This window comes from Maylandia zebra, linkage group LG20 (assembly GCF_041146795.1).
Source record: "Maylandia zebra isolate NMK-2024a linkage group LG20, Mzebra_GT3a, whole genome shotgun sequence".
Taxonomy (NCBI): Eukaryota; Metazoa; Chordata; class Actinopteri; order Cichliformes; family Cichlidae; genus Maylandia; species Maylandia zebra.
In genome coordinates this window covers 22,327,341-22,399,429 of record NC_135186.1, presented here as the reverse complement: position 1 = coordinate 22,399,429, position 72,089 = coordinate 22,327,341, and the positions used below count along the sequence as shown (strand labels likewise).

Here is a 72,089-nt window from a genome sequence, read left to right as displayed (position 1 = left end):
GAGATATGATGAGAGTGCCATGCAAGAAATGTATATAAAAGATCAGAATCTGGGAGAATCCTAAAATATTTCGTTTTAACAAAACAATCCATCCATCCATCCATTTGCTTCCGCTTATCCTTTTCAGGGTCGCGGGGGGCGCTGGAGCCTATCCCAGCTGTCATAGGGCGAGAGGCGGGGTACACCCTGGACAGGTCGCCAGTCTGTCGCAGGGCCAACACACAGGGACAGACAACCATTCGCACTCACATTCACTCGCACATTCACACCTAATGGCAATTTGGATTATCCAATTAACCTATCCCCACAAGCTGCATGTCTTTGGACGGTGGGAGGAAGCCGGAGTACCCGGAGAGAACCCATGCAAACACGGGGAGAACATGCAAACTCCACACAGAAAGACCCCGGCCTGATGTTGGAATTGAACTCAGGACCTTCTTGCTGTGCGGCAACAGTGCTAACCACCGTGCCACCGTGCTGCAAAACGATCTAATGATACTTAAACTAAATAAACTTGTTAGTCTTTTTTGCTGAGCTCTTCCATTACTACTTGTAAGTCATTTATTTCAGCCAAAATATCAGATGTTTGCTTCTGCTAGGTTTACTGCTAGTGTAAGTAGATTCCTGGTTATCAAAATCTTGTGATCGAAATGAGGGAAGTAAATGATGCAAATGCGATCGTTGCTGGAAAAAGCTTGGGCCTTATCCAGATCTACAAGTGGTTATTAACTCTTCCAACTAAAACATGTAAAACAGTAAATGTGTCCTTCAGTCACTGGGAATTAGGGGAAGAGAATGACAGTGAACATGTTTTGAAATCTGTCAACATGATGATATTACTTCCTATATACATTTGTCTAAACAGCAAGATTATTGACCTGGAAAGACAAGCAGATCCTTCTCAGAGTTGTTGTTATTTTGTCTTTTTATCATTGCAGAGGAGTATTAGTCTCATGGCTACAGATCTGTTTGTTTTCTCTCTGAAGCCACTGATGATTTTGGAAAGTGAGACGAGAAAAAGGAGGGGAGGGGGCATAAACAGAGCAAAGGAGACAGAAGGGACGAGGGAGTAGGAGTCACATAAACTACAAATTCAACCCCCGACCCCCACCCCCCTACACTATTGACTGAAGTTTGAGTGTCCCTGGGAGGCTTTGACTGGAGCCAGTCAATGGTGGATAATAATTTCATTTGGCCGGTTGTTTTAGACACTTATCTTTCTATTCTTGATCATTTTGGATTTAAAGGGGCAATCAGAACAACACAGGACCCCCGCAGAGCTTGGGGCTGGGATCTGAGCCAGCTTCAGCGTGCAGCTTTACAGCTCGGCATTTCCCATATCCTGGTGTGATACAGCTGTGCTTAATGACAGAGCCCCACTTTTAAACAGCTCTCCCGATTAAGATGGCTCTCCACGTCGCTACTGTTTATCTCCAGTGCAGTCGTTAGCTGGGATGGGCCCGCTAATGATGAGTAGTTTACAATATGGCACTCTGGCATAATCGGCCTCCTGTCATCGTTCCATGACAGAAAGGATCCTAGCAAGCTCAAGCCTATAGCTTTTTTACAGAAGGCAGCAGATTTAGAGAGCGTCACAGTGATAAACAGGAATGAGTAAACCTATTTTCACTTCATGATGATCTGTCCTTAAGTATGTCAAGGCACTGCCTGATGATAAGTAAGTCAAATAATGTGCTGGAAGGCAACCCGGCAGTCACTGAAAAACCCCTTTACTGTTTCTAACCCATTCCAGGGAAATCTGAGATTGAGATGTATGTAACAGCTGAATTATTATTACCACACAACATCAGCTCTAACTGCTGTTGGTTTGATGTGTGGGTGTGTGTTTTGCGAAACAAGGTAAAACTTCCAAAATGTAATAAAACTAATAAAGCTAAAACGAGTCATGAAAGGGGAACTGGAGAGCACGGAGGTACAGAGAGAAAAAGTGAAAAGTAGAAGAGAGGGGGAGAGGCAGAGGAAGAGAGAGAGAGAGAGCTGGTTATTTAATTTATATGGGGAGTGGGAGAGAGTGGCAGTGATACATGGGTTTGTTAGTCAATTGATAAAGGAGAGGAAATTTCTAAAAAACATTCATCACCAAGAGATATGGCCACCATACATCACCTATTTGCAAACAACAAGGACTAATATTTATCCCTGTGAGGGACAGAATGACCCTCACACACACACACACACACACACACACACACACACACACACACACGCATACACACACGCATACACACCATATTGTCATGACCTAATTAAGCCTAAAGAATAGACGTTAATTGGAAAAAGAAAACTGTACTCTACAAAACAACAAAAACATCTTATCCCTTTATTGCAAACATGAACGCCTTTATGCTGTTGTTGTGTGGTTTTTTGCTTCTTCTTTTTTTCAGATATACAATGCCCCACGTACGAGCTTTTAGCTGTGCAGCAGTCGTAGTAATGGGGTGTTTGGCAGAAGAGGGCCAGATAAGGAAAGTGAAGAAGAATCTGGTGGGCCTACATGGTTAGTTGGATGTACTTAGTATAGCCTATATGTCAGGAAAAGACAGTACAGAGTACCTCTGCACATGCATCATGCATATAAGCTAAAAACAGTACACCCTTGTGCTGTAACACACACACATACACGCATACTTTCTCCCTGTAATGTATTAGATGCTGAATCCTTCTGATACATCGCTGCAGGCGGAATCTTTCATCTTTCCCTCTTTCCTCATTCAGTCGACTTCGTGTGCGGAGACTTTTAAATTGTCAAGGCTGAAATTTAATTATTGAATCCCTCGTGATCGATCATTAGTTAAAACACTCGATCTACAAACCCTGCAAGCCCCCCCCCATACACCCACTCTTCATCACTACCCCTCCAAACCACCCATTAAGATCAAGACAGCACTTTACAGATAGGGGGAGGGGAGGAACACTTTTCATTCACAAAAAACAATAAACACATTTTCAATTCCACACAAGCAGTTTCCATTTAATTCAAAAAAACAAACAAACAAATAAATAAATGTGTAAATAAACATTGCTGCTGTGTGGGATGAGTGTTGGGTGTAAGTGTGGGCGTGTGTATGTGTGTGTGTGTTAGCGATGTATTGGGGGCGTCTTTGTTGCAACTCATAGTCCAGATGGATGACTTGTACAGGGGAGTGTATTTATTTTGCGGTGAGGGGACATCAGGAGATTTGTTATTCCCTGGCGTTGCCGAGTTTTTCACATTGCTCCACATCCCGGGGACCATATTTCATCCCCACACCCACAATCCCCAAACAGATTTATTTACAGGCTCTCTTCCTGTACATATACACCCCCCCCCCCCCCCCAACACATGCATACTTACTGCTACACACACACACACACACACATACTCTTGCATATATGCTACAAACACCAAACCTACTCAAGCACTGGAAACCATAAACACACCTTATCTGATATCAAATGTATGAGCACACACGATACACTTTTTCTTTTTTCTTCTTCTTTTGTTTTGTTTTTTTATTGTTTACAGCAGTATTCTTACTGTGAGCTTTGAATCAGGCTGTTTAACAATATTGCCATTTTACCATTCAGCATAGGTCCACAGTCTCTTCATGATGGGGGTGTAATTGCTCCCATATATTCAACAAAGTGAGGGATCTTTCTCCACCTGAGGAAGAGACAGAATAAGCAACCAGATAAGATGCATCTTGGGAAGATTAGTTATAAATACAAAAGAATTATTATAATAAATATGCCTAATAAACTAGGCCAGAAACTAGCTTAGTAAATGCATCGACTTCATAAGAGGTTCTCTAAAGTAAAGTTTAGCATTGTAGCAACCAGCTTGTGCATCTAATTCTAATGTGGCAGCGTAGTGCTCATTATTAATTATGCCTATTAAAGTGAATCTCCACCAGCACAGCCAGACTTAAGTACCAGAGTAAAGGTTCACTGGCTTTGTAGGGGAATCCCAATGCTCAAAATCAGTGGGAATTCTGCACCTTTACAACTCTAGAGGCCAGTATCTGCTGCTACTGATTTACATCTGGAGTCTCAAAATGCAGGTAAAAACCCATACTGTAAATTAGCAGCAACTTTTTTTTTCCATCCTTGCCTTTGGTCGTCTAAAAACAAGTAGCCATTGGGGCTGGGGGCTGACAGCTTCCCTTAAAAAGAAAAAGAGAAAACGAGACAGAGAAAAAGGGAGAAAGCAATGACAATGAAAGATTAAGAGAAATGAAGAGGTAAGAAACAAAGAGCACAAGCAGAGAATATAAGGCTCAAACGGAAACCATTCCTCACCCCCCCCTGCAAAAGGGAACCCAATGCTTCTGTCTCTTAATAAAGGGGGTTTGTTGGGGTGGAGGGGGGCGGATATGGTGAAATGCCAGGCACTCTGCGTACAAATGAATAACCTGGGGATATGTGAAAGCCAGAGTGTGTGTGTGTGTGTGTGTGTGTGTGTGTGTGTGTGTGTGTGTGTGTGTGTGTGTGTGTGTGTGTGTGTGTGTGTCAGTGCAGGAAGGTGGAGGATGTTAGGGGTTCCTCGGCCCTGGGTCTCTCCCTATCTCTGTGAGTAATGATTCAGACTGCCAGTGTGATGGTGTAGTCCCATCTATAACCACTTCCACACAACGACACATATAAAACAAACACACATACACACGCATGCATGCACGCACGCACGCACGCACGCACACAAAAAAGAACATTAGTCAGACAGGAAACGGGGCAGGTGGATGGACACAGCAGCAGGCTGGGTCCATCCATTCAGTCCTGAAACAGACATGCTGTAAACACACAGAGAGAGTTTTAGGTGAAAGCAGACACTGACCCACCGGCAGCCGCGCTGACAGCTTCGCTAGGCTAACGCGTGAACATTATATTATTTTTTTACATATACACTACATGCACACACAGTTTGTTTCTTTCACTGCTCAGCCAACACATCCTGATAAGAACCTAAGAACAGCTGAGCTGATTAGGAACTATCTACATGGATGTAACTGTACTTTAACGCAAAAATAAAAGTGCAGTGCTGAGAGCCTAAATATTATCCTTTAATATCTGGTCAGCACAAAAAAAAAGTTAGACGTCACTGTAGAGATCCTTTCCTAACATGTCTCCACTCTAAGTGATTATGGAGAACAGCCACAGTCATTTTTTTTAACCTAATCATATATTCTGAAGTACAGCTTAATGTAAGTCTCTCTTCTTGCTTCCCCAGACAGTCTTTTCTTGCTGAGAGTCAAAGGAAGCATACAGCATAGGGGAAGTTTGCTTTGTTTAATTCAAACAACCGAAGCCTGAACTCGTTTTGACAGAGAGGCAGGTGTAAGATATGAATGGCAAAATGCACATTTTATCATTCCTATCTAAAATCGAATGCATTAAGACTGTATCTCCCATCTTAGCCAGGAGAGAAACATATAATGTTTCAGTTTACATAAAGCATAATCTTATTTAGAAGCTGCTGAATATGAAAATAAAGACAAGAAATATATGCTTTTTTAGCATCCGACTAGATAAAGATGTTAGTGTGGGCTGTCTTTCTGCAAACAGTTCAGCCAGTAAATAAAACAACCATTACATTACGTGATGGAAGCGAACGTGGCTGTCCTGCGGGTTTAGAGTAGGTGGGGTGTGGTCCAGTGGTCAGGGAAATGGCCGGATGACCTGAAGTGTGCTGAGTCATGTCCCAGGTGAGGGATAGAGCTGCCTCCACTGGGCTCCAGGACGTGCACTTAACCTGCAGTAATTACTGGAAACAACACTGAGAACATGGCAACATGGAAGTCGTGGAAGTGGCTCTAAGATTTCAAATTACTCTGAGCCTCCTGAGGAATGCTGCGGGGAGACCTAGCAGGACTGTAATGTGGATACTTGAGCTGGTTTTCTTAACATGCCTGGGCTATATCAGACAAGAGTTCATGACTCTCAAACAAAGAACAATAAGGAGCTTTTTTCAATTCTCATTTTTATGCATAAAATCTCTAAATCAAAGCCATTTATAACATTGTGACTTCCATTAGCAGTGAACACAACTGTATGAATAGTGGCCTTGAAAACTAAACAGACAAAAACGATCAATGCTGATTGGAACTGCAGTAAAAAGGAGGAGGAGACGACTGAATCAGTAAACAAAAAGTAAAACAGATATGGATGGGGATACAGGAGAGTAGAAGAAGTAGGTAAAAGAAATAAGAGCAGAACGAGTGGGGGGAAAGAGGAAAAGTGGAAGAGAGACAGAAAGAGAGAAGGACCCTGTGAATGAGACCCAAATGGCTGCTAAAAATCATTAATCTTGTGAGGATCTGTGTCAGCGAACGGCGGCGACACAAAGAGCACTCAGAGCAGCAAGGAGAGCAGCTCAGTGACCCGAGCCCAATTGGCTGAGAAAGGCCCACCAGGCTTTAATAGACTTTTGCTGATCCAACACTTGTTTGCTGGGAGCCACAAAGAGGCGATTGCAGGGGCTGACGGGGGCTTGCAGGCCCGGGGGCTCCCCTTCTGGTCCATGATAAATGACCCAGGGTGGGCAGGGCCAGGGCCAGAGGAGAGGGGTGAGAGAGCTGAGAGGTAAGGAGGTCACCCGGCCAGGGAGGGTGGACAGAGAAGGAGAGAAGAAGACTAAAAGGGTATACGAAGGAGTATAAAGTATAGATGTTTGATAAGAGCAGCGTCTTTCGACAATGTGACTGAACATTACTACAAACAGGGACAGTGCTGTGCAAGAACATCCTGATGGGAGGTGAGAGAGAAAAAACAGAACAGATGAATGGTTGGGTTAGAGGAGGAGTCTGTGGCACTGAGAAAAATAAAAATGCCAGTTCGGCTCTAATCCCTAAAACTGCCTGGTGTGGCGCCCACCCACCTCCAGATCAATCATGCCCACACACTCAAACATGGCCAAAACAATATGACCGAGGGTCTGCTAGCTCCTGTGTGCAGTTTTCATGTGCAGACAATCAGAACAAACTAAGTCTGCTCATAAACATTTATGCTTTACACACTTGACAGGAAGATAAAGTCTTCTAAGATATTATAAAGAGACGTTTGAGGGCTATTAAATCTCTCTCTTTACTCTTAGCTTAATAACATGCCGGTGTTGTGTATAAGTCTCTGCTACATGACGCATATTTTCCAGAATATATGAAGTGGAGGTTTAATGTAAGTCAGTGATAAGCTCTGACAGCTCCATATGCAGACAATTAGAAAAGGCTAAAGAAGCCAGTGGATGTTCCTCAGCACTGACATGTTAAAGTCTGACATTCAGGAACAACACAAAAGTTAAAAAAAAAGAAAAAAAAGAAACTGCTTCTAGGTGCTTGTACAGCTAGAAGCATACATCAATTAATTCTAAGAAAAATATTTAACTTTTTACTCAGAATTACTGTAATTATGTTTTCAGTACATGCGGGTATCTTTAGAATTACAGTAGCCAGTTATTGGCTAAGAAAATACAGATGTAAATTGCAGTTATGACCTGAGAATATGGTCTTTAATTATGTCCTGCCTGCACTATGATATTTGGTTCTTGTGGTGTCGCCTACATTCTGTGGTCACACAGCCACCAGTTTATGACAAAACCCAATATCATGCATATGCCTCAGCAATAAGCCAACTGGAAGGAAGCCAAACTATTGTACATAGCATTGCAATTTACATTAATGAAATGACCACAGCAAAAGGCAGATTTATTGTTCTTTTTCTTCTGGGATTAAGCCAGTACAGTGCGCACTGACATTTATTTGTCGTTATATTTACTACATGTCAATCAGAGACATCTAATCTCAGAAAAGGCCTACAATTATGTCTTGGCCTCCCCATCATATTTTTATATCCTCTCTGTTGCTCTGCCATATCCAAAAAAGCAAAGCAAATAACTTCAGTTTTGAAGTTGGAGCTGTCTGCATGGGGTTAGTGCCAAAAAGAGACTGCATATGTCACTGATGATACACGTCAGACTATTAGCAATGAGTAAATGCGCCACCAGAGGCGCCCTGTCACAAGAAATAAACCTTAATTTCCCTCGCAAACACAACTACCCTTTTAACGTGCAAATAGCGAGAGTGCAAGCGTTGTGATAATACTCCTGAAGAATGGTGGACTTTTAAAGACAACATTTGATGTCCACCGTTAAATCGATACTATTTCATATTAATGAGACTGCATGAATTTGCACTTATCTCACCTCTTGCCGTTTCCCCGAAAGTCTCTTCAGTCAATTATCCCTGATGGGAATGTTACTCTTCTTCAGAGGCTGGCCTCTGCCTGTTTACATAGACGACACGTCTTAATAATACATGTTTTTACGGAGATAATCGATCAGTCTGGAGTAAACAAGAATGCCTGAGTAACTCTCACCTTGTAAACGGAAGATGTAGATTACTGATTCAAAAAGGACGACTGAGTGTATAATCGAACTTAAATTTTAGAGACGGATTTGCTGGTGTTATTACTATTTTATGCCGAAACCCATCACGTTAATGATGGGAACACCTGTTTATACTGCGATTCCGCCTGTTAAATACATTATGCACTTTTAGTGATGAAGTGCATTTCAAATGTTTCAGCTATAAAATATTGACAATTAATCATGAATCAGTTAATTCGTTGCACAAAAACGAACATGCATTCTTGTCAAACTCACAGCGACTCTTTTTCTGATATTGATTCTGCAAAACTACAAAAATACAACTTCAATTAAACGCGGGGTGATTGTTGCATTGACAAAAAGCTACTAAGTTTGTTTTACATTTGCGTATATTACATCTGAAAAAACATTTTAAATCAGTTACTGCGCAATGAAGGCGTGTTTCAGAGGATGGAGCCGGGTCTGCCCGTCTGCTCTGCGTCTCTTTTCTTCCTCCTGCATCAAAACGCATCAAAGCAGCACTTCCGAAAGCACCGTCTCCCCATCTCCATCCCTCACCCTCCCCGTCGCGGGCCTTCCAGCTCGGCTACCTCCCTTTTTTCTGTAACATTTCCAGCAACTTTCGAGAAAACCGTTAAAGTTTACGCGCGCCAGATAGCAAAAATATTCTGAAATAGAACCAAATATTTACCTTAGAGTTAAACAGAGAAGCTGATTCTGTTTCTAAAAGAAGGGGGGAAAGGTGTTCCTTGTAATCACTCTGTCTTTCCATACAGATCGGGTTTGAGTTGAGATCCAACGGGTTTTGGCAGTGCAGCTTGGCCACCGGAGCGCAGATGCGCATGCATGGATAGGTCCTGAAGTAGAATAGAAATCCATATTTGTGAGGCGAATCATGTATCTTCCTATGGACAGACCACGGGCCTCCTGTGTGAAACCAGCGGGCCTGCTGCAGGTGTGAGATGTGAGCTGTGGGAAGCTGTGCAGCCTCTGCAGCCTCCATGCGTCAACTGTTAAATGTAACATTTTAAAGGTGATTTTATTTCTGTTATTCATTCCTAAAATCCGTAGGATGGGACTCTCATTAGGGGAGAATAAGCAAGCATCAACACTTTTTTTTCGCTGTCCATAAGCACACGGATCACTTAATAGATCATTAACCACCGATATGCTGCTGACATGGACGGTTTTTTACATCTCGTCTCTCCATTACAGCCCGTTATTACCGAAGGGGGAAAGCCGCCGCCAGGCCTGCCTGGATCTATTAGACGGTGGACTCGGGTTATATTTGAGAGCATTACAACCTAATGGGGCTGCCGCCGGGTCGGCCTCGCTGGAAAGAAGTTTTAAGTCGGCTGTGCTCGGCATGGCACGACTCGCTCAGGGCGCTGTTCAAGTTGGAGCTCAGGATTTAGAAGCTCGCCTGCAGGTGCAGGGAATTAACAGAGCACGATTGTAACTGGAATACTACCTGTATGTTTTTATATCCTGTGCTCGGGAAAGGGAATGCCTAGAATTTGAAGTTGACTACAGCAGTATGTGGTTATCAGGCGCTTTGAGCCTGAAAATAAAAAGTGGGTAGCGTGTGAGTTGGCTTGAGATGTTATAAAGATTCCGGATAATTGTGCATTATCGCTCGATAAAAGCTAAAAAAAAAAAAAGAAAGAAAGAAAAAAAAAGAAGAAAAAAAAGGAATGAACGGGATCCAGAGTCGCGGTAAAGTGCACTGCAAAGTGCAATTTTCTTGGATCAATACATCCCGTTATTAGAATGTGCCTTTTGTCCAAAATAATAAAGACATAAGCCTGTGATGACTGATAATAATAATAATAATAATAATAATAATAATAATAATAATTCGCGTGTTTGGCTAAAAGCTTCATCTTTTATCATCAGTTCTTCTGGGGACTATATCAATTTAACTTTTAGCCTTAAGTCCAAGACTATTTTCAAAGACATAATAAAACAAACATAAACTACATCACATCGAGTTATTATGGGTTGTTAAATATGAGGGTGATTTATGACAGAAGTTTGAGTCACAGTTCATCTATTGATACACTGCTACAGCTCAAAACTGATTAAGAATTTAAACTAAACAAATAAGCCCTTCATTATCGGATCTCATCTTTGGCAGCCTCCTCTTACATTGAGTCTGATCAATACGCTATGGTCGCGGCTGTGCTCAACCGTGGATATGAGGTGGAAACGAAATGATAATCCAATCGATCCTACAAACGGACTCATTTACAAGCAGTTTCTTTTTGCAGGGAAGCGAGACATTTGCTCACACTCCCTTTTCCCCCTTCTTTCTTTCTCTGTTTTTAGCAGACAATTAAAATAAAGACCAGATCAATGACGCTTGCATACTTCCAGGGAAGATCTGACCCTATTTTGGCCAAACTACCTGTTAGAAAGTGAGTGTTAAAAATACACGCGTGACAGCGAGCTTGTCGGAGACTCGTGTGACAGAAATGAATTGCTGTCAGTCACAATTGCATGATGTGACCTTTGAAAGCAGCAATTAGCGCGGAGATGACGATCCAAACGCAAATTAAAGGGGAATGTATAGCAGAAGCGTCATCCACAGCTTCGTCGGTTCGTGCGTTGCCCACGCAGGGGCAGCCTTGAGCCTGTTTTCTGGCGAATCCGCTGTTTTGATACTGCCAGGAGTAAGACAAACGGTGCGAGCCAAAAGCAGCCTGATGTGCGAGTAACAGAGTCTGAACAAAGTCAACTTTGCTTTTACCGGACAAAAATATATTTAATCCACGAATTTCATTATATAGAATACTGCAGTGGTCTGTTTTTTTATTTGTTTAAACAATAAATTGGGATTAAAAAAATCCATAAATTAAAGTGGACCAGTATTGTCGCCAGTGAGAAGCAGATCTACATGTAAACCTTGAGACTTTATTGTGGTTCTTCGCTACAGTGAACATTAAAATGACGTATTTGTAGCTACAGCCTTAATATAGTTATTATACATTAAAGCGCCTGTGTGTGAAATTGTGTGTGGCAGAAAAATAGTCACGATTTAACTTTTAAGGTCGCTTAGAAACTGTGTTCTGACCTTGTGTTATCACCATGCTGCGTAATACAGGCTTGTATGTGACTGGTTATCTTTTGGGTTTTTGAAAGTTATAGACATGCAGCAAATAAACATAAACAAGACAACATAAGAAAATGATTCTTCTTGATCTCATTTTCAAGACAAATGAAGTTGTGTCTTGAACTATAATGCAGGAGCAGTGCCTGTGGTAAGTCCAATTTGTATTGTGCATCTGGAAACATCTGGAACAACTGTTAGGACTACCTCAGAAATCTGCCTGAAATTCAACGTTTGGTGTCATTCTAAGAGTGTTGGACCATAAAGTGGCAGTTCTTTCACGTTTCTCTCATTTCAGACACGACTGAATACGAGGAGCAGCGCTTTACATCGAAGGCATTTCACTCCGCCACTTTCCACCGTTCTTCTACTTTTAGGGAAGTCGGTCAGCTGACTGTAGCTGTCAAGACTGGAGCGCCCTCCTCTCCTTCGTCCCTCTCCTCTTTCTCTTCCTCTGTTTGAGCGCAAAGTCCTGTTCCCATTGGAGAACCGAGTGCTACCGAGCTCGACGTCACCAGGCGATATTAGTATAAAGCGCAAGGCTGGCTTCAAGCGCAGTCTGCTGGATACCAGAGAGTGGAGAGAGTGAGAGAGGCGAGCCTTTAAATCTCTGCGGTGCAGAGCTGGAAAAGCTGCTTCTCAGCGAAAATCAGACGCCCTATTTACACCGCTTACTCGCTCCTTTTATTTTCCTGGGGAAAAAAGGGACTTACAACCAAGAAATTGCAACGAGGACTGGTGCCCGTCTCAGCGAATTAACGTGGTATTTCTTTTGTTATTATTATTTATGTTTTTTCTTGTAAATGCACTTCTGCTGAAGGGACTCGGGTTTTACTTTTGCACTGAGACGCGCAGCTTTCTACCTCCCGCCTGGTCTCTCTGCCAGATTATCCCAGCAGAAGTAGGCTATATGACGCAAACCGTGTGCAGTGCATTAGTCTGAAAGTTTTCCTCCACGACTTTTTTTTTCTTTTTTTCCTTTTTTTCCACCAACCACGCGCTGTTTCATGCTACAGCAAGTCAGTGCACAGCGGTGGAGGAGCCAAAAGAACTATTGCATGAAACAAGAAAGGAGAGAAGAGACGCTGATTAATAAGTCAGTTTTTGCGACGCTCGCCAACACTTTTGCATATCTGCAAAAGAGTCGCGACAACAACATGAGCGCAGAGCTGAGCATGGGGCCGGAGCTGCCCAGCAGCCCTCTGGCTCTGGAATATGTGAACGATTTTGACCTGATGAAGTTTGACGTGAAGAAGGAAGGCCTGGCCGGGCTGGATCGCAACGGGGTGCGCCAGTGTAACCGTCTCCAACCCCAAGGCTCTGTGTCTTCCACCCCTATCAGTACACCCTGCAGCTCGGTGCCCTCGTCGCCCAGCTTCAGCCCCACGGAGCAGAAAAGCCACCTGGAGGAGCTGTACTGGATGCCGAACAACGGGTACCACCAGCAGATAGACCCGCAGACGCTAAGCCTGACCCCGGAGGACGCAGTGGAGGCCCTGATTGGAGCGACAGCTCACGGCCACCCTCCGCCTCCGCATGTCCAACAGCAGCTGCAGCAGCAAGGCGCTTTCGAGGGCTACAGGGGCCCGCATCACCACCACAGCCATCACGGCCACAGCCAGCAGCATCATCACCCCTATGCGGGGGGCATCCCGCACCACGCCGAGGAACTTTCTGGGCACCCGGGCGGACACAGCCACCCACATAGCCAGCATCATCATCACCACAGCCAAGACCCCGACAGCCCATCTCCGGTGTCCCCAGAGTCCCACCAGCCGCTGCACCATCACCGCCACCATCATCACCACCATCCGCACGGCCACCTGAGCCAGTCAGCGGCGCACCACAGCTCCGGGGGCGGACTCAACGTGGAGGACCGTTTCTCCGACGACCAGCTCGTATCCATGTCGGTGAGGGAGCTCAACAGACACCTACGGGGCTTCAGCAAGGACGAGGTGATCCGCCTCAAGCAGAAGAGGAGGACCCTGAAGAACCGGGGCTACGCTCAGTCCTGCCGGTTCAAGCGGGTGCAGCAGAAGCACGTGCTGGAGAACGAGAAGACGCAGCTGATGAACCAGGTGGAGCAGCTGAAGGCGGAGATCACCCGGCTGGCGAGGGAGAGGGACGCCTACAAACTCAAGTGTGAGAAACTGACGGGGTCGGGGGCCAATAACGGGTTCCGCGAGGCTGGCTCAACCAGTGACAACCCTTCATCACCAGAGTTTTTCATGTGAGTTGCCATAGCCTTTTTCTTGTGAACCCTCCAACTTACTCAACAAACAACCCCCACCCCCACTCCACCACCCCCCGACACCTTTACTTTCTGACTGACTTTGCTGATGCGCAAACGATAATAATCCACACCTCCCATACTGTTTGATTATATTAATAACGGTAACAATTATATTCATATTAGACGAGTAATCCATCAGATAGTATTCTCATATATAATCATCTCACCATCCACGTGTCAACTGAGATACAAAGAGCAATGTAGAGTGTCCGATCAGTCGCAGCATCTTTGTAGATTAGTTGCTTGTAGTGAAGAGACTTTTGTTTTTCTTCTTCAAAGAAGAGGAGCGACTGATGAACTTTTTTTGTTTGTTCGTTTGTCTCTCACTTGAGGCTCCAGCTTTTAAATCACCTGTAAGTAACGTGGGACGGCGTAAGGCAGTTGTATTTTTGCTGACATTCTTATGAACCAACAAGCAGGCCCGATCTCACAGCCTGCAACTCACCAGACTCACATTCGACAAGTGGACCCGAAATCTGAAGAAAAAAATTAACAAATGAATCTTAAAAAAAAAAACATAAAAAAAACGGGACACCACTTTATGCAAATTTATCTTCCGTCTACTAACCCGTCACGGGAGGGGACATTTTATGCAACATCTCATTGATTTATTGCCTGCTTGGTTATATTCGAATATATATTGAAAACAAAACAAAAAAATCTGCATTAAATATTAATCCTGCATGCTGGACATGTACGGTAATAATTTCTATTTTGTACCTTCATCTTCTCGTGTATATTAAGAGCATGTTGTTGATCTGCGCTTTTTTGGGGGGTGGGGGTGGGGGGTTAGAGAAATGCAGCGGGGACAGAACAGCAGGACTGGCGGTGCAGTATCATGGTGTGGGCTTCTTTTTCTTTTTGGGGGGGGGGGGGCTTGTAAATATTATGCAACCGCGAAAACTGCACAACAAGATTGAGGAGGCTGGTTTGTACTTCTTTCTGTGTGTTGTGTTTTTATTTCATTTGTTATGATTTTTTTTTTATCGTGTTGGGTATTGTTTGAAAGAGGAGTGCATTTGTTTTCCCAGTTGCATTTAAATACAGCAAAACTGTGTCAAGTGCACTTTTTTGGATAATGATTTGCGAGTTTTTCATTTTGAATTTTGTGCAGACCCCCCTCCAGGAAAGACATACTATGATGTAATACTGCAATAATATTAAAGGCAGGCCTCAGTGCGAACTTTTAAGAGTAGTATTTAGGACGCATGTTGTGTGAGGCAGAGGAGACAAGCATGTGACCACGACATTATTCAAACCAGATTACGCAGAGTTTATACTCCATTGCACCGAAGGCTGGATACCGCGTGTATTAACACTCTGCTATTTTCACACTCAGTGTAGCTTTTATGGCACATATTCAGTGGGGCGAGGTGTTATCTGCATTTCTAAACAAATTAGAACCAAACAAGTCCAAATATTTCTCATCATAATTGGCAGCCACCTGTAGCCCCCCCAACTCCATTCGACCAGATGTTGATCATTTATATTTTACGCAATATTTAGAAAATTCGCAGTTACGATTTAGATAACACGAATGTTTTTGATAGAAAGTTTGAATATTAATGTTCTATGTTTTTCCTGATTTTTTTCTGCCGGTCAGTAAAAAAAGGGGATCCAGGTTGTGCAAAGTCTCAAAATGAAAACAATGTGTATGTTATGTAATACTTTTTTTCTTTGTTTTATTATTATTTGATGATTCTGGTTCTGCTGGCCAGATGCATAGTTAAAAGTTTTTATTTTAATGATTTAAATTAAACTGTCAGATCATATCGATTAAAGCATGGTGCTTGCATTGAAACTGTTGTTGAAAAGTCATGCATTTAACAATCTTTGGTTTGTTACTGATTCAACTGTGTTGAAATCGAACTGAAACTGCAGCAGCGGGTTGTTGTTTTGTTTTCACAAATTTCATGTACTTGGCGATGATGGGGATCAACTTTCAATCCTGTTTATATAAATAATAGTAACACTTAAATTTGAACTGTTCCATTCAGGCTGGTTTCTGTTTTGTCTCTTTTTGTTGTTTTTTGGAAGAAATTGTTTCCTATTTTGCTTATTAAAGTCATTGAAATGGCAATAATTACCTCTCAGACTTTATTATTTTTTTCGTTTTCACATTTAAGGATCTGTGACAAAATCATTCTGTCATATAAACAACAGCATACTAGCGGTAATTAAAGCTGCCACGCAGTGTAACGACAGTAACAATATGAATCTTTAAAAAGTTTGCTAATGCCCTGAAAAACATTTAAAATTATTTTTTCCCTTTAAGAGCTAATTTGCACTAATCAAGCAGTTTCCGTTTCATTTGCACTTTGCCTTCATTTTTATTTTCAGACTTAAAAACAAAGTGCAAACTTTGGATTAAAGCCCACTGGCCTGCAGTGATTAGATCACCGGGTATGGTAGTTTATGTGCCGCTGCAGGGAGATTCCTATACACGCTGCTCTGCTGGCATGCTGACTTCTGCAGAAACCCCGCGCCGTAAAAGGAGATCTTTGACCTTGCAATATACCGGAGAAGAGATGAAAACCTCAAATTTACATTAAGTGTTACAATAATTTTCATTCTCACCGTGCATGGCTTTGAATACACTTAAAGGCTAAATCTAACTGGTTCTTACAAAATTAGAATCTTTAAAAAAGTCCGACCCTGTCGCCTAACGCGCGGAGCAAGGCCTCAGTTTCAAAATAATCCCGTGTGCGCCCGCGGGTGTGATATTTTTACGGTTAACGGTAATGGAATCTATTATTGCCATGTGTCAACACACTTGCTATACCTCGGAAGTCTGTCTTCACTTCTGATTATTGCTGCATGCAAACACTTGAGCAAAGTATACAATTCTGGTATTTTGTTGATTTGCCTTAAAACAAACTAAATAAATGAAAACACACTCTTGATTTTTAGGCGCAGTATATATACACATCAAAAGCACCGTCACTCTTCAATGTGCATGTCCTGACAGTACGATGATAGAAGCAGAGAAGAAGAAGGGAGTAAGTGTTGATCTGGTCCCGGTCTAGAGTTTCTGGTGTCAGAACATTATCTGCCCCATGTCTGCACATTCTCAAGGACAAAACCGCTAGGAAGGAATCAACCAATGAGACTCAAGGAAGGCAAGTCTAGTTTACATTCTCCCCTCTCTCTCCCTCTCTCTCTTTGGACAGCCACCAGCAGCCTGGGGCCATGAGTGCAACTGGGGTCAACCAGGAGAAAGAGGCCTTTAATATGTGATTTTAATTGAACATAACAAAAACAACTGAATAGGCTTATCTTTATCCCGATTCTTTTCTTCAGATTTTTCATAAACGTCACTTCATGAGTGAATCAGATCTAAACAGGTTATGTAAAGAATCATATTATGACTTCAGCACTCAAAATGTGCATGAAACTCAGCTGGATGCATGGAAAAGAAAAGGGGAAAGAGTCTGGAAGCGCTCGCTGAGACACACAGAGGGAAATAATCCAGCATTAATATCAAATACATGACGAAGTTTACCAATTTCATCGCAGAGGCTTAAATTCTATTTCCGCCACATGTATGATAAACCTCTGAAAAGCAACGCATCAACATTGGACAGCATAAAAAAAGCTGATCCTAAAAAATATTACGGCAATCTGATTTATGTCTAAAAAAATCTGAAAACCTGAGTACATTATTACACTATTTTTTGCTCACATGATTCCTGACTGCATTTTATGTGCATTATTAACAAGCTGCAGCGATAACATCTCAAAGGGAACTTTTTGTCATATTCTTGCCTACAGAGAGTGATTTAAAATTTTGCGAAGAAGAGCGTCTTTCATTGGGGACTGTGTGTATTTCACAGAAATGTGTGATGATAAATTGGGGAAAGGATAAAAAAATATGAGCGAAAAAGGCAGAGGTTGAAACTACGAGAGCGCATCAGCATCAACCTCAGCTCAGCGGAAGAGCCAAGGACACAGGGACCTGGCGTACTGTAATGATTTTAGTCTCCAATCACACATTCATGCCCCCCCACAGAGATCCTATCTGCATTCAGCCCGCTCTGCCAGCCTCCACCTTCAGCTCCTTGTATCTGCAGCGGCAGCATCAAGCAGTCCGGGACAACAGCCTCAATCATGGCATGCTTCTGTTCATCGCCCGGACCTCATGACATTTTTATGCTCCAGTCAGCTTCAGCAGGTCAGCTCCTTTTATAAGCTCTCCAAGCATTAGCCTCAACCCAGCTGCACGCATTTTAGAGCCTCTGAAGAGTGTGTGCTCACTGCTGCTTCCTCTATGCAGACTTGAACTCAAACCATGAACTCATTTGCATCTTTCATCATTTAGGAAAAAAAAGAGGGGATCTTTTTTTTGTGCTAATTTTACCACACGCTGCTAAACTGAGAGAACCACATTTAGTTATTTTTAATTACCACCAGCATAGCTTGAGCTTTGTATGTATTATCATGTTCATTAATTTAAACGTGGAATAAATCCCATTCAGATATATTGCTCACACACAGAGACACACATGTGCACAAGCAGTCTAGCCCACTTCCACACTAGCAGTCCATTCACTGTAATTGGAAGTTACTTTGCTGCTACTCTAAATCACAGTGATTTCCTGGGAAATTACAGCAGGCTATTTTCAAGGGACACACACACACACACACACAAAAGAGCATTAACCAGTTACTGAGACTGTTTTTGGATGTGTTAGTATTTACCTACCAATACAAACACATTGAGAATAGAAGATGAAAGAAATATGTTGTTTCATCTCTCTATTTTCTGCTTTCCTCTTTAGGGTTGAGTGCTGTCAGATTCTTCTTGGCACTGGAAATGTTTGCTTTCTTCCCAAATATGCTGAGGGGATCTCCCAGTTACATTAGTACACTGGACGCGAGTCAGTGGCAATCAGTCTTCAGCATCTTCTCCTCATCTCTCCCTCATCTCCCTCGTCATCCTTCCCTTCATCTACTCCCCCTTCAGTCCTCGGACGAGGCCAGCCAAGTCTGGAGTTCAGATAGCGACAGCGTCACAGCATCTGTTATTCATCTTCAGCATGTTACGCATCATGCACGCAAACACAAAAACACACACGGATGCACATTCTTAAATAATAACATACACACACATTACATCATTCCTCTGGTAGATATCACACAGATTGGTGCAGGTAGTATAAATATATTTCCTTATGTCATGTGATCCGGCACATGCACACACAGACACATAGACAGACACTTGACACAAAATATGGGCTTTCCAAATGCTTCCACATTCACACTGTGCTGTTATTACACCAACTTAAATGATAATACGTCAAAAGGCTTAACTTTCACCTGACTGTAGATGGGAAAGAGCTACTTTTTTCCCACTGACCTCGTCAACCACACTCTCTCGTTGTGATGAATTTGTACCTTCATGGTCACAACCAGTCAATGGTCTGTATGATGGATACCTATAGCCATGGCCGCAGTGAGTCGATGAAAGTGACCCATGTGTACATCTCTGCTTCCGGGATGTGAAACCCAATTCCGGGTGGGATTGATCCATGTCTGGCCACTGCGGGGATAAGGCCAGAGGGAGAAGATAAGAGCAGACACAGAGCAGTCAATGATACGTTTGACCATCAACCTCTACTGCAAACAGGATGCTGTAGTAACTTTTAAAGGTATACAGACCGCATGTCACCAGGTCATGTAAAAGGAACTTGCTGCTGTTTAAGTGCTGTGGCTGAAAAGCACTGGTGGAGGAAGCATTCAAGCTTCTCCACGTAAGCCGTACATGCCACTTATTTGAGCATATTAGTAAAAAACAAAACACATAAGTATAAAACTTGTATGGATTCCTAATGCTATAACTCTTGTACTTGTTTTGTGCTTAAATACTGATTATTCACAATATTGATTACTGAGTTTTAAACCAGTGATTAGACAAAGTAAGCTATTTAAAAACATCATCTTGGGCCCCAGGAAGCTGATTTCTACCAATCAATAGAACAAGCAAAAGAAAAAATCAAAAACAATCCTTTGAGAAATGGGTAGCAGTCAGCTAATTCTACAGAGAACACGCTCTGTGTCTGTGTGTTGTGCATGTCGACTGTATCATCTCCACCTTATGTACTGCGCTCTGGCCTGTTGTCGCCCCAAGATGTGAGGTAAATAATTGAATGGATCCATTAATAAATAAAGTGCAGGGGGTGGTGGGGAGGGGGGATGAGGGCGAGAAGCGAGACGGGAGAGACAGGTCACTCATTTTTACAATCACTGTTCGGGGGAGTGACATGGCTGCACACGCGCTGCCACTTCTCCCTCTCTCTCTGTGCTCTCTTTCTCTCTAGCAGGTGTCTGGACGTAGCGAATACTAGCGATACTGAACTGTGACCCAAAAGCTGTGAGCAGGATGTAGCATTTCAGCACATTTCCTCTCCGATCCACCAGGACAAGCCTACTTCCTGTAAAACAGGTGGAGGGAGGTAACATGGAGCCGCCCCCACAGATCAAACCAAGCCTATTTGAGCCCAGCCAACCTATTTTCCAGTATGCACCGGTAAATTCCAGCTGGTACTGGTTATTTATATATGTTATAAAACACTATTTAATGTAAAAACCTGCCAAGGGAGCAGCAACTGGAAAGGTGAATATGAAGCTGTGGTTTTGAGCCATATAGAATTTTAAGGGTATAATTATCAGCTACTGAGAGGCTGTAGTAGTTTGTTGAAAGTGTATGTTTCCTGTTACAGTAGCTGCCTTTTTTGGCAATATTTCTATCTTAACCTAGTCCTGCTCTGTAAGTATACCACCATTGTGCCACAGTTTTGTGTTTGTTACTACCTCTGCTTGTCTGTTGTGTGGGAAATAAAGATGTTTACAAAGATGCAAACCAGAGCAAACTGTCCAAGCTCTGCAGAAACCAGTCATTAAAAATAACATCACATTTCATACTTGCCCAGTAAGTTTTTTTTTCTGTCTTTACTAATTCCACACTAATGCCTTCTACTTTCTCTCTAACCCATTCACCTCATTCTCGCATTTGCTTTCTTGCTTTTACCCTTGTTTTCTCTTTCGCTTGGCCTTCTTTTTTATTTTACAGCCTGATCTCTATTTAGATTTCCTCGTTTGGAGTTGCCACAACGCTCCCCGCTGCCAACATCTGTAAGTGGTTTGCAGGCAAGAGACACTATGGAAAAACATCAAAAAACTCAAAAAAAAAGGGCATAATGGGTCTCCTCTACTAGGGTTAGAGAGAATGGAGGCTGTGAGAAGGATACAAACTGCACTGGGATCATGCACAGAAGAAGGCGGCCGGCTGTGCTCTGTCTCGCTGAGGGTATGTATGAAGACAGCTGTGGAGCGACATGTCTGAATCACTGTGAAGCACTATGTAATATTCTGCACAGTGCCGGCAATAAATGCATACCTGCTCATAGAGTACTGTAGCTTATACTGGGTGGAAGTTCTTGGGACCCCACAGTTGAGGTTTTACTGCGGATTGACCTCAATCACGTGTCAGGTTTTAGGCAGATTGGACTTAAGCTGCAGCACTTTTAAAGAGATTATGTTATTGTAAGCGATTAGGGGAAGTAGATACATTGAAGGGAGCTAATGAGGGGTTTCTCCCCTCCCCAGCTGCCAGCCTAATTCAGTGCTCACTGTCCTGTTGATAATACACACTACAATAGTATTACTGTGGCATTAGAGGCTTTACAATGTTGTGGCACTGAGAGCTACTCTGTTGACAGTGTGGTAGGTGTTCAGAGCGTTGTTTATCGCATTGCTATAACAGTCTATAGTGTTTTTCATGAGCATGTGGCTGCTCTTTATACATATGTGTTTGGGGGGAGGGGGCGGGGGGAGGCTTTGTGTGTACAGTAGGGTCTCATTAGGTAATGAGGATGATTACGCTGCATTAGGTGGTGGAGAAGAGAGGCAACAGCCACAGGGTGGGAGGGGAGAAGGAACATGTGTCTGTGATTTGCGGCATAAGCACATACCATTTAATTGACACAAGCTCTCTGTGTCTGCTGTGTCCTCTCCATGTCTGCTTGGTCCTCTCTGTCCTTGACTCGGAGGGCAGAGAGACAGATGTGGTGTGAAAGGGGCGGAGTAGGGGAATTCAGTGAATGTGGAAAGGTACCGGGCTGAAAGTCGGCTGCAGTTAGAGGTAGAGTGGAATATTGGACGTGTCTCACTGCTCTGTAGGGCAATCTGCTGCAACTATGAAAGGCAACTTCAGAAGTCCCTGTGATATTGCGTAATTAATGCTATATAACTCCTCTAAAGGAAGAAGCAGAGAGACTACCAGAGTATTTCCCCAATACTAAGGGGGCATTTGGCTGAATGTGTGAAGACAGGCTTCCCTCACTACTCCCCTTCTATAAGTAGGCAGGTATTTTTACCCTGGATAAAGTGCTGACCCAGTCTCAGGTAATTACACCCCTATTGGGCTTTGGCACAGACAAGTCAGGGCGGTGCTGAGTGCACCTTACACCCCGGCGACGGGTAAACCACACTTATCTCACTATTTACAAGCAAGTATAGAGCCTTGCTCCACATGAGAGACAGGGAGGAGGGCATACCTTGGCAAAGACAGGAAACCTTTCCCCTGGAAGCAGTCGACTGACATCCCATCCCCCATTAAACAACACAAAAAGGGACACAAAAGCAATGAAACTATATTCCATATTTATGCAGAGGGTGTAATCAGAGTAACAACAGAAGAAACACGTATATTGCCTAACTGAGGGATCCTGGCAATATTGTGCCAGTGTGTGGCACATTTCCTGGCAAAGATTCAATCCAGTAATCCCTAAGAGGGTTAGGCATGCTCTAATCACTTCTAACATAATAAAGCCGAATGTTCATGAATGATGGATATCTTTCTTGGAAGCAACAGAACAACAAAAGGAAAAAAACAATGCTTCTATTAACGTGTCAGGGTGTGATGATATCTCTAAATGTCACGAGGAGCATGATACTGGCTGTTTTTTTAGACGGAGCTGTTAATAACATCAAGTATGAAGGAAGTTCAGGTCTGCAGCCTGGCACAATGCCAACAGAACCTGGAGGCATTTGGACCAAATTCAGGCTCATCTTTATGCTGAACTACAAATAATAATCCTTAATAACCAGGGTTGTAATTAAATATGAAAACTATAATAGGGTGCGCACTGATATATTTTTGTCCTTGTTTTGGCACATTAACAGGTTGCAACTTGCTCATTTGATAAGTTGGCTTTGTACAGACAGTTGCAGAGACCTAAAAGAATCAGAAAGGTTAAGCTTACATTCACAAGCTTCTACAGTTTCCAGGTAAATCTGCATTATATAACAACTCTGAACTTCTTTCTTTGTTTTGCAGTCATGCATTCTCAAAACAAGGCAACCTTTGCAGTCAACTTGTAAATTGATAAAATGGGGAAAAAAACATTTAAAACACCGGCATCAGGATGAGAAAGATTCGTTTTTTTCTTATGCCTCAAAGGTTATGGTCTTAATCAGACTACGTAAAACTTTCAAGCAACTGTTTTACACTAGCATAAAAGCTAAACTAAAATGATGACGGTACAAAAAGACTAAGCAGCACAGGATAAAGTAATTATGTTGGATGATTCACTGATGGCAAACATACCTTGTCTTGTCTGAAACATTGTTCAGAAGATCATATTCGTAAATTCTTAGCCTTTATTTTATGCATAGCAATCAACATACCTCCAAGAGAAGATCTGCATCAGAACCAGTGAACATGTGCTCTTTAGAGTGTCTTTGAATAAAACGGGGGATCTTTACAAGACACTTTTCTCTAGTATCTTTAATATATCTTCTCTCCAATTAAATGCAAGTTCTATGGAAACTATGTGCTGTGTGCTGCTAGGCAAGGAAGAGACTAAGGGAAATGGCTGTGGTCAGACCATAGTCCTTGAAAGAGGAGGGAAGTGCCAAGCAAGGAGAAGAAGACGGAGAGGAAGAAAAGAAAAACGAAAAAGAGCTTTCTGAATTTGAATGATTTACCTATAAATGCACACATATGGGCATGCTCATGCACACACAAAACGCACGCACAGAGACATGCACATGCACAAACACATGCATGCACTCTGGCAGCTGAGGTGCTGTGTGTAATAATACACTGATGGGAATGTGCCACTGCACGTTAATTCTCCCTTCACGCTTGCGTTGAGGAACACAGAGCCTCTAATTGATGCTAAAACAAACTGCTGACCCAAACTCAGGATGAAGGTCTGTCACTGATGCACACAGAGAAACACACACTCCTGCCTGCACAAACTATGAAGTGTACTATTTGCACCCCAATTTCACAAAAACTGAACATGCACAACTCCAATGGAACAAATCTGAGGTTTCCTAAACTGTCACACACTTTTGCGTTCTATAAGAGGCTTATAGGTTCAGAGCTTGAAAGTCATCCACCACATGAACAAGAATAAGATGCCTAGGTGGCAATCTGCAATGTCCTTGGATTTCTGGAGGCACATCTGGGAGTCCGTGTGCACGCTTGCATTAGGAGTACCTTCTGGAGGGTGGTTGGGGGGCCTTGAGAAAGTAAACTCTACTCATCCTTTTCACATTCAAATACAGTCATACACACATACACACATGACGCCCCTAAAGGAAGCTCCAGAGAGGCACAACGAAGCCTTTGTGCGGGCCAGATTTCTCATGTCTCCCCGCTCCAGCACACAGATAGATCATCTCAGTATAGCCCTCTGTCTGAAGGGCAAGTGCATGCACGCCTCAGAGACAGAAAGAGGGAGGGAGAAAGACAGTGGAAGAGTGCGAAAAAAAGTTACAACCCAAATCACTTCTTTCCTTTCTCTTTTAATACTTTCCCCCCTTGTCTCTTGTCTCCCACATCTTTCCCCCTCTTTCTCCCACTCCCTCCATACCCTCCCTCTCTCTCCGCAGAGGAATCCAGTCTCTCCACTGGGATTGGAGCTCTTTGAAGGTGATCCAGAACTGTACTGCTTGCTGCCTCTGCTCTCCTCCCTCTCTGCCCTACCTCCCTCACCCTCCACCCTCCGCTGCCACCCCTCAGCCCTCAGGGGGCCTGGATCCTGCTCAACCAAGAGCAGCCGTGCTCCAAATCCAGGCCCGGGCTTAGCACTCCTGCCGCAGGCCTTGCTCGCTGTCCCGCTGCACCACAGAGAAACAGAGAGGTGGGAGGCCTGAGGAGACAGGACCATGGGTGGGTGGGAGAAGGGGGAAAGTAGGCGTTGGGAGAAGCAAGGCACGTGTGTTTGGTCACATTCACATTTGGCATTTTGGAGAAAGAGATTAGGAAGGAGATGTAATTGCAACTCTCCCTCCTTCCCAAATATCTCTCTTTTTTCCTCTTCTCCTTCACATAACTGTTTATTTTCCTTTTCATTTCATCCTTACGCTCCCTCCCTTTTTCCATCCCACTTCCCCTGTTCCCTCCATCCCAAGGGCAAGCTCTTCACACACTCGTCAGACTGGTTTCTTTGGCACACCTCGCGCACACAAACACACACTTTTGGGTGCCAACATACGTTCAGACACATAGCTCTTCACTTTAACAGAGGGTCCGTTACTCAATTTCTCAGAACTGAGAAGGAAAAGACAGAGAATGACAAACAGACAGAAAAAAAGAAAAAGAAAAGGGAGGCCGATAAAGAGAGGGAGTGAACTGGAGGGATGTGCATTCCTTTGGCTTGCCTGGCTTGGGAGCACAGGAGACGTGTTGCTGGCTGTTCAGTTTATTATCCCCAAGCCATATGGGTTGGCAAGCTTTTGGGGTGTGGTGGGATTCATGTGTGTTTGTGTGTGAGCAGGGTAAGGCAGCAAGTGTGATTATACCTACAGTATGTCTTTTATCACCTGCAGTATGCATCTGTGTGTAGTCTAGGCCACAATAACCTAAGGAACCACATTTTCAGATTAGAGCTTTCACTAAAACATTGAGAGTTTCCAGCACATTTCAGCCTACATAACAATACACCACACATGCACACATGAGTAAATTTACACAAGCTGATTATTTCAGTCATTTGTGGTTTAAATTGTAACTTAATGATAATCACATGATGGTATGGTATCATGCAGTGTGTTTTAATACTGCTTCCTTTAAGATTCAAGTATATTTAGATTTATTGCAACTGGAATAGCTGTAAAATGTTAGGAGAAATTGGGTCATCGTCCTTTCTCGCAATTAGCTAGTCTGCTTGGTTTAGGTGAAAGTTCTGCCTGGATGGAGCTTACACATGCTCACTGTGAATCCACCGTACAACTACCTACACTATCCTCACATGCATGCAATCAGACATTACATGGACTTCAGAGCTGGCTTCAAGATTGAAGCTGATTTGTAAAACTAATTCCTACAAAGAGCAGTTTAGGGATTCATTTTACTGATCATCTTTGTTTACTTTAAACGTCTAGGTGGGTTGAAGCATTTAAGAGATCAGTATGATCAACTGACTGCCCGTGCTGAAGTTCTAGCTTTGACTTTCTGTGCTTTGGATACAATCTGGAAATCCATCAGCTAGTTTGTTGACTCGGTTCGATTTCAGAAAACACAACCCCTCTTTCACTCTTCATATGGACTCTTTGCCTTCATGCAACCAGAGCCTACTCAAACATAACCGGTCAACAGATCTCAAACTACAAGCAGACTACAAAGGAAAGCTTCCCTTAGATATAAAAAAGTTCACTGTCATTTTCTTTGCTGTTCTGTTTTTGTAGCCATTTGACTGAAAATGACCAGTCTTGTTTTGCAGCAGGTCATGGTTAGTCAAAACACAAATACACTGTGTTGCCTATGGCTGCTTCAGAAGAAAAGGCACTTGAGGCTTATATCAATTATTTCAATATCTCACTGATGTTTCAAGTACAATATCATGTACATTTAAAACCAGAACACTAACAATAAAAAATCATGGTTTGACATCTGCAAATTTGACTGCACATAGAAGGAATGGCTAAGACCAGAGTAGGCTAGAGTGAACCAGTGCAACGTCACAAGAGTCAGCAGCATGTGTGTGTGTGTGTGTTTGTGTGTGTGTATACGTGTGTGAAGAAGGCACAAGCTATCTATAGCCTGTGTATCCCTGGGGATTTGAGTCTTAAACTCCATATTCATGACACATCACTGTGGGGATTAGAAGGGCATCATCAGATAGAGGGGCTTACGTCAGCGGACACACACACACACGCTCACACTCAGAAAATAACAGACACACTCTCAGCATCAGTCTCACCCAGGAAAGCACAGCATATACACTGTCCAGGAAGCTCTTTACTTATTTCTGAAGGAAGTGCCTTTCTTTCACACGTGCACATTATAAACCATTGATAAAACAGAGAGGACTCTTCTCTACATCTACAGCTCGCTGCGTATGGCAGAGTCACCAGAATGACTAACCCAAATAGTTCGCTGATAACTTGAGCAGCGATTATTTGCCTATTTGAAACTAAAAGCATCCAGTGTCCGACTAGCGATGCCAATTTAAACACTCTGAGTTGGACCGGGGAGTGCAAATTGTTGAGAAGAGAACAAACCAAAATGTGTGAGAGGAGACGGAGGTGGGGCCGTGCAGGGGAGTTGATTAAGGCCAAACCACGTGGAAGTCGATCTGCAGGGGAGGCGGAGAGGGAGGGGGCGTTAGCGCAGGCAGCACGGGTCTGTGTTGTGATTGTTTGTTCGTGGCGGCGTGTGCATCCATGTGTGTGTGTTCTTATCTCTTCTGGTCCACAGCAGCAGGAGCATCAGAGGAAGCGTGGCCTTTCCTTCCTGTGCCTTTCACACTGTCACAACACACATGAGCCATAAAACTCTGTGGCTCCATCCAACATATAGAGAGGAAGACAGCAAGAGAGGCAGACGGGTTAGCCAGCGAGTGTAGAACATGTGTGCAGGATTTATGGTGTGCAGCACATGTCATTTAATTGACACAATGGCCCTTTTCTGTTTCTGAGAAGAAATACAGAGACATTTGAGGGCAGGATTTAAGAAAGAGCTGAGGTGAATGAGGAGGAAAAGTGGCAGTTGCAGCAGTAGAGGGTACTGGGGCAGTGGATGTTCAGTATGGGCTGGTTCACTCCACAGGGGAGCTGAGGAAGGACACCTCTCTACCCTATATTCTGCACCTGGCATTCGACTCTGGCAGCCAGCCATTCGCCCATTCCCCCATTTCACCCTGTGCTACTACCCATCCATTTCTCAGCAAACATCTAAGTCATCCTTCTCAGTCAGTTACACAGTGGTGGATAGCACTATCACTCACTGACTGCAATGCACACTGAAGCCAGGGAGGCTGAAAAATCAAATAACTGAGCTGATATTTGCATGTTTAAATGATCATTTCATGGTAATTATCCCATGTTTGACCTAATTATGTATTATTTATTACTCTTTGAATGAATAACATCATCATCATCGAGAGAAACAGTGTGGTTGCTTGTACCTGACTGCAGTGTATGGTAATTCAACATGCATTTGTAGTCAGTCTGAACTGGTGAGGATGTTTTTCCTAACAGATTTTTGTTGGAAAAAATGATCTAAAGGATGAAAAGGTTGTCTCACCTCCAATTATGACATTCACCTTTTTTGCACTAATCTAATGTCGAGCTACACACAGGAAAGGCTTGCAAATTACATATAACGTCTCCCCCAATCACACCAATACGTTTGATTTTAAAAGGCCTACACTTTGTAATCTACTGTCTTTAAACTATCAAATCAACAGCTCCAGGCTTAAAAGTGGGCAGGCCTGAAGCCTGAAGATGGCTCTTCTGTGTAGAACAACAGCTGTGCCCTGAATTAACATAACCCTGAGAAGGGACACGAAAATAAATAAGTGCAGAAACCACTGTGTAGAAACTTCTCCAACTGTCTGTTGAGGCAAAGTCCATCTGTTAACTCCATATCTATTTAGGTCTTGCATCAACCATAAATTGCAAAAAGTAGTACTTCTGAGTCACAAGTTCACAAAATCGGTGATGTTCTGTGCAGTTAGTTTGGTACAACGCTCACAGGTGAGGCTTGGCACTGACTATGGGTTCTTAAAAGATGTTTTATTGTATGCTTTCATTTGAAACACAGCAATGAAAAGAAAGTCAACTTTAAGTCTAAATGTCACAAAATCTTTATATCTGTATTGTTATCGCGTTCATTGAAAGGAGGCCATGTAAGAACATCCAACAAAGTTGTATTCACACATCCATAATGTGAAAGCAATGGTGTGTTAGTGGAGCACCAATGAATCCCATGAGAGTGAAGAAATACTGCTCTGACCCATGTGAAATGTACTCACTTTATTAAACTTTAGTATACCTCGCTAATACTAGGTTGGAACCAACTTCTGGCTTCAGAACTGAATCTTCATGATTCAACAAGGTGCTGGAAAGATTGATGCAACAGGCATTATACAGTTGCTGAAGATTTTCCTGCAACACGTCCATTATGTGTATCTCCTGTTCCACCAAATCCCAAAGGTGCTCTACTGGATTAAGTAGAGGGAACTCCTTCTCATGTTCAAGACACCAGTTTGAGATCATCTGAGCTCTGTGACATGCTGTCCAAAAGTAAACAGAAGATGGGCAACTGTGATCATAATGTAATGGACACCACACCACCAACGCCCGCCTGAAACATTGTTACAAGGTAGGGTGGATCCATGCTTTCAAGTTGTTCACACCCTACCACCCAAATGTCACAGCAAGAATCAAGACTAATCAGATCAAACAATGTTTTTCCAGGCTTCTGTTGCCCCATTTTGGTGAGCCTGTGGAAACTGTAGACTCAGTTTCCTGTTCTTAGACGACAGCAGTGGAAGCCAGTGTGGCTTTCTGGTGCGTTCACAGACGCTCTTCTGCATACCTTGGCTGTAATGACTGGTTCTTTGGGTTCCTGTTGCCTTTCTATTAACTAGAAGCAATCTGGCCGTTCTCCTCTGATCTCTGGAATCAACAAGTTCATTTCCCCATGAGAAGTGCCCCTAACTGGATATTTTTTTCTTTTTCAGATCATTCTCCGTAAACAGTAAAATGGTTGTGTGGGAAAATCCCAGCAGATCTCTGAAATATACACACCAGCCCATCTGACATCATCTGACAGGTTGGGTCGCCTTGGCTACATACCTAAATGGATTGCTGCCATATGATTGGCCGATCAGACATCTGTATTAGTGAGCAGCTGAACACGTGGACCTAATAAAGTGGCAAGTGAGTGTACAGTCATTGTTTTTACTGAATATGCTTCCATAAGAAAATCCCAGCACAGAACATATAAAACAGTGGGAAATGAGGGCAAAATGTGTACTCAGGTGGTGTTTTGCTGTGCGCGCACACACACACACACACACACACACACACACACACACACACACACACACACACACACACACACACACACAAACACTCTCTTTCCATAGAGTAGTGAGGTGGGAATGGTGCCAAACCAACACTTCATTTCAATTTCAAATCCGAGGCCTGACTTTGACCTTTCAGCACAAAACTAGTTATAGACTCACTCTCGGCTTCTTTCTCTCCTCCCACCCGTTATGCTGCTTTTTCAACACACACACGCTTCTTTGCTTCATCTTGCTCACAATTTTAATCTGTAACTCCTTCTCCTTCTCTCCTTTTCTTTTTTATATTCGCTCATGATTTCTCACCTCATCTTCTGACTACTTCCCATGTCTCCTCATGAGTAACCGTAAGTGACTATTGCAGCTCATCCCCACTTGCTTCCTGCTTCCTGTGGCCTTTGAGCAGCACTTCCTGTCCTCTGTCTGTGAGCTTTCTGGAATGCCACCTTTCATCATTATGAAACACTGACACATCTATCAATGAAAAATGCGAGTGCATTTCTCTCTGGTGTTAAACTGTCGACAATGTTGATTGTTTGAAAAGAAAAAAGAAACAAGGTGGGAGGGAAAGTAAGAGAAGCAAGAAAACAGGGTGTGTGGAGAGGAATGAGTACACAACCAGTAAGGACATGTTTTATAAATATATGGAGCCAAGGTCGAATTTATCATTTGACTTTATAGGAAACAATTAGGAAAAGTTTATTTCAGGAAGCGAAAGTGACATAACCAGTGACATAATACCATCAGTAGTATTACAGAATGGGATTTACAATGATTTCTCACTTCGTCTACCAAATGTTAAGTTTTTTGATCACCAAATGGCAGTTACACAACACTAGTTACAGGGAGGGAGAGTGTTGCTCTAAGCCAGAGGAAGGGCGTGAGTGTAAAATAACACTAGAAACTACACTAAAAGAAGAAATGAGATGGAGAGAAAGAGTAGGAGGAAAGTGGGAGATGGAGAGGGGGTACCCAGGCGGGTGTTCCAGAAACCTGTCAAGGTATTTCCTTCTCCAAACACAAACTTTGCGCAACTGCACAGTACAGACAAGCAGATACACACACACACACACACATATAATCCAACGTTTTATGTTAAAAATACCCAACAGTGGTCAACAGCACAACTTTGATTTAAAGCATTCTTTGATTGGGTAGGTCTCAGGCCAACTCCCGATTTCCTGTGCGGCACTGTATGTCGTCTACAGCTGTATGAACATGCACACGCACACACATACACCAGCTTAATGAGGCATTCAGTACCCCCACGGGCTCCATACTTTGTGAGTCTCTTCTCCAGTCTCCAAGTGATTCAATATCTCGTTCCTGCTCCACATACATTTTGGTCAATGTCTCGTCACTCCCAATTCTACCACACTTATGCCTGCATGCGTTCACATAAATATGTACACACCTACGCAAACACAGACACACACACACACCATGTCCCACTGCTCTCCTTCTACGCCAGCTGTAGTCCGCCCAATCTGTTTACATAGCCTGCTGAACCTAGAAGAGAGGAGAGGGAGAGAGAGAGTGTGTTGGATGGGCAGACCATAGCTGTTTGTCTGAAGGGGCTTTCCTGTTCTCACAGGAAATGACAGAGAAAAAAAAGAGGGAGAAACCAGGAACAGGGGAGGAAAATGCAAGATGAAAATAAATGAGACAACAAAGTGAACAACATGAACAGCAGAAGAGCGACAGTAGCAAAGAAAAGGTCGTGAACGCTCATGGAAACATCTGTCCTGCTGTTCAGATAAGCCAAAAGACAGCGAGTGCAGGACTGGAATCCAGATCTCCTCTCCTCCTCTCCCCACTGCTGGGCAGATCACAGATTAGACTGTTATGCAAACCTGCAACAACAGTGTTGCTTTTTGATTTTTGACTTTGCCACCTGTACTTGCTGACTCACAAGCTAAACCTCAGTGCGGCTTGTGGTTTATTCACGGCAAACACATCGCACATTTCCACAAAGGATATCTAATTAACACGTAGCTTTAAAAGGATGCAGACGATTTACCTATAGTGTGCCTCCTTCTATAAGCGTCACATCTGTGGGGACTGAGTTGATGTGTGGGGCGTTGCTTGTGCCTTCTGGCCATGTACGGGGGTTAACACTGTGTCTGTCTTGACCAGCTGTCCAGACCCGATGACTCCACGTGCATGTTTGATGATGGTGGTGATGGCTGAGGGGAGTAAACAGCCACCAATCACTAAATATTGATTTAAAGCTGCTAATTACTCCTCTGTATCTCCAGGTAAAGAAAGTAAGAAAAACTACTTTTCCAAGTCATTCAAGCCCACTTGGTCTCTCTCATTTTGTTAAATTTGTCCCCTATCATTCAGATTTTCCACAGTTTATGTTAGGCTGGCCTCTTATTTGTACTTTCCACCAAATAAATGACAAAAAAATGACACGTAATTCAGTCATTATGTGGGATGAAACATTATGAAACACATGGGTTAAATGATGTCCAGTCATTTTTGCACATTTAGTTCCTGCTGATGACAAGGCATCAGAGCACACTTTACATTTTTGCAACAGTTTTTATCTTGCATATATATTAGGTTAAAAATGCTCAGTTTACTTGATGGATAAAGATTAAACTAATTTGGCATGAGGTACAGAAAATATGAAATAGACACTAAAATAAAAGAGTAACGTTTTATTTTATTACCCATCCATTTCATAGCGGCTGGAGAGTATCCCAGCTGACATACAGCAAAAGGTGAGGTACAACCCGGCAGGTCACCAGTCCATCATTAATTAAGGTAATGATGTTTTATATCAGCTGTGTGCTACAAAACATTTGCTTAGTTCGAGTCTGTGTATCTTAGATCCCAGATGAAGTGCAAAGTGTCTGCATGAATCACACAGAGTGCTTTTCTCCTCTCAGAACAGTGAAATCCCTTCTTCCCACACTTTTCCAATGATGCACGTTGTGAGGGGGATGCCCATCCAACAATTTTTGCAACTTCTGAAAGCCAACAAACAACAGTTATTCATGTGAAAGTGAGAAAATAAGGACACTTTTTTTCCAAAACGCTCTATTTAAGTCCTCTGTAGATTATCTTTGTGAGCTGTACTTCAGAGTGGGAGAATGTCACAAAAGAGTGTTTTCTGTTTTTCCCATTCTTTAAAATTAAACTCTTTTTTTTTTAGAAATACTACTCCTATCAGACAATGTTCATATAACAAATAAACCCGTTTATTTCAAGCATTTCGTGATCATATGTATTTTTGGGTCACAACAGCATGTGTACAGATATTTAAAGATGATGTCAGTTCAGAAAGCACTCTGGTTTGGGTACTGTGATAAAGGTCACTTACAAGTTTGAAAACTGCATCCAATTAAAGATTTTTGACCACTCCACTTCTTTCTCTGCCTCTACCTCTCTGTTCTGTCTGTAGTCATTTCCTTTGTGGTGTTGTGAAGGAGCTGTCCACCTCTTACTGGAAGGCACACCTCCTACTCCCATGTCCTCCCTCCTCCTACAGCCCCTGCTGCATTCCTTTATCTTTAACCATTATAACATTTTCTTCCCCACATCTGGCAGTTTTTCTGTTGTCCTGCTTCTGCTCCCTGTATGTTTAGCAAAGGCAAAAGGCTCTGAGAAGCTTGTTTGTGTCTGTGGTTGTTCTGTTCTTGAGCTCGCTGAGTAACGAGTGTAAACGTACACAGCACGAACATGCGGGAATCAGGCAAAACCAGTGAGAGTTGGTGAGAGACAGAGAGACAGGGATGCGACATGTAATTGTGCTCTAATGAAAGATAAACAGTGCAGTCTGAGGGAGTGTGTCTGGGCAGGGCCCTCGGCTGGCCTAAAGGCTCTGCTCTCCTAGGCTCTTAATTAATGTCTGAGGAGGTCAGTCAGCCTCTTATAACCTGTCACCAAATACTCTAAGTAGCGTAAATGTGTTTTTGTTTGTGTGTTTGCGTGTTTCGCTGCAAGTCTGTATGTTTATGTGTGCGAAATGCGTCAGAGAAAAATATAGAGAATGCCCACTTTGCGGGAACTAACTGCTCCAAATGTTCTCTCAACTGCTCTCATTCCACCCTGCACGATGATCAACCTAACTGCAGGTGTCCACCTGTCTTTTTTATTGTTTTTTCTTCTTTTGCGCCTGGTGGTGGTCACATTCACTTGGAGCACTGTCTCTTTTTATAACCACATACTTTTTGTTTCTCTCAGTCCCGGCAGGAAAAGCTCAGCTGTCGTATACCCTGTTTCAGGGGCCAGTTTGTTTCCTGGCATGTCTTTTACTGGACCTTCCACTGATAATCAAGATACACTGTATCTGGTTATTATAAAAAATGAAACAGCTTAAAAATGCAAAAGTTATCATTTTGATCTGTAATTTTGTTGTGCCAAAGTTGATCTGAAGCAGGTGTGCGTCCACACACTGTGTGCATGTGGGAACGTCACTTGTGGCCAAGCAAGGTTTAACTAAAAGAAGGGTATTCCCAGCCAAAAGTCTGGCCACAAAACCCAGACTAAGTAACCTCAGAGTCTGGGTGGCTGGTCTGAACCTCGCCGTCAAAGTCCTAATCAGCCTGCACATTACACACTATTATGGTTAGAGCGTGGGGAGGGAGAAGGTGAGAGTGGTAAAAAACATAAACACAAGAAAGTGAGACACTTCAGTTGCTATAACTGTTGCAACGTTATTGTTGGGTTTTTTCTCGCCATTCGGTTTTTGCATAAAATCCAAACTGAAAGAAATACATGGAGAGAAAAAGACAGTGACAGCTGTTTGCCTTTTTGACTTCGCTTTTCTCACTACCATTTATGTTGTTCGCTTTCCCTACGAACAGACAGGTGAGAGTGGAAGAGCTAACCAGGAGGCCCTGACCCTTGACCTCTCCCCTCTAACTCAGTTCATCAGTTGGTCTGACCTGACCTCAGCCCTAACAGTGACTCAGGGTCACTGCCAGTTGTTAAAGGCACACAACAAGCCTGGGAAAAAAGAAAAAGGAAAGAATCACAACTTTAACTTAAGAAAAATTACCAATACATGAATGTAAATTGGGAGAAAAAAGTATTTAAACATGATGTAATGAGTAATATCAAAGACATTTATTTAAATTAAACCCAAAAGTACACTTATCCCTCTGTTAGATTTTAAAACACCAAAAAATTGGGGGATGTGACACAAGCAGAAATATTTCTAATTCATTTCTAATTTTTCAGATAAGAAATCAGAAGCCATTTGGGATAGCAAACAAAAAAAATGCATATTTTTATCATTCTATATTGTTCTGTAAAATCCCAATCTGAAAAGTATGCTGTATACACTGGGGTCAAACAGTTTTTATAGCATAAAAATACAACAGCACACTCGGATTTACTGTTCTAGGCCCTGATGTATTAAAACATTTAAAGTTATAAAAAACTTGAGTACTCGAGTACATGTGCTTAGACACTTGCCAGGAGAGGACGAGAGGCGAGGTAAACAAGCTTCCATAGCCCGTGAGCTGAAAAAGTGTGCAAACTGCCTCCTCTACATCTCTAATTGCATGTTTTCTCCCCACATACCTGTAATTACACTCTGCCTACCACTCATCTTTCGCTCTCTGAGGCAACACTCGTGCTAAACCATAATGAAGCCAGGCTCTAATGATTTACAACTGCTTAGCATTAGCACATACACTAACAGCTTCAGACATTACCAGCGACAGTAAAATTACATCTTTATCAAACCAATCCAAATTACATGAGATTAAGAAAAATATAGATTTAAAGAGTGGCAATTTAGCCAATCCTTTTTGTCTTCCATTTAAATGTGTTTAGCTCGACGATTTTGAATATATGAAGAGCTCAACAGTATTGGGCAATTGAGTTATACGCCTGCACAGGTATAACTTAAAAAGGCCCACTTCAAGTTCTGTTCACCTCAGACTGACAAATATGAAATGGAAAAGTGTTTGTCCTTTGATTTATTTACATTTGTCCTGACTGACTGACTGCATGTGCCTCCCAAGGACAGAACTTTCAGGAGAGAAAGTGTGCATATGTGGAGTCATTTGCATAAGTAGGCCATTGGTTCCTAATGGAGGCGTTTTGTTCAGGCGTTAACAAGGTGTCTCGCTGGGGCTCTCGTTCATTCGCTCCTTCCTGTCGTCCGCTGACTCTGACGTCCAGGCAATCAGCGCTGCATTTGGGCTCTCTCTTTGTGTGATTTACGAGCTCCCAGATTCATTTAAAAGCCATTGTTCTCCTCTGACGGATACCATGGCCCCCTCCGCTTCCACACTCTTGCTCAGGGACCGCACGCACACGCACACACACACGCACACACACACACATTTTTACACGGCCGCCGCTTACTTTATCTCTCACTCACTCACCCACTTGCTCAATCACTCAACACATACACACACTGTGCCCATCTATCATGAAGCGATGCAGGAGGAGATTGTTATCCCGGTAACCGTATTAACCCACAGATCTCCAGCACTGGCTGATCCAGCAGTGTATTAAGGCGCAGGACAGAGAGCGGTAGACGAAGGGAAGAGAAGAGAAGAGGCTAAAGAAAAGAAAATCAATAGCTAAATTTATTATCATTCACATTCATCCTCAAACAACACTTCTGTCCGCAAAGCACAGAAGATAGGAAAGATGGCAAAACATCTCCAGCCTCGTCCCCTCTCTCGTTTGCTGAAGATTGTCTGTCAGCGAGGCGTCTGTAAATGCATCAAGACACACCTGCGCTTGATTAAGTGTGTTTAGACTGCAGATGGAAGGATGGGGGCAGGGTGTGTTTGGGGGCAATTTAGAGAGCAGAGGTTTTATGAGAGTAATCATCTCCAATAAGGCCTTCCTGGGAATCATAAGCCCCCGCCCTGCACACACACTGTGCCTAATGTGCGCCACACACACGAGCAGAAAGGCACACTTTTGCACCTCCGAACCCTCTCACACCCGCACACAGAGATCCCTTATGCCTCTCTGTTCATTTTGAGCTTTAATAAGAGCCAACTACATTTTAATCTCATTCCTCATAAGTGGACAACTTGTATTTAATTCTCCAAGATGAGAACAAGTTGGCCTCCCACAAAGCAGGCTGTATTGAGTTACAGCCTCTGCTCTGCGTTTATGTGGGAGATTAACTTCTCTCTCCGAGTTCATATTTTGATCTGGGCCAGGCTGTGGCAGAAGGGACGTTGTTGGAGGGAAAAAAAAGTACAGAGAGAGAAAGAAGAGGCCAGGCTTGGAAAAGACATAATGTTGTTACATTGTTTAATGACATTAACGTATGTGCACGCCAGTGAGTACACATCTACTGGAAGTAGACAGCATTAAGACCCCTTACAGCCATTAGGTTTCTTAACGTGAAAAGTAAAAGATGTTGTCCAACAGTTATGCATTTCATGCTCGCACAAACCTCCATCCTCAAGTGGATGAACTTGAGGATGTTCATCCACTGTTCATGAAGTGGATGAACAGGCAGTCGCTAGAAGATGATTTTGAATTCCGGCTTTGAGATTTACTCTGTCAAGCGGCACCGCCTAAAGTAAATTATAATAAGCTTTGAAAGTAAAGAGTATTAAATTGCCAGTGCTATGTTCTATTGATAATATGACTGATCATTTTATTTTGGGGTTCTACTGCATTCAGTGTGGAGTTTGCATGTCCTGCTTGTGCCTGTGTGGGTTCACTCCAGGTACTCTGGCTTCCATCCACAGTCCAAAGACATGCACATTAGGTTAACTGGTGTTTCTGAATTAGCCTTAGGTATGAATGAGAACATAACTTATTGTCTGTCTCTCTGGGTTAGCTCTATAATAAACTAGTGACCAGTCCACGGTGTACCCTGCCTCTCACCCTGTAACAGCTGAGATAAGCTCCAGCCCAATCAAAACACTGAACTGAATAAGCAGAAGAATGCATGGCTAGATAGCTGGCTGGCTGGATGGATGGATGGATGGATGGATGGACGGACGGACGGATAGATGGATGGATAGATGGTTAGTCTACTAAAGCAGTTTCATGTGCTTTAATGCCTAAAAGAAAATCACATTAATGTCTAATACTCTAAACTGCTGCTGTAAATCTCCTTTCTCTTTAAGCTCCAAAAAGCCCAGACTGCGCTGACTGGGCTGGCAAAACCAAGTGTTGGCTTTGTAATGTAACTGCTGCTGGCTACCTGGGGCTTCAGCACCTCGGGAGTCTTGTGTTCATCGTGTGCAGTCATGCACTGCTTCTGACTGAGATATTTTTGAGACAATAGCAAACTGAGAGCCCACTCTTCATTCGTTTGATGATGTACACACTAGCCAGTAGGTGCTTCTAGAAAGATGATTCTGTTCATCTGGACAAACAAAATCAACTTTCTCGCATCTCCTTACCTAGATGACTGAGCATGCAACAAGAAAAACACAGCATAATATGAGCACTTGAATTTCCTCCAAATAGGCCTATTTAGCATTCAAGGTAATCGGGAACTAAATCCGGTTCCTTTTTTTTTTTTTTTTTTGTTAAGGGGGCTATTAGCTATAAATTAATACTTCATTCTTATCTTTAGTCTGACTGATAACAATTTCCTCACACTGCTCTCTCCATAATCACTAAATCTTTTATCAAGAAATTCTGCTTACTCTGAACAGCACCGGCTCCACTGCTCAAAATGATCTTTCATGAGAACAGTGGTGCAAACTATGTTTTTATGTTTTCCACTGGAAAAAAAAAAAAGAGGTTGCGTGTCACTCCAGCAGCTGTAACAGTGTGTGTCAGCTGAAGTGTGTCGGGAAGACTGCAAAGATCCCGTAAGCACAGGGCACAGTGGCACTGGGTTTAGGGTAAGTGGGATGTTGACAGCTTTTTGGACAGCTCGCGCTCTGCTCCGACAGGCCAAGAGTTATTATCCAACCTGAGAAAGCCCAGTGGCAATGCTCAAACCTTCAAACGTTCTCAGTTTCAACTGTGTGTGTGTGTGTGTGTTTGAAGGCAGGCTGAGGAGGGCAGAGAGTCATCCAGTAGATTTACTGTGTCAGTAAGCAGCTGTGTTTGTCAGTGCAGGCCCGAGGCTTTTCAGTGTCATCCAGTCGGTGTGATTATACACCGTACGCTCCTCCCATTTTCTGCCCTTCTCATCCACCTCTTTTTACAAAGGCCCACTGAAAGCCCGGGTCAGCTTACCTGGAGCACAATATCGGTAAGAGAACGAATTTCCAAAAGAAATGTGTTAACACTGAAACAAAAACAGGTATGCACAATAATTATATTCATATTTATATCTCATTCCCACACACAAACACATATGGATGGTCAGATGGATGGATGCATGCACATGGCAATCCATGAGTAGCTATTGTTTAAAACCGTGACCTCAAACAGCCCTTACTGTGAAGTAGATTGGCCAGAAATGATGTTGAGATTTGTAATTTTTGAAAAGAGATCCTGCACTGGCCTGAGAAAACGTATAAGCTGTGCTCCATTAGGAGAGTCTGTGACGTCTAAACCGGCCTATATGACTTTTCAGCAAGAGCACTTGCTGTTGCTTTTACTGCAGGTGTTCAAAGTTGATTTGGTTTGAAAGGATTACAGGGTGGAGGAATTCCAGTAAGTACAGTTTTCTTTTTTGTGTCTGGCTTTGTGTGCATGCCTGCATGTGTGCATGTGTGCATCTGAAAGAGAAAGAGGGACATCCTTAGACTGCTTATTTCATGATGGAATAAGACGGTGTTCCCACCTCATCTGTCACTCTTCACCTCATCCTGTCTCAAACTAAAACATTCATCCCTTTCTTGCAGCAGAAACCCATCAAACCTTCTCGGTGCTCCCTGAAACTGCTTCTAACTTCTCGCTCAGCTTCTTTTATTTGTGCTATGTTAAATACAGCTAAAACTTTTATAGTAATGTTTTGTGCATCATTTGGGGGAGTTATGTCACTGTGACCGTGGAAGAGTATCAGCCACAGTATCAGTCTGAGTGGTTTAAACTATCTGTGTAGAGCAGCTGTGGTGTGGGTAGCTGGGTTGTGTAAGTTTATTCTACTGTGGGCAATCATTCTGAGTCACTCTGCAATCAGCCACCAGCTTCTGTAAACAATGTTTACATGCATGAAAAAGATGTTAAACATCACTGAGCACACCAGCAAGTCAAAATATCTAATAAATAAATATGCATAAAATTCATTTAAATGAACGACTTCATGCTCACCTTTCATAACTTTTTTATAAGCTTTCATAAAACCGGATTTTAAAAAAATAAAATGACTCTTCAGACTTCATAGCATACATACATTGCTGATATACAGCGGAAGCATTTGAGTTAAGTGCTACATATTTCCCTTGAGAGTTGATAGAGACTGAAAAACAGAGCTAAAAGTGAATCAATATGGGATATATGACTAGAAATAAACTGTAGTGGTTTCATAACTGCTGGATTTATGAATAGTCAACTTTTTTCCTAATAAGATCGGCTCAAAAGGTGCTTAAGTTTAAGTAAATATTTTCATACCTTGTACCCAAACAAATTTCAAAAGGTCTGTGTGTAACGTGCTGTCTTTAAACTACAAACAACACGATCTAATAATCACACCTTCCAGTGCACGCTGTGATCAGCATTACTCTTACAGATTTATAAAAACGCTAAACCGCCCTGAAAATGTTTTTTTCAGAAAAAAACATACCCCTTAGTCAAAATACGAGACAAACAGTTCAAATACTGTGTTTAAAATTTCACTAAAAGCCATGTGTCCCTCTCAGTTCACCCTGCCCTGGGCTAATGGTTAAGTAAACAGCCTGGTGTCTGGCCTGCTGTGGGAACAATCTGGGACTATGTGTGTCGCTCTGCACACCTCTGCACTAATGCTGGTCAGAGTGTCGCGGCTCGCAGGCTGCATGACTCCATTGTGGGCTGATAGACACAGACAGGCAGGCAGAGATAGACAGTAAGGGAGAGGAGAGAGTTCACCAGAGCTCACCACTATGAGAGTCATTAACCGTTTCTTACTCAGCTTCCTATTTAACCGAGTCAAGGAACTGACAGCAAGTTCTCACCTCCTGAAGTTCCTCCTTCACTTTTGGAATGGCAAATTTGTCTTCCCTTGTATTTTGTTTAATACTAAATGCAAAATTTACATGCAATTGGAGCACGATCAGAGCCGGCTGACCTGCCTGATTCTCAGCAGATAAAAAAGGAAAGCTGTAGGCCTTAGTTACTACATAAAAAGTGAGTCTATTTTTAATTAAACAAGAAGTCCAATAATTAGTTTGATTAATAGTAAGCTATTTCTGTTATAAGAACAGATTGATTTGCACACCAAAAAATACCATATATGGATTTCATTAGCTGTGTAACGGTTCAAGCACAAGGTCTTCCTGAGACTTCTGGTAAATTCAGCAAGTAGCTTTTAATCTGAAGCAGTAACCACAGGAAAGGTTTCGCAGTAGCTTTTGCAAGCTAATAGGCAGCAGCTATGGCAAGAGATAATGAGATCAGTGTGTAAAGATCAATTAGCTTTTCTTACAGAAGCAACACAAGCTCTGGAAGTTGAACTCAGTGAACAGCGAGAGTTTTAATTTGGATAACAATGCGTTAGTAATTTCTCTCTAATTTTCTGACCATACTGGTTCAGGAAGATGACTCAGTTGAGGGTGGAGTCGGTTGCTCTTAAGCAACCGACTCCACCATATTATATTATTATTATATATAGTTATTATATTTATACTAAAAACTAAAAGAATTACAGCTGATATGTATAATAACAGTAGAGTGCTTTTACAAAAACGAATTAAATTGAAATAAAAATATAGAGGAAAAAGTCCTTAGCTTTAGTCTTTGTTAGCACAGCCTAACCCCAACAAGATATAGGGTGTCTACATGACTCTGAGTAAACTGCCCTCTCAAAGTGTCTCCTCCTAACAAGGAACTCCCACATCGCAGTGATTGCAAAGACTAAAATGAATGCCGAAACTAAAAAGAACCAACAAATCCACTTTGGGAAGGAATGAAACGAAACTCATTTTAAAGCAGAAACTCAAAATGAAATAGAAATTAAAAACTCATCAGAAAACACAAAACTCTAATAATAACTGTGGTGCTGCAAAACCAGAATACTGCACATCAGTAGCGGCTATCCCCTGCTACTGACGTGCAACAGAAATGCATATGATTACAGTCTGGCCCAGCTAAAGTGTGCTATACTGGTCTAGTGGAAGAGGTCTATAATAGTCCTGTTAGTTCCCAGCAGTTAAATATAAGGAGTGTCTGCACTAATAACCACCTACACTGAATATAGACCTTCAGACATTGGAAGATGTTTATCTATTTTTCAGTGTTTGCCTACTTGAACGGTCATTTATCGAGTTGACGTTACCTCTGTGAAGTTAGTTTGTTTGGATTTAACTTTCACTGCTTTCTGAGACACAGGGAGTGAAAGACAGAAAGAGAGCAAGAGGGAGAAGTAGGCCATGACTCTGAATGGTGGCAGTGTCATGTCTTTGATGTCAGTTTGTGTCCAGATCTCACACGCCTGATTGGACAGCTCCAAACAAACCGGCAGGAGCCCAGTTCAACACTTCGAGCACGCAATGACAGAGAAAACCTCAAAGGGACAAGCGGGTGGGTGGGATCTGAAGTCATTTTAAGAAAGTCCGGACTGAAAATGTTGACTTTTAACCCTTTTAAAGAAAATCCAGTTTCTTCAAAACCTAACTAGACTGCTAATTTCTTCTTTTCAGCTGCAGAAAAATCAAACACGATGCATTATTTTTAATATATTTGTTTATTCTCCAAACATTTAGCTCAAAGACAGACAAAAGACACACTATTTCCCCATAAACACGTGCAAATATGTGACTTCAATATGTTGTTAAAGTCGGGGGAAAAAACAAACTCAGTGAAATTACCTCTTGAGACTTCATGTTTAAATTTGTGCACACAAACATACGATGCGGGCCTCTCCAGGCATGTTTACAAATGTGGCTCCCCAGTGACTGGGCTAACTGGGGTAAAGAGACCTCAAAAAACAGCGGTCTACAGGGATATTCCACAGAACAAACATATGTATGCACGTACACACCAATGTGGATACACACTTGGAAGATACCCCATGCACACATGCATGGTGAACACCCACTGAACCAAGCAGAACCCACCTAATGAAGAACATTTTTAAAATCTTTTATATACCTACGAGATAGGCCAATGAAGGTCTTCCATTTACAACTGCTGCTTTATGTGAGACTGCAAGCTTTTGCAAATCAGTTCTTGTATATATCATCAGGTTTTTGATTAAACATATCTTACCAACTACTGGATGTTTTCCAGTATTTATCATATCATTGATAAAAGGATTGCCTCTGTGTTTTTTTACTCTCAGATTTGTCAGAGCTCTCCTTTCTTGTGTCCTCAAGATGTTCTTAAGGAACTGAAGAATGTCCGTGATCCTAGCAGAGAAATAATTTAAGGAACTATAGCAGAGCTGACACAACAAAGTACAAGCATTGCTTTCGTTATAAGCATTGGACCCCACCTGTCCCCAATGGCAGCTGGATAGACTCGAGCTCTGCAGCAACTGTGACTTAAAATTCAACCCTAAAGTGTAAATTCACAACTATCCCTCTGACCTTCAGATATAAACCAGTGGCGAGTGATTCTTACCTATGATGCCTCTTTAGCTCAATGGGATAAGTCATCATTTGTGCTGGTAATGAGAAGGCCGTGACCTTATGTGGCGTATGACCTACTACATGTTTTACAGTAGCATGTGTAACTTAAATTTTAGACATCTGCATAAATTTTACGTTGGAAATAGAGCACACGGAGATAACCACTCACACCTACAGCCAACGTAGCGAGAATGGAGAGAACCCATACATGCAAATCCCACACAGAAAGGTCCCCTGAGGCACAATCGCTGCGCCAAAACTTCTCCATGGTACAAATTTGTAGCCTCAATCTGTGGCTCAATTAAGTCGAGTCAATCAAAAGACAGATGAAGGAGAAAAGGAAAACATCTTGCCAGAATTCACTGTTTAGCAATGATATCTGGAATTCTGAAGGGGAGGTTGATCGGTAGTTCAGCAGGCAGCTTCGGCATAAATCTGCCAGCAGGGTAGGGTTTGAACTTCTCCCTCAAGCTGATTTTAATTCTTTACAGAACTAGTTTTTGTCTTGGTTCTTGTGTACAAATGAGTGGAACATTTGTTAATGCTTTCCAGCAGAGACTGCCTGAAAATATGCATCAGTATCGCACTGTGTGAATTATTATTGTGTCATGCCTCTCTCATTAAGCTTTTCACCACACCTTCAAGTGTGGTTACAAGAACTACTCGTTGCAAGCATGCTCTGGCCATAAATGGTATTGCGCACTGATAAATTATGCGATTTAGAAGTTTTGGGAATTATTTCAATCATGGCAATTTATTATCCTCATATCATATACTGATATCATCCTAACGTGACCGAAAGACAGTAATATCACACCAGTGAAACAGCAAAGACAGTTTTCCTCTTGGTGACATCAACAAGATAAAAGCACAGAAATGCAAAACTGTGGATTTCTTTCGTCTATCATGTGACTCTAGCGGCTAAGCTAGCCCCATCGCAAATATACTGTACACACACACACACACACACACACACACACACACAGGGTTATACAACCCAAAATCAATACTTCATGTGCCCTGTGTCTTTTTGTGCTGAGAAGACATCTTGCGAGAAGACAAGATGTATAAATGGCAAAGTTACCTTTGTAGTGTTGATTGAAATCACTGCTGGGGCGGATGTTTCTATACGATACAGGCATGTGCTCTTACTGCTGCGTCTGTGTGCATGCATGTAATTGACATGAGCACACCCACAGGTACACGTGGGAGCAGTGTGCCAGCTACATACATGCTAGTTAGGGAGAGTGCTTAGGCAGCACAGCGCAGCACATTCTCTGTGTCAGTTGTCCTGATGAAATAAGGTTTATAGAGGGGTGTGGTACAACAAGGTAAGGCCCAGAACAATGATTGTTTGTTTGTTGTTGTTTTATTGGCAGTGATAATTGCTCCCCCTCCTCTTAAGGATGCTTCCTTACCGCCATGCCGCCACACACATGCACACACTTACGCGGCCACAGGAATGCGTCCACACTCCGTGCCGCCGGCACATGTATCCCTGTTCTTGTTTTAGAAAAATTTCAACATGTGCAATTCTGGAGATCTGATCTAAAACAAACTCTAAAAGACATGCAACAGAATGAGCTGTCCCTAAACTGAGTTTTCTAATTTTTGGAAAATCAAAACTGAAAACAATGTTTCTGCACTGTCATGTTACACAAAACCTTCAACTTTCCCTTTTGTTTTCATGTAAACTATGAGAGAAAGCAACCGATGGCTTTTTTTCCTTATTACTCCATACTCTAGACTTCAAGTGAATGTACATCAATTTTAAAACAATTAAAAAGTATGTTGTGTCGGTGTACTGGAATATAGTTCAAGATTATTTTGAGGACTGGCAGCCATTAAGTCAGTATATGATTGAGTGCTGAACAGTAAAACACCCAAATCCAATGATTTTGTTTTCTAATGTCTCTGCTCAGAGTATGGGACTTTTACTGATCAGCTCTTAGCTCTGCTTGTTTGATTTCTTTTTACTTTAACCCCTTTTTTTAGCCCTTCCTGGTACAATCCTCAAGGGATTTGCATCTCCTCCCAGAATCAAACTGGTGATCTTTTCATTGTTAGGTGAGTGTTTAAAGCATTCCGCTATGGAAACACAAGTTCTCAACTATGATGGATAAAAGGGAAAAGTTGAAATTGAAAAGAAACGCTCCCGTGGTTTCTTTCTGCTGTATGACATGAACTGTGGCTGAGTGAAATCCATGGTAGTGCATTCCTTTCTTGTTGCACTTTGTGAACCCTGATGAATGAAGCCTTAATTCACATGAATTCTCCCGTGCTGAAAATCACATCATGATCTCTATTAATCGCTTTCTGTGACACACGTGCAGAGAGGCTGTTTTTCTGTGAGGCGTAGGTAAAGACAGGCAGGCTCCAGAGCATAATTGAACATGTAGCTACACCACCACAGGGAGTTGGCAGCGCCCGGGGAGAAGACTTGGCTCCCCCAGAGAGGCCTGGAGCATAACCAGACCAAGCTGTGCCAGGCACTGAAACAAACACACAGTGCCCCATCTCCTTTAACCACCACCCCTTTCTCTGCTATCCCACTCCTTTAAACACCCCTCTGCTGATTTCCTCTCCTTTCATGCATAACTTTTTAGCTCTTGCTTGTTTCTTAAATCCTGGACTTGAAATCTTGTTTTGTCATTTAAAAAAGTGTTCGGGGTCAACACTCAATTCAGTTAGTTAAAGGAATTTTCAAATGTTTCCCAAGAAAATTTCCTCAGGCCTTCTGCCAGGTCCAAGTCACTTAGTTGGGAGTGAGAACCATGTTCTATCTTGTCTGATCAGCAGTGCTGTCAAACCTTCTCTTTCACTGCCACATAACACTGTTTGCTGTCATAAAGTGGTAGAGACAAAAAATTAAATAAAGACTTAAAAACATTTGTCTAGTCTGGCAATATAGTTTACACTTGGCCTTATGTATATAAATACACTCATACATGTTCACATGTTGTATAAACCAAACAACCCCCACACACACATTCACACACGTACCCGCATGTACGTACACACATACACAAAAGCAGCAGCAACAGATATGCAAGGATACATTTACACAGAAAGCACTGGCAGGGTTTTTCTGTCAAGCTTTGGTCAGTGGGGGAAAAGGAGGTTTAGTCTAATTTGGGACACAGTGTCTAACCATAACAGCATCATATCTACACCAGAAACCTCTAGGTTTCTAGGAATTTAGAGTTCATGACTGGATTTTAAAGGCAGACGCACATTGTGACCATGTCATCATCCACGAGTGGCTTTCCCAATGCCAGACGACTCTGCGTTAAGACATTTTCAATATATATGAAGATGTTTGTATGATTTTGTGCAGCCCATATGTAATTGATGTATAGTGAGGCCGTGTGGTATGCCAGCAACAGCTATATATTTACACTTCCTTTCCCCAGTACAGTGTGCTCGTTCTCTGGCTTGCTTTGAAGAGCTACATAAGTGGGCATAGACCCAACCTAGCCCGGCCCTGACCACACTAGAGGCCATGGGTCGAAATGGAAAGCGTGTATAAATATATGTGCACATATGGGAGTGACGTTTTGAGGATCATATCTGAATGTGTGATGAAATGAGCAGCACCTACTGGCACTGTTGCTGTCAGTGGAAAGAACTGAGAACAAAGAGCTGTCAGTTTGAACACATAACACTGCGAGGCCAGGACAGGACATGGCATGCACCGCGCTCAACTGTGCCACCTGAACACTCCCCGACACACAAGTTAAGTCAACACCTGCTGTGTAAACGCTAAATGTTGTCCCTCCTTACATCTCAGCTTTCCCTCTTTGTTTTGATTGGTCTAGTATTTCTCCCTCTATTCTGCAAGGCTGTTTAATGAGGCCCAGTTTGTAATTGGGCCAGTCGTGTTATTTTAGGGTTGGAGCACAAAGTAATTACCCATCCGCGGCTGTACTGTACTCTCAGAAAGACAAAGAGAAGGAGAGAGCAAAAGAGGGAGAGCAAAATAGATTAACGGGAAAAGAGAGAACACGAAATACTTTGTAACTCAAAACTATAATATTACTACATTCTTGAGAGTTTAACTTTTGTCCTTTGCAGCTGAATTGCGCTCATATGGGAAGTTCTCGAGCAGCTCAAACATATCGAAGTTGTGAAACTGCCCTTGACTTCTCCATCAGCTGCATCCTGTTGATGAACTCCAAAATCAACGTGACTATGACTTGGGCTCGCTTGAGCTCAAAATAACATAAAGAAGGGGAAAACTAGAAATGTAACTCTGAACATTGGATTGATTCAGCACATTGAAAGCATTACACAGTGGAAAAGCTATTGTACACGTGCACTCACTCAGATCATGACTAGGCTAAAGTCGTTATCTGAGAATGAAGCTCAGCATGAAGAAAGGGCTTTAAGACATTAAGTGTTGTTTCAAAAGGACATTTTTTGCACCTTGAGAAGTACAATTATAGTTTTATTGGAGTCGTGATAGTGAATATATCCGGTTAAAAGCTTCACAAGGTAGAAACAATCTTCAACATTATATTAGGATTACTGCATCTATAATTTATTAATTATTAGGTCTTTTTTAGCTAACTTCCATAAAATTTTCCATAAAATATACATGTCTGAGATGCTTTATGTGAGCTAATATCATTTAGAAATCTTTGGATAATAATCTCTTAAAAGAGCACACTAGCAACCAGAACTGCAATAAATAAGAATAAATAAATCTAAATTAATGCAGAAGAATATGAATTATTTTCTATTCTATTCTATTTTAATGGAAATTACAACAAATCTGTCAAATTCTTACTACAAAATCTTTTGGTTCAACAAATAAAGAAAAACATGTATTAAAACATGTCTTAGATATGGATACTCAGACTCTTCTAGTGTGTCTGTGGGCTTTATGCTAGCCTATATACTTGCAGCAGTGGTAACTTTGAATAATAAGAGAGCCACTGAGGTAATGATTTACCATGCCAACCCTTCCAGTCCCTCTGGTGATGAGAGGTGATGTCATCACAGATATTAGTGCAGCACACACGCAGACACTTGCAAGTCTTTTACAAGTAGTCGTACAGGCTGCAGTGTATATGAGCGTGTCAAGGAGACTAATCCTTCAACTGATAAGATTAAACTGTGCCAAACATGTGGTCACAAAGATGTGAGCACACATATATATATAGATACAGACACGCTTGCAAAGCATGTGTTCAAAAAGCATAAACACGGTTGCTGTAAATGTTCCTGTTCAGCTATTAAAAATTAAGTACCATTTTTGGATGGAGCATTTTCCAATAACCATACAAAAACCCGGTGCAGTTGGCGTTTACAGTTTAATTTAACATTAACATTTAATCTCCTAGTTAAACAATAAATGTAATATTTCACATTATATTAAATTTTCTTTTCCTACAGTTGTGTTTCATATGCATTCTACCATGAAACCAATCACTCTCTAACCTGCAACCTGCATATTAAGTGGCCATTTATCGGAACTGGAGGAAGGGAAGACGCATCTGCTGCCTCAATTCGTTTTCTTTTTCAGTTCTTCCTCATTCTGACCTGACTCACTTTGAGACGAAGGGACAGTTAACGCATGTTACAACATCGAAACTTGATGCTGGTGGCCCTCACCTCATAGTTTCAGTGGAAAATTTTAGAGAAATTAACTCAGCACTTTTGTTTCAGCCTGCTCTCAAAGGACACAAGAGGGTAAGCAGTCACGTTGTCAGAACCAGAACAGGGGAAAAAAAGCGTGTGAACTAATGGAAAGAATGACCAAGCATTAATAGCGACATGAGTGAAGGGGCAAAGAGGAAAAGAAAGCTGTAGGACAGGTCAGGAGATGGACCAGATTATAAATAAACAGCAGGAAGAGGATGGCTTGGCGCAATCTGGACCCAACCAGATCTGAAAGCTTTTTTTTTTGTTTGTTTTTTTGTTTTTTTAATTGCTATACTCACATAAAATTAAATACACCACCACTGTTAGTCCACAACATGAGCAGCATGTAGCCTACATGATTAGAAAGAATTCTGCTGATGCGAACTATGCAGTGTAAAGTAAACAAATGGGAATACGAGCACATTAGAAATAGCACAAACAAAGGAGAAGAAATACTACACGGAGACAACCCTGCTGTGATATTAACACCTCCTTTGTTCTTGCGGCTTCTACAAGATAGAAGTGTCAGCTAGAGATCCTTTCATATTGCAGAAAAGAAGAATAAGAGATGTACAATACAATACAATGCAATATTTACAAAATCTCCGTCCACGGCTGTCTAGACTAATTTATAGTAATATTGTACTTCGCATGTCCAGTGGCACAGGAGCCCCATCAATAACCACTGATTCAAGGTGTGCAACTGAGATTAGTGATCAACTCAGTGTGCGATCAAACGGGGAATATTGTGATTCATGGTGCGGAATAATGGCCAGAAAAGTCTCCTAGCAGAACATTATAGTGACACAGACCTATGACCTTTTGTATTTTCTTTACCATTTTTTGGTATTAGATGAATGGATGATTTCTTTTTTATAATAAGCTAATGAATTTCCTGTTTTTTCATGAATACATTTTAACTGCCAAAACCCTAATTATTTCATTCTTGGCTGAATATTTATGCCACATTTTAAAGAGCAAATCCCTCCCTGGGACATTTACTAATCACTGCATTTTATTAAATGCTTATCCAATTAGGGGTCACAGGGGTTAGGGAAAGGCTGCCATAAGGCAAGAGGTAGTGTACACTCAGGATAGGTCACGGGTCTATCGCAGGGTAACAAAGAGAGACAGACAACTATTCATGCTCGTATGGAGGGGCCCCACAGTTGGAGCCAATAGCCTTCTTGCTATGAAGCGACAGTGCTAATCACCATCATCATCATTATCACCATCATTACATCAGATCATAAAAAGTGTCAGCACAAAGGCAGATGTATACAGATGGCCATTTTAACGTGAGAGTCTATTGGGACTGACTGGGTTTTAGAGCCGGCCTCAAGTGGCCATTTGTAGAATTGCAATGGCACCGTTGCCTTGGCTTCAACAGTCACCCCTGGAGATTGCCTCTTGCTTAAGATCAGTCTGCTGAGATAATATTTTGACGTGAAAATTTGAAGATTTTTAGGCAGAAACTCAAGAAGTTTTAAGATAATTTGTCTTCTCTTTTTACAGGACATAAACCGCATTTCTTTGCATGCACACACACATTAACATGCACACACGGTTCCTGGTAAAGAAAGAAGAGAAGAGTAGATGAGGAAGGCCTTCTTTCAGTTCCCTCAAATAAACAAGGTTTTTATAATGTGCATGTGTGTGCGTGCGTGTGTTAGTGTACAAGTTAGTCTGCGAGGGGTTATTAGGGTGGGGGTTCGTGAATGATGATGACTGTGGTTTTTCAAGGAATTTTAGACTGTGCCTGGCCGCAAATAAACGCGAATGCACATATATCTCTGAGAGGGAGACAGATAAAAGGCAGACAGACACAGAGCGAGAGAGAAGACACAGGGAGATGTACTGTGATTCACGGTTCCTCCTCCTAAACCGAAGCCTCACCCGCAGCTGATGTTGCAAGCCCTTGTCATAGCCGTGTGAGGATGACAGAGGATGGAAGTGGCAACCAGCTCCAGATTCAACCAGCCAGACCTGGTTCCAAACTGTGACCTCATGACTGCCTGCAAAGTCAAAAAAGTCAAGTAAACAGACAAGTTGTCTTAGAGAGCCCTGATCCTCTTAATGGGCGATAATGAGGGGGGTCAAAATGTTTTACTAGCAGGCTCCAGGCACGAACGACTCAGTGGCTCCATAACTTTGAGGGCTTCAGCTTACTCCTTTCTTACTGTCATTCACTCACCTCCTTCTCTTTTGGCTTATAAATACATTAATTACATCAGACCCATGATCTAGCCTCCCTGAACTCACAGCTGGAAAATATATAAACAGAAATGTAGTTTCGCTGTTTCAAAGAAAGAGGTAATGAATTACACTCCCTGTTCTGTGGACAAAGGAAAAAATAATGTTTTTCTAACAGATTTGGCAAATCCATTTAGAATCTTTCACTTTTTTGTTTGTAATGTATCATCATGGGATATAACATATCCAGTTGTCCTCCAAAATTCTGTATATTTTCAAGTTATCGGCTCTCATACAGTTGGAATAAATAAAAACAGAGCAGGAGCAGCTTGTATTTTTTAAAAATCAGTACCGTTACTATAACAGTCTAACAGATGAGAAAAAACAGGGACACTGGTGAAAGGTGAAAAAAGGAATCTCAAAAAGAGCAAAATAATAGCCAATGTAATTAAGATGTTATAAGAAAGAAGAAACCAATATAGAAATTATCTATTAGATTACATTAGTCTTGACAGAGCCTCTGCCACCACATTAGATCAATTGCTCTGGGCCCCTTTTATCAGCTCCATCACCTAGTGGGGGTGGGGGGTCATAGTTTGGTCCCGCCTTCACTGTTGTGATTGGTGAGGGGGTAGGGACAGGCTTAGGGCGTCGGGGGGTTCCCCGGAGGCATCTTCCTTGGGGGGCTCAACCCGGGGTAGCGGTCACGTCCGGTTGGGGGCTCTGTTGGCTCTCAGGTGACTGTTTCCTCGCGGCTGCGTGCAGCGGGGCTAGGGGAGGGTCTGTGCTGACGGACGTGGGTTACTGACCTGGCAACCTGGCTGCCCCTGGGTGGGTCCGGGATGGGCGTGAGGTTCTGGGGGCGCTCCGTCTCTGGGCTGGGGCCCGGGCCGGGCCTCGGGGGCTTGGGTCCTGGTTGGTGTGTTGCCGGGGTTGTGGGCGGGTGGGTGCATGGGGGCCCGGCCCTGGAGCAGGGTGCCGCCGGTGCGTCGAGCCGCCTGGGGGCTCTTCAACTGGTGGGGGGGATGGTCACATCTTGCAGGAGCTTTCTTCTCTTCAGGAACTCTCTGCAGGAGGGGGAGATACAGGAGAGGTGGAGGAAGATCTCAGCCTGGGCGTTTACCGTCTTATGTAGTCTGGAAGATGTGTGGATGGTGGGGTGGGTGCAGTTTTCTCTGTGGTGGGGTTGGGTGGACTGTCCAGGGCTCTGTGGAGCCGGAGGGCGCTACTGCACTGGGCCCCGGTCTGATGGGCCTGGGCCCCCCTTCCCTGGCGGGTCGCGAAGGGTGGGAGTGCCTACTGGGGTCAGCGGGGGAGCTGGCCCCAGGGAGGGGTTACCTGCCCCTCCCTTCCTTCCCTCCCCATCTCCAGCTGCCTCCCTCTTCCCGCTCCTCCACAACCACTCACACATGCAGGGCCTTGGAGTGGGGGTATGTCACCAGGGTGCAGAGGAGGCTACCCCCCCCCCCGTCCCCTTCTGGCTGCCTCTGCCTCAATTTTATCCCACAACTTAGACATTCACATTATTCACACTCTCATTACACATACATATAAGATCTTGGGGGTGGGCACAATCACGGAGTCCAAATTACCATCAGGGTGTATACCTCACCCCTGACGTCGTTGCCCACCTCTCAATTTTAAATACACTTAGTCATTGAGGGCTAGCAGGAGGGACTATGCGCTTACCTGCTGCTCCTTGGCAGGTAGCTCCATGCCCTCCTGGGTTTTAATTGCACCTTAGAACACATATGCATCAACACTACAATGAGCGGGTGGAGGGAGGTTTGGAGTCTTCTCCCACCCCCATTCTCTGCGGCCTGCTGGAGCGGGAGGGCTAGTAGGAGGAGTTGGCCGTCCGACTGCGGTCTGGGGTGTGGGGCCTCCCTGCTGCTGCGGAGTCGGGGTGGTCTGCCTCTCCCCACCGCAGGGAAAAGGGTAACACCACCTGGGTCTGGGTGCAATTCCCCCCTCCAGGGGCAAGGGTACCTAGACCCGGTTTGTAGAGTACGCTTGGGGAGTGTGATCGTGTGTACAGCGTCTCTTTATGTCTGTCTCCACGTTGGTTGAGTGTGGAGTGAGTGCATATGAGAGCATGAGGGTGGGAATGGATGTTTGTGTCTGTGTGTGCCCGTATGTCTGTGTCTATATGTCAGGTTGGGTATCAGACGCCACCTCTCTGGGGACACCTCAGGCCCTCCAAGGTTTGGAGGCCTATCTCCACCCACCACCACTTCCCCTGCCGGTGGCGGACTCCCTCAGGTGTCGGTGTGTTGGTGGTTCTTTGTATCTGGGGGTGGGCGTCCGGGTACACACCGGCTCACTCCTTGGCGACCGCTTGTCGGGGCCTGGGGCCTGGGGCTCGCTCGGGCCCCTTTGGAGGTGGGGTGCCCCCGGCCTCTCGGCCTGGGGCTCGGTCACTCAGGCACAGCTGGGGGCCGGCGGAGCTCACGGGCGCGTCACTGCAACTCCCCCTGACTTCTGCTCCGCGGCTGCTGGGCGAGCCCTCATCTGGGACTCTCCTCAGCTCTTACTGGAACAGTGGCGCGGCTGCCCCTCTGTTGGTCTTCCATGGTCTCTTGTGTTCTGGGGGCCTCTGGATGTCTGGAGTTTTGATCTCCTCCATACCCACTTCACACCCTGGAGGACGGGGCTGTGGCCCCCCCACACTCCCTAGCAGATCATTACATGGAGAAACCTTTGGAATGCAAGCATGCTGATCCACACAGGTATGCACACATGGGTATTCACAGACGCGGACTAAAGCTTTCTTGGCTGCTGCCTCAAAGCACACTGTGCGCTGTCTATCTTGCGTGCTGCACAATATCGTTTATTATTTAGTAAATATTGATATCTATGACTAGCTAGTTTATTGTGATGGTGCTTTGTTTTCTCTATTATTATGTTGCTCTTTGTTGTTTGCTGTCTCCTCTGTTTGTTTTTTTTGTTTGTTTTTTTTTTTTCTCCATACAGGTGACCCAGGAGTTCTTTTTTTTTTCTCTCTCTCTTCCCCCCCCTTCTCACCGTCTCTTCTCCCCTTTGGTTTTCTTTCTTTCTCTCCCCCTCTTTCTCTCATTCATTCCCCCTGTCCTATTTATTTAAAAAAAAAAAAAAAAAAAAAAAAAATGACAAAGGATGAACTGAAGCTCTGCCATCACGTAATGTCGCATACTGCTGTTTCTGATGTCATTTAAAAAGAGAAAAAAAAAAAAAAAAAATAAGAAAGAAGAAACATGAGTAAAACTGAATTTAAGGTCCATTCCTGTTATTTTAACCAGAACTGCTCTTTGCTGTAAACTGAAAAGCGCTGCCTTTTTCGTGAGCAAATGAAAAAGTCCATTAAAAAGAATGGCAGCGTGACAATAGAAAGCAGAGAAATTGAAATGGTACAATGTGATAGAGCAGATCTACATTTATGAAGGCACTCTGTAGCCGTGCACCTTTGCCTGTTTGCATTTGCATTTGTATGAGCCCAGACACGAGGAGACGCAGCGAGTCTCGAAGTCTCCGCTTTAATCCAAGTGAGAGTCAAGTGGACAAGAAGTGGGGATGCTGTTGCCGCAAGTTCCCCAATGGAGGACTTTTGAGCTTAAGAACACGGGAAACAGAGACGATGCAGACAGGAAATGCAGGCAGACGGAGGGTATGCAAAGTGTGTTTAAAGGAGACAGGACCCTATGTGGCAATAACAAAGTTAGGGGTCAGTGACACAACTGATGAGAGGCCATATGGATGATGTGTGCAATGAAGGCTAAAAAAAGCTCTTGAATGGCCAGTGGACACTTACACACATGTTGTGGGCTCTTTAGCAGCTGGGTTAAGGTTAAATTAAAAGAATTAAAAGTGCACTTATTCACACTGATTGGCTGGACCATGCAGAAGTGAAAGAAGACTAACAGATTCTGCTATCAGTGATGAAAAGTAATAAAGTAAACTTAACCTGGGGAGGTAGCCTCTGATTTAGCTTCTGATTTAAATCCAGACTGGGATCTTTGTTGCATCTCTTTTTCAAACATCTCTCGACTCCTGAAGACTTAAATTTATATACTAAATATCCATAGCGATCAGATAACAAGACTTGAAGATGTAACTACTTGAAGATGTAACTGGTACGAAACTATAAAACTACAAACTATTCGTGAAAAACAACTGGGCTAAGTCACCACAGCCTTTGGGAAACTATGCTGGAAATGACTAATGAAGTAAGGAAAAAGAATTAACAGATAATGAAAATAATCATCAGTTGAAGCCCTAGTGTTTAATCCAGGTGCCCATATTGGTTTTAAATGCATTTCCAAGATGTCCAAACACCTCAGGGGATTTCTTAAGCATTCAAAATAAATTCGAATGGTCACGCCATGGCCAGTGTGTCGTGAGATTAGCACATCCTTGAGGAGGCAACGTGTGTGTCTGTGTGTGTGGGTAAACTTGGTCATCTCTGCACTGGCTGCCATTTAGTAGAACAGAATTAGGCGTGAGGACGTCTGTCCGGTACCAAAAAATGACATCAGCCAGTTGGCAGAGGAGGTGTCAGAGCAGGTGCTATATGGGAACGAGGGAGGGATGGAGACATGCGGGGAGGGGGTGGAAATGGGGAAGGACAGGGAGAGGATAGAGGGAGGATGGAGGTGTGGGACAGCAGAGCAGAGGGTGGTGCAGGAGGATGGGGCAAGAGCCAAGAAGAGTGTCCAAGTGAAGCTATTTATAGCTCTCCATCATGGGCCATTCTACCAGGCCCTGATCACCACCAGTATTATCCCTTTATTTCCCCTCTGCTCATATTCAGCTCATAACCAAGAGGAGGCAGGAATACATTTACCTCTGAATCATGTCACGTCTCTCTATTCTTAGGCAGGAGTGCTTAATATTTTTGGCAGTTATGTCAAAAAATATGAAAGATAGTAGTTTTGTCATGATGCTTTTCGTGTGAAACGCTGCATGCTTCAAGGAGTTAGTTTTAGGCTATATTGTAATACCCATACACACTTTTAAGCAGGAGTGAGTGTATTTCTTAAGCACTATACCCCAAACAAACACGTGAAGGTACTTTAAAAGTGTCAGATTCATACTATTTTATTGTATACATGTCTTCTACTAGGGATCGTATGGAAATATTGTACCGTACCACATTTATTTGACAACTTTGCAGATTTTAGATATGACATATAAAATGACTATTGCAGGTAATTCATGAATTAACTGAGCAGAAAAGTAGAAATTAAATTTTACAGCAATCGAGAATAAAACTACATGGAGTGTGATAGACTTACATAGCACTTGCACATGCATAATGCTAAAGTAATGCGCAGTAAACACCACTGCAACCATCCTAGCTCTTTCTGTCAACTGTTTTGTTTTTAACAGAAACCCTACAGACAGTTGAGAAACAAAAGGAAAGGATGAGCCACTAATTAACCCAACTGTACTATTTGCAGTGTAAACGCAGTCTTTTGACCTGTGCTTGACATTAGGTGACCCAGCTACAAGAGATCCATTACTGTCCGTTGCTTCAGCAAGGTTATCATGGGAATAGTCAAAGCATCCATATCACAGGGCATCAAATGCCGCTGTTTTTTTTTTCAGGAGCCACTCAAAACACAAAGATATGCACAAGATGTCCCTTGGTGTTACGGCCAAAGTCTGTATAAGGAAGGAGAATGAGTGATGGTGGTGTAAATCACAATCATGTCAACCAAGGCAATGTGGTTTGTGTCCTGTTTTGGAAGCTTAGCATTTCACAATTTGTTTTGCTTTTAATTTTTTTAACTTGGTGTTTACAACTAATTTTACTTGCAGTTTAGATTCACTATTTTTAGGAAGATATTGTGGTTTTGGTTAACATATGTTGCTTTAAAAGATTATCCCAGTGGTGTAAAGGGGGGCCAAAACCAGCTTCTATACAGTACTGGTTTGGACAGACACAGCAAAAGACATCCTGTGAGTATTTGTGAGACACTTTGACAAAACTGCAAAATCTGACGCTTAGGGAGAAAAAGCAGTTGGCAAGCAAGTGGATCATAATGAAAGAGTAAGTTATGTAACCGATTAAAAACAGAACTGCTTCTCGATTTTTAGTGCACGTTGTTCCTTGTTAAACTTAATGCTTACATTATCCACAAGGCAGTTTAAATTCTGGCTTTAATCAGAGATACATGGATACTATGCTAGTAGCAGCTATTTTAGCTATGAGCCACTATCTAGTAGCAGAAATGAAAAGCATGCTACAGAGATCTATTCTTCATGTAGACAAAAGGCCATTTTGTTAGGTACACCTGTTCAGTTGTACGTTAACACAAATATCTAGTCAGCAGATCACATTGCAGCAACTCAGTGGATTCAGGCATAAATCCGGAGAGTAACCGTGCTCAAGACAACCTGCTGAAGTTCAAATCGGGCATGAGAATGGCAAAAAAAAGAAGATTTAAGTGACTTTGAATGTGCCATGGTTGTTGATGCCAGACGGGCTCGTCTGAGTAATTCAGAAACTGCTGATCTACTGGGATTTTCCCACCTCGCCATCCCTTGAATTTACAGGGAATGGTCATAAAAAGAGAAAAAAAATATCCAGTGAGTTGCAGTTCTCTGGAGAAAATACCTGGCTGCTGTCAGGAGCAGAATGGGAAGTTAAAAGAAACTCAAATAACCAAGTTAGAGCAAAGTTATGCAGAAGAGCATCTCTGAACTCACGACACATCAAACCTTGAAGCAGATGGGCTCCAACAGCAAAAGACCACACTAGGTGCCACTCCTGTCAGCTAAGAGCAGCAAACTGAGGCTACAAGCGCACCAAAAATAGAAAACTGGAAAACTGACGCCTGGTCTGACAGTCAGACAGCAGGGTCAGAATTTAGAGCAAACAGCGTGAGGGCAAGGATCCATTCTGTCTTTAATAAACAGTTACTGGTTACTGTATGGTGGTGGTGATGGTATAATGACTTGGGGAATATTTTCTTGGTAGACTGTGGGCTTCTTAGCATTATTTACACACCACAGCCTACCTGAGTATTATTGCGGGCCATGTCCATCTAATTATGACCGCAGCGTACAGATGTTCCAACAGGCTAATGCACCAGATCTCAATCTAATAGAGCACCTTTGGGATCTCAATGAACAGGATATTCACATCATGGATATGCAGCTGACAAATCTGCAAAACTGTGTGATACTATGATGACAACATGGAACAAAATTTCTGAGCAATGTTTCCAGCACCTTGCTGAATCTATGTATAAAGAAGTCTGTCAGGTCTGAAGGCAAAAGGGGGGTTCAAGCTGACTTCCCACCAAATATCTTCACTGTATGTTTGCTCAAGTAACGCAAGTACAAACAGACTTTAAAATCTGGCAAGTTTACCTTCAAATTAGAAAACTAAAATGTTAAAAGTACAGCTTTGTGCATGGCAACATCAGTATGTCTACAACTGGTGTGGACAACAGAACCCAAAAAGTTGGCCTCATAACCAGAAAAAATACATCCAAAAAATCTTGAAAAGCATTCCCATAAATCACACGGTGACAGATTAGCTGGAGTTAAACAAAGTTACTGTGCATGGATCTGCAACTAGACCTTATCCAGGCCCACTCCTACAGCGGCCTGCAGCACTAAGCCATTGTGATGAGTTGTAATGTCTCTGGGCCACGTGTAACACTATAATAGTGTCTTTGTCTTCCACTTATCTGGCTGCAGCTCAGACTGTGGAGCAGTGTTTCAACAGCTACTGTCTAACTATCAGACCTAAGGACACAATCTAGCTCTCTGTGTGAAGGCTTAATGTCAACCAGTCTGCATTGACAAAATAATCATCTGAGTTGAGACAGATAAGTAGATTTTTTTTATTTTTTTTTTTGCACGCCCACACTGACGCCTTTATAGGAAGCTGGAGCTGGCAGAGGTTAGGCACTTTTCTTCCTCTGCATGCCACAAGCAGACATGCAAATCTATCTCCAGTAAACACATACTGTAAACACTACTAAGCATTATAATATAGGAGTACATGCTAAAACACTTTTCTCAGTTTTCTTGAATAAATGCACACACATGTAGCACAGATGACCAGACGCTGTAGTGTATGGTGCAAGCTCCAACTTAGGAAATGTCCTTGGCTTTTCGCTTGTTTTCACGGTGAATCCCAGAGTCCACCCACACAGGCAAGCCCTGCAGAGACCTTCTGTTCCTCAACACAGGACACAAACATGCACAAAACACACACGCACGCACACACACGTATATTTAGAGAGAGACAGCCACCCAGAGAAAACAACAATAGAGAATTGAGGAAAGATTTTATTGTGACTCTGTGAAGCATTTCTATTTGTCATTTTGTGGTTTGCTCCAACTTGGACATTTATTATAGACTTGTTGACTAAATAATGTGCAGATGGTGACATCTGGAAGGAGAGATTTCATTGTTCAAAAAGTGCACACATTACATCTGAATCTTTACGCACCCTTTCGCTAACTTTTGCTTGACTTAGTCGATGCTCCGTGGACAAGAATGAGTTAAATTAGGCTTAACAGCACACATTGACACCAGCAAACAGCATAAACAGTTGGGCCTGTGTGTTTTATGGAGCCAGCAGAGAGTGGAGTACATATGGATGCCTCACATTATGGCACATATCACTATAATGTGTGTGGTAATGGCCGTGAAACCACATGTCACTGTGGATGGAAGAGAGACTCCAGAACAGAGGCAAGGCCCAGAGCCAGAACGGTATTGCAATTCACCTTCAATCGCTCTCCATCTCTGTTTTGCTCTGTCTGTTTATGTCATCTCTCTTTTTTTCTTCCTGATCTCTAGCCCTTACTTTCCGATTCCACTCCGGGTCTCTCACCACTTTTCAAATATCTCATGTTTCCTTCTCGTGCTCTGTCAGTGTCTTTCTCATTTTTCCAGACTTCTCTTCTTTAACCTGAGGGTTACTGCCTCTGAAAGAATGTCCTGCACAGGCCAAAGCAATATTGTGGTTATTCTTTGAAAGAGTCAATTTCATGCTACTCTATAATATCAAATCAAGGTTAAACCAATGACAATCCCGGGAGCAAGACTTCTGCTTATATTTTTGATTGCTTTAAGCATCAACTGGGTGTTTTTTTGTTTTGTTTTAGGAGTACTTAAAATGCACTTTAATGGCCCTTTTTCATTTCGCTGCCGTATGTGAAGCAGCCTGTGAACGTAGACGTCATTGAAAAAAAAACTTGGCTCAGGTTCAGTCAGCATGGTGGTTTAATGCGAATAGCTTCAGACTATAAAGGTGATCCGCTCTTATCACATCCTCTCCTTCTGTCCATTTTACTCCCTCTTATCCCCCAGCAGTGACGCTGGCAGCACTGCATGTGCCCCACCTTTGCCATTTTTCAGTATGACACTGCATGAGAGTGAGAGTGTGACTTTAAAGCATGCAGGCAGGCTTTGCTCTAATGTTTGTCTCCAAGTGGAAGTCGCCTGGCAAAGTCCAGAGAGGCTATTGACAGTGGACTTTGGAGGGTGGAGAGATGAAGGCACGCTGCGCCAACACGCTGAAACACACGCACACGTCCCAACTCACACTTGGATCATAGGCTGGTACAGCCCCAGGCTATTGCAGGGTAATAAAACGATCCAGTGAAAATGCAGGAGGAAATGACAGGGAGAAATCTGTTAGTGTCCTACAGCTGCTGCTCTAATCAGATGCACGTTGTGTTTAACGTGGGCCTTGTTTGACTGAAATTCATCCACTGAACACAGGTTTCAGGTATACATGTGCTGTTGTCAATAAAAAGAACCACAGCGCTTGGATGTATTTTTCAGTAAATTGTGTCAAACAAGCCTGTTGTAGGTTAACGACCCTTGGGTGGGCTCTTGCTGATTCCCCACCTTCTGCCACTGTGGTTTTACCTCTCTGGAAACTCTGGCTCTACTGCTGGCACAAAATGGCTACCAGATGCAACACGCTGGCATAGGTGAAAGTCGGCCACAGAAAAACCTCTTTATAATAGTTTCTTCAAAGCTTTTAAAAATCCAGCTACATCAATAAAGATCTTTTGTTTATCCCTTTTTAAAGATATTCACACCGATTTAGATGCGTAACACTTTTACACACAACCACTGCACTCAGTGGTTTTAAGATTCACGAGGACGTCCGATATCGTTCAGTCTGTGCTAACCTCGTACCTACACCACAACCCCTCATTTAGCCGTCAACGTATGCAAACGTATCATGGAAAATCACTAAGACATAAAGAGGCATATACATCAATACACAATCTCAAGTACGCACACACATGCACGCACACACACAGACTACTTATCTTGAGATCATCTGCCCAGAGAGAGAGATGTTATTATAGGACCCTCCCAGACATGATGTCAGTCAGCTCCTAAGAGCTGTCTTTAAACCTGACACAAGCTCAGGCTTGTGACGTAGGACTTTTTCATTATCTACTGTATATAGAACTGTGCTATAAATTTATATGAAAGTCTTTTGTTTTTCAAATTAGGTTCAGTCTCTTCTGCTGTCTGTTAATGCTCGAATAGCAGGCTTAAGTAAGACGTTTTCTGCTTTTTGTTTTGTGTTTTTTTCTAGCAGAAAAATACATATTCTCAAGAAGTAGCTAAAGCAAGAGCCTTCTCATAGAGCAATGGAGATGTATAATTATGGGTTGTGTGTGCGTGTGTGTGTGTGTGTGTGTGTGTGTGTGTGTGTGTGTGTGTGTGTGTGTGTGTGTGTGTGTGTGTGTGTGTGCGAGAGAGAGAGAGAGAAAGAGCATGTGTGCAAGTGCGGTTTGGGGAAGAGGACTGGGGGGAAAGAGAGAAAAAAAATGTTGTAATTTTTACAGTGAATTCCAGCTTGATAACCAGAACCAGCTGGCTTTGTCTCTTAAACACACACACCAATCCTGAGCAATTGTTCTTGCTTTGACATTTAAATAAAAACCTATTAAGTAAGTTCAGCAGTTGTTCAAAAATAATACTAAGAGACATGCAACTAAAACAGCTAGCGCTGCATGCCCGCTTGCAATAGTGATTAATGATTGTAATCATTACAATAATAAACTTGTTTACCATTTTTGTAACTCTGTGTCTGACTATGAAGACAAAAAAAGAAGCCTACGTGCAAATTTCCTGCAACCATTTATTGGTTGGGTTACAATATTAATAAAATCATTTCAAATTTAACATCATTATGATTCACTTTGTGGAAAAGTTTAAAAGATAACTAATGACCAGTCCCGCTGCCTGCTTTTTACTGGTCGCTTCAGAAGTTGCGTTCACTTCTTGTGTGTATATCTGAATCGTTCCATCATCTCAAAGGAGCAAAGTTACCAGACAACACATGCAAAAACAACATCACCTATCAGTGACACGAGATAAAGCAGAGATGAGTGATCCGTGTTTACACTCAATGCAAATGAAGGATAAACTGCTGGAATATCTACCACATTCCTTTATCAGTATTACAGTAGTTTTCAGCCCTGTGCACTTCAACCTCCAACATGCACAGAGACTGCTCGGCAGTTGACATCTCTACTAAGCTGCCTCCTTGACCCCAGCTGCCTCGGGCAACCCCTTGTTGTTGCAGTGTTTAAAAAGATGTGAGGTGTATAGCCTCCCACCAGGACAACTCTGCGAGCGAACACAGATTAAAGGCTGCTCATCTCCGAATGCGAGCCCTTAAGGATACACACAGCACAGCACAGCAATTGCATGTGTGTGTGTGTGTGTGTGTCAGTGTGCTTGCGTGTGTCAGTAAACACATGAGCTCACAGTTTTTGCGATTTAACTTCTGTGCATATGTGTGTGTTTGTGTGTGTGTGTGTGTGTGTGTGTGTGTGTGTGTGTATATTCCTACTTCAATCTTACATCTCCAATGTGTAAAGCCTTTAATTTTGAATGGAGACAAATGCTGCGCAGGGCCATACTGAGGCAATGAAAAGAACCATTTCTCTCTACCTACAGATCAATGGGTTCCCATTCAATTAGAAAGTCTGAAACCATTAGCACCCAGCTAATGACTCCATTCTGGGGAGCTGGGGAGCTTTGGCCTCAGGGTAGGATGGTGGCGTGTGGGGGAGCCAGAACAGCATCCAGACTGGGTGGGGGATTTCTTTAACTGCATGCATTATGAGCACATTACACTTCTTTAGTGTCTTATAGGGCAAGTAGTACACTTTCCAGATAGCATATTGCAGCAGGGTGTCGACTACTTTGTCCTCTGGTCTTGTTTCAAAATTGCTAAAGCCTTGCACCTATTATTATTACTTTGGAAGGGTTTCCACATTCTCACCTCCATTATTCTCTCTGTTTGGCTTTTAAAATAAATAAATAGTTGCATGTATAAATAGCTTTGTATAACTCATAGTGCAGCATTTACCAGCTCACCTATTTGCAATCCAATTCCACAAAGCTCTCAGATGAGTGAGGGGTTAACCTGCAGGTCCGCCTACTATTGCTGTAATGATGACAGCTATTCATTAGAGTCTGATGGAGCTGATGGAGGCAGTACTCCTCCACACCCAGTATTGCTATGCCATTTTCAGCACAGTCCTGTCACAACCATTAATTCAGCCCATCTCGTCAAATATATTATCAACTGGTCTAGAAAGAAACTTACAAGAAGAAAGTAGGCATGCAGCCAGGCAGACAGAAAAATGGTTGCATATAATAAGGTTTACAGGTAGGAACCATGTGGCTACAGGCAGAGGTAGGATGCCATGGTCAGAGTCCATATCCTGTGTCTTAATGATGTGTGTTGTGGCCTCAGGGGAATGGCAGCTTTAATGGGGAGGCAGTCTGCCACTGGTAAACACATGCTGTAGCGCAATGAAAACACTGCCGGCGAGGAATTAGGTCATTTGTGATAAGCATAAGAGCAGCATCGCCTTGAAATCATTTTTGGCTGCGTGCGTGTGTTTGTGTGTTATGTGGAAACACTCCCCCATTAAACATTTGTTTAGCTTGACATTAGTTTACTTCAAAAGTCTGCTAACCTAGACAAGTCGAACTCAAACTCTTTTTCTGTTTATTGCAGAGTAACTTGAAATCACTTCAGTCTCGGAACTAATTCATCACAAACAGGCTGTTACATTCAGGGTGTGTGTGTGTGTGTGTGTGGGGGGGGGCTTCCCACACTCAGGCCCCCACTTACTCATGCTGCCGATTTAGACCCCGAGTCCAATGTAAAGCTATCATGGATATAATGATATTACATTTCACCGAGACATTTGTACGCAGTGAATGAGCCATGACACCAGCCACATGAGGTAAGGAGTTGGCCCAGTATGGAGGTTGCTGAGGTTAAACGGAAAAGCAGGGGATGTGTCATTACTCTGAAAAAAAATAATAAAAAAAAAACACTGGTCATGATTCAGCTCACTCTGTAGTAAAGATCAAGTGTTAACATAATCACTTCTCCAGATTTTAAAGAAACTTGTCATTATTAGAAGCAGAGTGTTTGATGGACGGTACATGTGTAGGTAAAGGGTAACAAACAAGAGGAGCAGAGGAGGAGGGAGGAGAGGAGAGTCCCATTCAGCCCTCCAATTGTTTCAAGTTTGATTGCTTTGGTCTGGCCGCTCCAGTACAGGAAGAGCCGGGAAAGTAATCGGCCTTATTCGTGCTCGACAAGCAGGGCCTGTTTTACTCTCCTCCTGGGATGCCCAGTGTGGTGGTGTAGTAATGGGAGATGGGTGAGAGGCGTTGGAGGGGATCACAAGGGACAGTGAGGGAGGGGGAGAGGTTAGGTGTGGAAGGATGCGATGCAGGATAGAGGGGAGGGTGCATGGTTCTCTCCCTAAGAAGTGCTAACTTGGACAGTGGGAGGAATTTTCTGTGGTTTATCCAACGAGAGCTGCTCCATCTGTATAAACTGAAGCCTGCCAAAATGTAGGCTCTCTCTCTCTCTCTCTCTCCACACACACACACACACACACACACACACACACACACACACACACACACACACACACTAAAGGCTGCCAGAATGTCGACTCCCTCTGTCCAAAGAGGAGCAGAGAAACTTAACTCCCTCATTACTTGCTCAGATAAAAAAAAGCAGTAAAAATCTCCTTTACAATTTACATTTCATTCACGGAAGATGCTAGCCTCAACATCAAGAGCAATTTTTTGGGCTTCAGTAGCTTACCCAAGGACACTTTGACATATAAGCACAACCCACTCTAACTCTGAGGAGCAGATGTTATAAGAAACACAAATGAGCACACGCAGAGCAGAACTCACACACATGCAAGTGCTCGTACGCAGGCAAGCATGCACACACGCACGCAATCGGTTGAGAAGGTGAGTCGTGAGGCTCTCCTGGCAACAGAGTACTTAAAAGAATTGTTTTCGCCCCTTCTGCCGAGCTGCTCTAATGACAGTGGTGTGGAGACAGAGGTTATGTAAGTGTGAGCTGCAATCGCACTCCACGCCATTTAGACGTGACTCAGCTGGCCCGGTGCCTGTTGCGTGAGTGTGTAAGGACAGAAGGCGAGGAAGACAAAGTGAACGTGTGCTAAATGAGAAAGACTGGACAGTCAAATTTAGAGAGAAGAAAGGGGAAAAAAAAGTTTAACGAAAGGTTGAGTGCAGATGCATGTAACTCATTTCAGTTGTCTTTTTTATTTTGTTGGTTGCTAATGCAATAAGATGACAAGGTGACATAACATTAAATATGTTTTTACTTACTTATTAACAGTTTTGCATGGTTGTTTGAGTTAATTCCACTAGAATTTCAAATTCAAATGTCTGTGTTTGAGTGTGCATGTGTATTATAGTATGACACACAGTGGCCTCTTAGTTTCCCAGTAGGGCTTGTGGTAGAGGACTGACATCTTTCCACAGGATATGAGAACTGTGTGATCATCCATCAGCGCTTCAAGCAAAGTGGAAAAACATACGCTCTACAGCGCCTCCTTTTGTGCCTCGGTCTGAATGACTCTCTCTTTCTCTCTCCGAAGATGGCTCGTGTCTCTTTAAAACTTTGCTCTTCTCTTGCCAAAGGGGCAGGGTTGTACTCTGTGAGTCACTGGGCTGTCCCTGGCACAGGCAGACACACTCACATAAATGTACACACATACACATACACACATATACACATACACACACTTGAACCTCTCCATGTTTATGAGTGGAGCTGGCCCTATGCCCAGCTTTAGGGCTGCACGGCCCCAGCAGTGTATTGCTTAACCCTTCAGGAGCTCATATTGTTCCCATTTAACCCCAAAAGTGGGGAAAAGAGGGGCATCAGCTTGTCAACACTTAACTGTTCAGGTCAAGCACCCTTACAGTATGTTATCCAAATATCTGCAAGAAAATGCCACATACAATAATCCTAATAAAGGTCAGAACTGACAAGCTACATTTCAAGGAAGCTGGTCCTTTAACAGTTACTTCAGATGGTTGTTTAACTCTTAAGGAGGTCTCTCCAAGCAATGCTACTGCAAAACTCAACAAAGGAGGAGATTTTTTATTACTGGTGTTTAAAATCACAGTTTGCTCTTCAATCTGTTGTGGCTTCACATAACCCTTAGCAAGGTTTCATTCCTCTAGTTTTTGTGGGAGGATGTGCTTAACTGCTGGCCTTGAAAGTTCATTTCCGATACCCACTAACACCAGTGACATTTGATCCTAGAACCTGGTGTATTGTGTCCACGGCATTGTACTAGTATTTCAATCGTTATTTGTTTTTAATTTGTAATTTATACCCTTTTCACACACACATACATTCATTTACCCATGCAGATCTCCGCTTTGTGACCATGCAGGGTAGCAGACAGTCAATATTTGTACTATGCCAGTGCATGCAGTGGTAGCATGTTTTGAGCAAGTGAGCAAATAGTAAAAACCTGCAATCTGAGCATGTGTACACACAGGGACACACATTTGGCACATTTTCATAGTAAGGACTGAACAGCAGAATGGGACATAGCACGTAAGGCCATGGGGAGCTGGTACGAAGTGTTAAGTATGACAGGTGTAGTGACAGATAATTTGACCTCATCGACATCAGCTGTGGGATCTCACTATAAAAGACAGACCCCCTCTCTTCTCTGCTCTGTGTAAGATGGATCCCCATGGTGCTATCTCTGCTCCAATAACCATGTCAGCTCAGAGGCAGAGCTATTGCCCTCCCACCTTTACCAGAGGGTAACCTCTGGAGTAATCCCTGGAGGGTACCGACTAATAAGAGTATATGGATATGATCCTATAGAAAAGACAGTCCAGCACAGAATTAAACGGCAGTCAAATGTATGTTAAACACTGGATGCTTATATGTGGTGGTACTAATGCAGTGTGAATAGATGTAAAACATATGGGGTTTGTAACACTGTTTTAACTGCAAGGATTGGCAACACCTGAACATACAGCGGTCAGGTCAAAGAAACACAAGACACACAAGAGGGCACATATACAGTCACACACACACACATACACAGAGAGTAGTGAGGAGGGTTGCTGAGGAGTGTTCTGTAACTCTAGTGTGTGTTAATGACTCTCCCAGGCGCACTGGAGAATACGTTAAAAACTCTGGTTGTGATTTACTGTGGAGTGAAGCAGGCTGGGACATGACCCAGAGATTCACACAAGCATGCGCACACACACATATACACGGCGCTCAGCAAGGTATTATTTAAATTTTTAAAAAAATGAAAGGAGAATGGGGCTAAAATAAGCAAATAAATATGTTTTTATGCGAGCCAAATAACAAAGCTGCACTTTCTACACTAAATAAATAATTCAGCCAATTAAGTCATTATCAGTCCTTGCATTTGCATGTCCATTGTAGTTTTACGAGCAACTCTATTGTATTGTTTTTGAATCAAACACTATAAAGTATATTCCAAATCTCTTTATACGGGCCATTGACTGGCATTACAGTCACACATCAATCACGGGCCAAGTCACTAAGCACCCATTAAATTGTAACAGCGTTTGTGTATACAGCTTTGCTCTGACCAAAAACAAAAACATATGTCCTCATTTACCCGCCGCAATCTCATCACGGCCATACAAACAAGTCATTTTTAATCCACCAATTACAGATGAGAAAAAGGAAGAAGCGATCAGCTAGACGATCCATCACAAGTTTGTGGCCAACGATTGCTGTAAAGTGCATCACCACAATGTCGCACTGGACGATTTGCGGTCTTCCAATTGACTTCTGATGAACTGAAAGCAAAAGAAGGAGCACAAAGATCGACGGCTCTATAACCGCTGTAAAACAATAAGAAGACAATAACAAGGTTTTGTTTCATAATAAGTTTGTAGATTTTTTCTTCGCCCAAAGCTAGACACTTGCCCTTGGGTGGCTCTTTCATCGCTGGCATGCACGGGCCTTAACCTAAGTGACCTGTATTTACCTTGGATTTACTGAACATCTACAATACAGTGGTGTGAACTGTATGACAGGATATACAGCAACGTGGATTGTGACATGGGTTAAGTTCACCTCTGGTCAGGTTAAGAAAAGATTGGTAGAAGACTGATGAGGTTTGTTTTGGAGAAATCTACCCCCCTTCCCCTCTCTTGGAAAAGGTTTGCTAAGTCCTTTTCCCACAGAGCACGGCTCCATGCCCTACTTCTGTCCTCTACCAAGAATAACATGTACCTGGACAACACTGACCATTTAGACAGCTGCAGAAAAGTGGAGTTAGAGGGGCCTTGAAGTGAAGGAGGAGGTACAAGAAAGAGAAATGAAGGACTGAAGGTAATAATGTGGCACGCAACGAGTAAAAGAAAGAGGGAGAAAGAAGAATCAGGAGAGAGAGAAGACGAGTAGGAGGTTCCCACAAAGTTATGGTGAATGAAAGAGACAGAGAGATATGCCCCGATCCTTTTAAAAGTTAGTTGAATCTCCGGAGGTTTAATTGAATTTGAAATGAGATGGGAGCTAGAAAGTTAGCAGAAGCTGTGGAAGGCTTAGCAATGGAGATGAAGAGCCCCGCTGAATGACAGGGGAGAAGACAGAGAGGAGAGGACTCCATAACAGTCGCATACAGAAGAGCCCTGTGTGGGGGGAAAAGATTCGGCCACGCGCAGGTAAATTGATCTCACGGGAGAGTGAGTAATAGTGAAGTAAAAGCTTCGAAGGAAGGTATGGCTTGGAAACAGGAAAACTGAACAAAGCACAGAGACAAGGAGAAATGAGAGAGTCATAACAGCTACAGGCAGGGGAAAAAGAAAGAGATGAGCAGTGAAGTTGGAGAGAAGTGGACTGAGGCAGAGCTTTCAAATGAACAGAAAGAGAGGTTTGGGGTGGGCGTAGGCTGAGGTTGTAAGCCGTGGGGCTCTCTCCAGAGCAAACAGAGGCCAACAGAGGGGTGGTTGTCTGGGTCAGGGTGGGCCAGAGGAGGGGACACAAACACCAGGATGTAAAATGTGACAGATCTATTTTAGGGCTTCAGCCTAGGAGCCCTCCTCTGCTCTGAGCCAGGTGTCAGGGGTAGGGGCCAAGGGCAGGACAGCAGAATCTAAAGAATTATTTTAAGTGGATTAGCTTAACCGGAGAAGGTCGTCTAATTTAATTTTTAAGAGCTGTGTGCAATTCAACCGCAATTCCACCAGACGAGTCAAGCGAGGAAAAGGAGCTTTGGGATTTCCTGCGAATTACTGCTCACGGACTGAATGGAAAATGTCACAATATATAAGAAACGTAAGTCACTGTGGAGATAACTTAAAGCAAGCGGCTAAAAGGAAAAAACAAATGAACACATTCTAATGCACATATGCACGTTTCTGTTTCTCTTTTTTCTTCTGCTCTTTCACATAATCGTTTCTTCCGTTGTCCAAGAGCCCGCTTCATAACATCACAATGTTTGTGATATTATTTTCCTGGTTTCTCAATATTCCGGTATTTTACAGTGCTCGGCTGGTTTTTCTACAGAAAAACCGATCACACGAACACACTTCCTCTTCCTCTGTTCGTCTTAAAATGACCAACAGCAACAGGGAAGCTTGAGGATACATACTGTGTGGGTGGTTTATTTCCCAGTATCTCTCGTAAGTCATCCGCTGTGATTCCAGTGGGGTGGTAAGAAATACCTTTTTACAATTTGCCAGCATCACACTTCCTCCATACATGCTCCTATTTCACCAGTCCCTCACAGTCTCTCACCTATGCACCACCCCGCCACCTTACATTTGCTACCCCACTCTCAATCCTCACGCGCATCTTTGAAGCAAGCCCATTCTCCAATTGTGCAGCCACCCACCACCTGCTTCCTCCAACCTCACCCCACCCCCAACCTGATCTCTAGTCCGGGCCTATCAGGATCCAGGCAGAGCAGCTGATTATGCAGGCAGCTGTCAGCCCTTTCAGGTGAGGCCCCCCAGGCGACAGTTTAACTGCTTCAGACTGAGGCTGTGCCACTGAGCCTGACAGTAGCACGAACAACACAGAGAAAAGAATGCTAATGGATCAAATCAGATGAGTGCTGAGATGAGAGGAGGGAGCGCGGAGAAGAGGAGGGTGCTGGCAGGAACTCCTGATCAGCTGTCATTCAGGCGAGGCCTCGTGTGCGCGGTAACGTGTATTTGTTGTGCATGTTTGAGCGAGAAGCACTGGCCGCCCAGGATTACGCCCCCAGTTACTGACATGTTTCCCTCCACAGAGCCTTGAAGTTCAAAAGATGAAGGAAGGGTGTGAGCAGAGGGAGGGAGGGGCTGGCAAAGGCGATAGATGGATAGATGTGGGAGGCTATATACAGTACACTGCTCTGTTCCTTTCTTCTTCCATCTAAGATGCCTTTCCCACCTTCCATCTACCCAGCATAACTCCACCTCTGTCTTTGACTGTCTGTCTGCCTTGGAGCCATACCTCATCTGCAGAAAAGGCAACATATCAAAACTTAACGGCATTTCCTTTTCTGAATAATGCTGAGTTCAATATTATTTTGTTTTGAACTTCACTCGTGCGCTTACTTCTTCCTCCTCCAGGGCAACCCCTTTATGAGGAGAGACGAGAAGCTTTAGCACCATCACTTACGGGCAGTCAAACAGCCTCATGTGTGGTGGGAGCTCGCGATTGAAACATACCACACCGAAGACTTCAGTTCCCCTTCTTTCCAATCTCTGAATGTCTGATTCCATTCGCCTGCGCAGGACTAGAGACAGAAAGTTAAAGCCTACATGTGCATGTGTTCATGCCATGAATGAATAATGCACTCTGACAGCAGAGACAGATGGATATATGATCACCAGCTAAAGAGGATTGCTGTGACACTGAACCAGGAAGTGCTTGTCAAGTCATGTTACAACTCCCTGCAATGAACTCACTGTAGATGTCTTTCAGTGTTGGCAGAATTGTCACCCGTAATCAGAGTGCTGCAGGAAAGTTTAACATTTCAGCTAAGCACAAAATTACCTAAAATAGCAAACTGACATCTTCCTGAAAATCAAGCTGAATGTCTTCAAACACAAGCAGCTTGACGTGGCTCCCTCTACTCCACTGCTCAGTCTCCCCTTTAAACCCATCCTCACCCTATTCCTGGCAGATGGCTTTAATTAATATAGACGTGATAACAAGATTCCCGGTGATTAATACATAGAGGA

At 43.0% G+C, this 72,089-nt stretch overlaps 1 protein-coding gene and 1 long non-coding RNA gene across 2 annotated transcripts; one reads left to right on the top strand and one right to left on the bottom strand.

Annotated features, from left to right (window-relative positions):
• The first annotated feature begins 12,034 nt into the window (after positions 1 to 12,034).
• On the top strand, positions 12,035 to 15,859 carry mafba (MAF bZIP transcription factor Ba). Its single transcript, XM_004545975.6, has one exon. It carries the CDS (start codon positions 12,491 to 12,493, stop codon positions 13,715 to 13,717), a length of 1,227 nt encoding a protein of 408 aa, XP_004546032.1. The 5' UTR covers positions 12,035 to 12,490; the 3' UTR covers positions 13,718 to 15,859.
• Positions 15,860 to 18,648: 2,789 nt separating this feature from the next.
• On the bottom strand, positions 18,649 to 51,384 carry LOC143414212 (uncharacterized). Its single transcript, XR_013094717.1, has 3 exons — positions 51,263 to 51,384; positions 19,133 to 19,315; positions 18,649 to 18,762 (listed from the first exon to the last, which is right to left on the bottom strand). It is a non-coding gene; the product is annotated as an uncharacterized LOC143414212 (long non-coding RNA).
• Positions 51,385 to 72,089: the final 20,705 nt, after the last annotated feature.

Coding starts and splice junctions, on each gene's coding strand:
- mafba (XM_004545975.6), top strand. CDS start 12,491: ATGCTACAGCAAGTCAGTGCACAGCGGTGGAGGAGCCAAAAGAACTAT.